General features: G+C 34.8%; 1 protein-coding gene and 1 pseudogene across 1 annotated transcript; both read left to right on the forward strand.

Moving 5' to 3' along the window:
• Positions 1-12,055: 12,055 nt before the first annotated feature.
• On the forward strand, positions 12,056-16,220 carry LOC120075330 (DNA-(apurinic or apyrimidinic site) endonuclease, chloroplastic-like). The gene is made up of 5 exons (XM_090312704.1): positions 12,056-12,116; positions 12,466-12,607; positions 12,726-12,817; positions 13,041-15,855; positions 15,941-16,220. Exons 2-4 carry the CDS (start codon positions 12,530-12,532, stop codon positions 13,144-13,146), a joined length of 276 nt encoding a protein of 91 aa, XP_090168830.1. The 5' UTR covers positions 12,056-12,116; positions 12,466-12,529; the 3' UTR covers positions 13,147-15,855; positions 15,941-16,220.
• Positions 16,221-48,269: 32,049 nt separating this feature from the next.
• Positions 48,270-48,941, forward strand: LOC150036565 (secreted RxLR effector protein 161 pseudogene; annotated as a pseudogene).
• The last annotated feature ends 23,148 nt before the right edge of the window (positions 48,942-72,089 follow it).

Here is a 72,089-nt window from a genome sequence, read left to right on the forward strand (position 1 = left end):
CAGATGCATTAGTCCTACCACAGAGCTCAAAAAGTTTGGCAAGAATTTAATGCGAGTAATTAATAATTTGAAAATTAAAATTTATTTTTGTTTATTTCTTTTTAGTTCAACCATGGAGGCCTGGAGTTTTGGGCCGAAAAGATTACATGACAAATTATTATTCACTTATGCTTAGGACAATTGTTTAGTTTTATACACCATTGAAATTCTATTAGAAAATATAATTAACCGTCAAATAGTGATTCATATTTTCCTTCTCTTTTTACCTTTTTTTTTTTTTTGAAGAATTATATTTTCTTTCTCGAACATGTTGTGACATTTTATAAATATACGACACAAGAAATACTGCTTTTAGTAAGGAAAATAAATTGTTGCTAAAGATACATAATTCATAAACCTTTTAGAAAAAAAACATTGCAACAAACATTGCTGACTAATTAGTGAATATAACATAAATTTTATTGCAGAGAACTTTGTGACACAATTAACACATCACAAAGATTTTTGTGAAAAAAATATGCATTTTATTACATAGAGATGTTCACAAATGGGATAGGAATGTGGAAGGCTTCCCTATTTCTGTTCATACTTTCTATTTCAATATTCATACATGTGATATTTTTTGTTTCGTTTCTTGAGAATCATGTCAGGAATACGACCAAAATCATATATTGGTTAAATAAGAAGATGATTATGAGTTTATAAAGGAGTAGGGTGTTCATGAGTTGGGTTGGGTTGAAAGGCTTTTTAGACCAAATCCAATGGTTCAGGTTGTAAATTTCTTCGACCCAAGTAACCCTCATTAAAAAATGAATCCATCACAACCCAATCATGAAACATTTGAATTGAGTTGATTGGGGTTACTCGGATCATTTACTTAATTTTTTTTTATAAAAGGAAGTAATCTTAATACGTAAAAATTCGATAACTATTTTCATATATAAGTTAAGATTAACAACTCAATTTTAATTTACATAATGTATAATCTTTTTTCAAAGGGCAAAAAAAAAAAAACTATTTTTAAGAGTGGTTGAAGAATAAATTATTCAAAAACTTATAAAGTTAAAGAAAACTAAAATAAATATTGTATATCTAATTGTACATATGCAAAAAAAAAAAAAAAAGAAGTTAATAATAAGTTCAGATTGGTACGGGTTGGTTTGGGTTATTTTAAGTGACCCATGAACTAATCCAATCTATAAAGTTTTCATTTATTTGAACTCAACCAACCCAAAAGAGTTCATAACCCAAACCAAACCGAATGGGTTGGATTGGGTTGATCAATTTTTTTGGATCATCGAGTTTTTTGAACACCTCTATAAGCGAGAACAACTATCTCAAATGGTATGAAGATTTTTGGAGTAAATAAAAAAAGCCATGAGGGTATATGGTCAAAATGGACAATATCATACTATTGTGATAATTTGGGGCAAAGAATCTCCCCCAAAAAATTTCTCATTGGTTTTTTTTAATACCATCACCACTTTTGTTATAACTTTAAGCTAATATGCCAAGAAAATAAACTAGATCTAAAGTAAGGCAATAACAAATATAAATAAATAAATAATTAAAAAAAAAAAAAAACCAGAAAACTTACCTAGTTCGCACTATTATGCCTACTTCCATGGATGAAGACAGCGAAAATATTTCTACTAATGTTCAAAAGAAGGGATTACGAAAAGAGCACTCCCAAACACTCGCCAAATACCTCATACACCTAAATATTGACACTCACAAAAAATTAATTTCTAAATAAAATTATAACTTCTTCAAAGAGTTTTGTTATCTACCTTTTATCACTGTTTTCAAAATCCAAATTAGATTATGAAAATAGAAAATAATAATAACTTGTAAAATTTTGTTTTTTTCTTGTTTTTTTTTGGAGTTAGCAATAAATTTAAATGTTTATATAAGAAATATATGAAAATCTTTGTAAGTAATAGTGAGAAAATAAGTACAATTTTATTTTTTTTTAAAAAAAAAATTAAATAGTTATCAAATTAAAATCTACAAAAATAGTTTCCAAATAATTATTTGAATTTTTTAATTTAGCTATAAATTCGAGTATTTTCTTAAGAAATAAAATCTAACAAAAAATGGTAAGAAAAAATATGACTTTTGAGAACTAAAAATTAAATAGTTATCGAACAAATTTTTGAATGAGCAAATGGGGTAGTATTAGATAAGATTTGGATAATCGTTTTAAATAGTAAAACCGTTGAAAATATTTTCTAGTATAGGAAAATGTCACTGTTTATCGGTAATACACACAATTGACTTCTATCACTGACATTGATAAAAGTCTATTGCAATCTATCATTGATAGATAGTGAAATTTTACTATATTTATAAATAAGATATTTTACTATATTTATAAACAAGTTAGACTCATTTTCCATTATCAAAACAACTCAAAGATTTTTAATATTAAGGGAGTATCATAAGTCTCTTTATTCATAGTAATATCAGTACTAGGTATCAGTGTTTATCTCATACGTTGTCTAACTGTGATGGTAATATTAATTTCTTAGAAAATATATTTATTCATGAATTTTTACTTATTAGAATGATCATGAACTAATGTCAGAACTTTATTTTATTTCATTCTTTCACAAAATTAAAGTGGTATTGAAATTAATTTAAAATTATTATAAATATTATAATAATAGATGTCCATTAGAGGACCTTTAATATTAATATGGTTGTTTTCAAGACTTATTAGAGAAATATTATTGTATTGAAACTTATTAGAGAAATATGGTTGTTTTGGGAGTTCGAGGCTAGAAGTCGAGGGTTGAGGATTTGATTAATTTAGAGGTCGAACGTTGAGAACTCGACAAACAAAGAAAAACTTAGAAACAATATGTATATTAGTTTTGTCAAAGGTTAAAGTTTCGACATACATAAATCTCGCTAATTTTGTGATGAAGATCTTGCTCTAGAAGGAAATCTCACTATAGGTTGTCAAAGATTGAAGTTTCGACATACATAAGTCGAAACTTCAACCCTCGACAAGGAGATAAGTGGGTGAAGGATCTCGCTATATATATATAACCAATGAGAAAAAAAAGCTAATAATCATTAATGAAAAAATAACAATAATAACAGAATTTTGTTACAACTAATAACTATAATTGAGTAAGTTTAATGAAAGTGCATATATTAAAATTGACTATAATTGAAGAAGTCTGAAAAAATATGGTCAACCTTGATTTTATTATCAAGTAAATTAAAAAAAGGTGTGAGGTCCTATCACCATGCTGATCCTGCTCCGATTCCCCTGCGCGATTCCCTGCATGCATTGATCGACTGCAAGCATGCTCCTCTGCTCGTCACTAATCCGATTCCTCTCTGCCATAGCCTTAATGCCTCTTCAACCATAGCCTTAATGCCTCTTCAACTACCCCAAACCTGTGGCGACCTATATCCTTTTAAGCCCCCATCATTTTCATTTTTGCTCACTCACTCTCTTGATAGCTCATTGCCCCCTCACTGCCTTCGAAAATAAGCCTTCGAAATCATCTTCCTCTCCTGCCATTTCCATTTCCATTTCCATTTCTCTTCTTGTATTTCATTTAATACAAATTATTCTCACACAACTATACTGGTTCGTTACTCTACTAAATTTTTATTTTTTAAGAATAATTATAAATTTTATTTTGTTATTATATTATTATTTTTTATAGATTCTAATTTTTTTTTATAAATTTTTTGTAGTTGTTGTCAGATAACAAATAACAGAAAAAAAGGATGAATGTTGTCACTTTGAAGGAAAAAGAGAACTATCGTCGAATCTGTGAGTTGAACTTATGATATTTGAAAAGTTTAGTTTATTCTTATGATATTTGATTTATTTAGTATTAACTTTGATGTTTATAGTGTTAAAATGTTTAGTTTATTGTTATGTTTAAGAAGTTGATATTTATCGTTTAATACAAAATTATTATGATAGTTAACAAGTTTAGTATAGTTTCAAAAGTTTAATATAGTTTGAAAATTTTAGTTTATTCATATGAAAATTATTGTTGTTATGTTTATTGTAATAAGTTGATATTTTCTAGTATTAACTTTGAAAATATATTTTAATTTTAATTTGTTGTTATTTTTAAAAATAGTTATAAAAAGTTTAATTTATTGTTATGTTTAAAAATAGTTATAAAAAGTTTAATTTATTGTTATGTTTAAAAAGTTGATGTTCCTAAAACTTAAAAAGTTTATGTTTATAAACTAAAAAACTTAATATTACAAAAAATTATAAAAAGTATAATATAAAAAATTGATGTTTGTCTTTTTTTTTTCTTTAGAAAATGGCAGGCAAATGCTTGAGATTTTTGTTGTTTACAAATGGTAATATGATATGGTAATGATGGAATTGAGTATGACTAACCACTAAATGGGAGTTTTACCATAAATGTGAACAGTGGAATTGTATTTGAACAATTCATTGAAATGGTTAGGATGTTACTTAGTGTATATATGGGAGCAAATCAGATAGAAATAATATATACATATCCGAATCTAGAACCATCAGGATCAATAAGGTTTATGTCATTCCCTATTTCGAATGCACAAGCTATGAACTTGATATTCTCAATGGCAATGCTAATGCCAAATGTAGTGCATTTGTATGTAAATGTAAATAGGATAGGGGTAGATCCTGATACATCATTTAACCAGTTTGAAGATCCAACTCAATGTATCGATCCTGATCTGGAGTCAGTTGCATCGCTATGTGATAATGAAGATATGACGGCTAACAACCTATACAAAGACTTCATAACAGAAACAGATGACGAATTTGAAGAGTTGGATTTCGATGGTCGTGAACGTGAGATGCTTTCAGATACATTCAATGATTTGGATATGAATGTACTGGATAGCATTCTGGAACATGACCCAATTGTAGCTCCTGTGGACGTTGACAATACTCAATTGTATAAAGGGATGATTTGTTAAGACAAGGAAATGCTACAACACGCGGTCAAATGTTTTGTAATAAAGTGTCACGCACCATATGAGGTTGTTGAATTTACACCGATGATTTAGAGCAATGGACTCAAGCACATGATGGAGGATTTCCTTGTCATAAATGGAGGATATCACTCATGAGTAGGATCTCGCTCATGAGCAGGATCTCACTCATGAGCGAGATTTCCTTCACCCACTTATCTTTTATTGTATATTCAATTTTTTTTTATTATAAAGTTGTACATTATTCTTCTAATTAAGTTGTACATTATTCTTCTAATTAAGTTGTACATTATTCTTCTAATTAAGTTGTACATTATTCTTTTAATTAAGTTGTACATTATTCTTCTAATTAAATTGTATATTATTCTATTAATTAAGTTGTATATTATTCTTCTAATTGAGAAACAAATATTTTTTTAATTGAGAAATAAATATTTTTTTTTTCAGATCATGGCTTTAAACCCAGGACCTGTTGATCCTGATGTTTTGTACGACTAGTCCATTCATCGATCATCTGTTGTATGGCGAGATCGTACTACTGGAGAAATATCTTGCAGGTGTCGAGAGGCAGTTCTCCAGCGCACTATCCCGCTCCATCCTCGAATACTACAGCTACTGCGCACATTTGGATTCTATGGGGTTGCCAGATTAGGATTTATTCAGTTGGACTAGCATTTGATCACAACCTTGGTCGAGAGATGGAGGCCCAAGACGCATACATTTCATATGTCTGTTGGAGAGTGCATTATCACTTTACAAGATATAGAAGTGTTGTTGGGGTTACCTGTTGACTGTGAGCCAGTCACCGGAGTGATGTACGATGACTGGTTAGAATTTTGTCAACTGTACATCAGTGTGACCCCACTTGCCGACAAGATTAAAGGATCGAGGTTAAGTTTAATATGGTTAGGAATAAAATTTCGTGAGCTCACAGCTGATGCAGACGAGGAAACCGTCATAAGATATGCGCGAGCATATATCTACAAATGATGGGTGAAAGTCTGTTTTCAGATAAATCAAGTCATTTTGTTCACTTGATGTTCCTGCCACTGTTAGCTAACCTCCATAATGCAGGGCGGTATTCGTGGGGTGGAGCATGCTTGGCATGGTTGTATAGATAACTATGCAAAGCAATAAGAACTGAGGTTCGAGAGATAGTTGGGCCTCTCATACTTTTGCAACTATGGGCTTGGGAGCGATTTCCAACAATGGCTCCATAGCTATAACATGTTAATGACGCTCAATTAGTTGGACGAGCCTACAGTTCTCAGTATGTTGTTTTAATTCAATTTAATTTTTATATCACTGATCTAGTTAATTTAAATTCTAAATTATCAATTTAAAAATTTAGGTGGAGAGACAAATTTTGTGTGACTAGGACAACTACACATGTAGTCAGCCAGTATAGATACATGTTTGAATCTGCTTCAACCTAAACAGATACATTACACTGAACCTAATTGATTATTTTATACATATTTTTATTGTATTTGTCTTTAATATTCTTTAATATAATATTTTGTGTTTCAGGTTATTTAGGAGCCGTACAAAATTATTATGCATACTTTGCCTAATTTTTGTACGAATGGTCAAAACATATGGTGGATAATGAGTCCTCTCATATGTTTTCACATTGGTGAATGGCATCTTCCTGACAGGATAATGAGACAATTCGGTTTTCAGCAGGATATCTCATCGCTTTGTAATACTGAACCCGTACTATATGATATTGACCTAAGGACTGGAGATTGGTCCGAAAAAGTTGCACATTTGGTAGTGTGATGACACAATCATGCAAGGTTTATTGCAGTGAGGGTTTCTCTTGAACAGTTTGACACAGATGTCACTCCATAATATATTCATTGGTATAATAATATCACAAGGCGCTACGTCACTCGTCTAGAAGCAGCTGTGGGTCATTTGGTAAATGAATTAATATTATCTAATGATTTTTAATTTAAATTTATTTTAAATATTGTCTAATTGTTTTATAATTCACAGAGATCGAACAACAATAGACTCCGTGAGGTTGCGAATGATCCGAACCAGGTTCTTGCTATATGTAGTGACAACCAAAGCTATATGGAGCAAATTCATTATATGTACGATATACCTATGGTTCCTCTACCAGCTCCTAGACGTAGAGGACCTGTTTGGGAAGAGGATGAGTTTGATGAGGATGCACATAATGTGAAAGAGTTGCTCCTATGATGCAGACGCAGAGTTAAATGGATTATGTTAGTTCGATGATGATGATGCAAGCATTTGGTTCAGGACATTATGACTCAGAGGCCAGTTCTTCGTCTTCATACGTACATGGACATGGTTGGGGTCGTGGAGAGCATAATGAATGTTTATATTATGAAGCGCTTGTAGAGGTACCAGAGTAACATCAAGAAGAACCCGAGCAACCTTAAGTTCGAAGTCGACGATGACAACCAGCTCGAAATCGACGACATCCGCCTTGTGGGACACATTGATTTTTTTAATTATTTTTTATATAAATGAGATATTTAATTTACATTTTTTATTTTTATGAGATACTTTTTTTAATTTATTCTTTTTAAAGTTTAAATAAAATAATAAAATATTTTTAGAATTTTTTTTTATAAAATGGAAAATTAAAAAAAAAAAAAAGAAAAGAAAGGAAGAAAGAAAGAAGAAGGTGGAACGTGTAATAATTAAAAAAGAAAAAAAAGAAAAATTTGTACGGATGACCCAAAAATTGAAGTGTACTCTCACTCTCTATCAAAATCTTGCTATCTCGCTCTCGCTCTCGCTCAAAATCTCGCTCTTGCTCTCAAAATCTCGCTCTAAAATATTTTTAGAATTTTTTTTTATATAATGAAAAATTAAAAAAAAAAAAAAGAAAGAAAGAAGAAGGTGGAATGTGTAATAACTAAAAAAGAAAAAAAGAAAAATTTGTACGGATGACCCAAAAGTTGAAGTGTATTCCCGCTCTCTATCAAAATCTCGTTATCTCGCTCTCTCTCTCAATATAATATTGTTTCACCTTTCTGAAAAAGCGAAGGGGTAAGGTCGAGGGTTCAAAATTCGACCTACCTTTTCTCTCAAAATCTCGCTCTCTCTCTCAAAATAATAATGTTTCACCTTTCTGAAAAAGTGAAGGGGCAAGGTCGAGGGTTTAAAATTCGACCTACCTTTGTCAAATTTTGAACCCTCGATTTATTAAAAAAAAAAAACAACAATATTTTTCTAAATAGTTTCTAAAAGGACAATATCCTTTTAATTTTTCCTCCATTAGATGCTCATGCTTAGTGTTCATTGACCATGTGTCATGTCTCATTTTTCAAAGTGACATTTGGTGAGTTTTTGGTGGGTTTTGGAATAGTGGAATTTGGTGGGTTTTGGAAGATACACACATTGGACAAATTCCAAAAAGTTTGGAGAAAGTGGAGAAATTCATAATTTGTTATTTTATTTACTTTTGTTATTTATTTTATTTTATATATTTATATATATTATGTTTAATTTATTTTAATATTTATTTATTCCATATATTTATATTATATTTATTTATTTTAATTTTATATTTTATTGGCATTCGTGTTCTCATTGTGTTCTTCAAATTCACAACACTTTCAGCATGAGCTTCTATTGTTTTCCTCGCTAGAAAATCTCACAAAATTAGAATTTGTCACCGTTGATATTAACGAAAATAATTATTTTTCGTAGGTGCTTGATGTTGAAATTCACCTAGATGCAATGAATCATAGAGAGACTATTAAAGAAGAAAATATGACATCCAGTCAAGACAAATAAAAAACTATGATTTTCCTTCGTCATCATCTCCACGAGGGATTGAAAATGGAGTATATTACGATAAAATATCCCTGTATCTTGTGGAAAAATTTGAAAGAGAGGTATGATCATAAAAAAATAGTTATTCTTCCTGCTCGTTATGAGTGGATTCACTTGAGGCTACAAGATTTCAAATCAAGAAGTGATTACAATTCCACATTATTTAAAATCAGTTCCAAATTGTAATTATGCGGAGAGAAAATTACTGATGCTAATATGTTAGAGAAAACATTTTCTACATTTCATGTCTCGAATATGCTCATACAGCAGCACTATCGAGAGAAATGTTTTAGATTATATTCTGAACTAATTTCATGTTTCTTGTAGCTAAACAAAATAATGAGTTAGTGATGAAAAATCATGAATCTCGACCAACCAGAATGACACCATTCCCTGAAGTGAATGCTAGAAATTTTAATAATAATCGTGGTTGAGGTTGTAACCTGGCAGCGGAAGTAATAATTATTATTTTCGTGGTTGTCATTCTAATCATTCAAATTTCAAAAGAACCACATAAAAATGATGATCACAAAGGAAAAACCCCACAAGATAAGAGTACAAAAAGTGTTGAAAATAAATGCTTCCGATGTGGAATGACAAGGCATTGATCACGTACTTGTTGTACGTCAAAACACTTAGTTGATCTCTATCAAGCCTCCCTAAAAGAGAAAGAGAAAAATGTGGAAGAAAATTTTGCATACCAGGAAAATGACATATTTTGACCCATCCCATATGACAAATTTGGATGTAGCAAATTTCTTTGAATCTCCTAAAGAAAAGATTTACATAGTTGATGGAACATTAAGTGTTTTTTTTTTTTTTTTTAATCAATCATCATGTTTTTTTTTTTAGTAAATGGTAACCTACATATATTCCAGGTGTTGTTTTTCTTATTGTAATTATTTTCTTTTAATGAAAAAACCTGGATCATTTTCATATGTTTGGTGACCAAAAAATGAGTAAAGAAGATCTATGTCTAACAGATAGTGCAACTACACATACAATACTCACAAGTAGAAAATATTTTTCCAAACTGACAATGTTGGAAACAAAAGTCAATACAACCTCAGGTTCTGTAAATCTGATTGAAGGCTTTGGAAAAACAAATAATTATTTTGCCTAGAGAAGTAAAATTTACAACTTCAATGCATTGTTCTCTAGTCAATCAAAGAGAAATCTACTTAGTTTTAAAGATATACATTGCATTGGTTATCATATTAAGACTGATAGTAAGAATAATGTGAAATACCTATATATCATATTTACTATCTCAAATGAAAAACGTATACTGGAAAAGTTGTCTACTTTATCTTCTAAATTATATTATACTCATATATGAGTAATTGAAACATATGCAACAATGAACTTGAAGTTCATGAATCCATACATATTTACAATTTGACATGTCCGATTGGGTCATCTAGGATCTACAATGATGAGGAGAATTATTGATAATTCAAATGGACATCCATTGAAGAGCCAGAAGATTCTTCAATCTAATAAATTACCATGTGATACTTGCTCTCAAGGAAAATTGATCATTAGACCATCACTATCTAAAGTGGGGATTGAATCATAACAAATTCATGGTGATATATGTAGACCCGTTAACCCACCAAGTGGACCATTTAGATATTTTATGGTATTAATAGATACATCAAACATATGGTCACATGTGTGCTTATTATCAAGTCGAAATCTTACATTTGCAAGATTACTTGCTCAAATATTAAGTTAAGAGCACAATTTCCTGATTATACAATTAAGATCATTCGTCTTGATAATGTTGGTGATTTTACATCCCAAGCTTTTGATAATTATTGTATGTCAATTGGGATAAGTGTTGAACATCATCATACACAATATGGTTTAGCAGGATCATTCATAAAACATTTGCAGTTAATTAGTAGACCATTGATTATGAGAGCCAAACTTCCTACATCTATGGGGACATGCTATTTTTCATACAGCATCATTTGTACGCATTAGGCTAATATCTCATCATCAGTACTCGCCATTACAATTAGCTTATGGCCATGAGCCAAATATTTTCCATCTGAGAATTTTTGGATGTGTAGTATATGTTCAAATTGCTCTACCACAACGTACTAAGATGAGTTCTCAAAGGAGGTTAAGAATGAAGGAACAATGAAGTTCCGCAGCGAAAGTAGGATCGTCCCAATTTTTTTTTTCACAGAATGAAAAATTTACAGAACAAAATTATGCATTTAAACAAGAAAATTGTAGGCATGCTTATCATAGAAGAATTAAGAATTAGGGAAGAATTGAAATTTACCCTTCAAGCCAATAAGTCTTCACGAAATCCTTCATTTCGATCTCGAACTCTTCGAAACTCAAACAAAAATACGACAACCCAAATGGACACCACCACAAGATAACCTTTTGTATTCTCTATTAGGGTTTGATAATAAGCAGGAGTGGTGAGCTCTACTAAAATTTTGGGAAGAGGGAGGAGAGGATGAGAGGAAATTTTTCTCCAGAGAAAACCTTGAGTGTAAAAGTCATAGAGACCTTCTCTGTTGGCTTCTATGAAGAAGATGAAGATCGATAATCCAAAACTGAACTCCCCACTTACACGTTTTTACTGAGAGAGAATTAAGGGGAGGAAGTTGTAACTCCCTCCCTTTAATTTTGAAATTTAAAATTAATCTAAATCTAATTTAATTTAACAAATAATAATTATATATATATATATAACTATATGTTATATCATATATAACATATAACCTATAGTTATTATATTGTATCAAATACAATATAACCTATAGTTTTATTTCTCTCAATGAAGGAACTGTTATCAAGAGTACCTACGAGTGGAAGCGGATCTTTCCAATTCATTGTGACAGAATTACCGTATGTACATTCAAACATACTTTCATGATGCTAAAGAGATCAAAAAATCATACCAGATGAAGATTTCTTCTTCCACTACAAGAATTTTATGCTTTAATGTCGGTTGGAAAAAGTGAAATTGGATGTATAATGTCGCTTTTATTTTTATTTTTTTTTTAAAAAAAGCAGATCTTTAATGTCAGTTTTAAACCGACATTGTAGGGGTACTTAACTGACATTAAAGACCCGCTTAATTTATCCTCTCACTTTCTATTTTCCCTCCATTTTTTTCATTTCCCTCTTCACTCTCCCCCTATTTTCTTTTTCCTCTCATTCTCACACTTGAAGTGACCCTACCTTTTGAGTTGTTTACCCATATATATATATATATCTCCACACTCTCTGCTCGTCTTTGCCACTTCATATCTTTGCTTCTGTAAATCTTGTTTTTCTTCTCTCAAAGTCTCACCGTAACGCATTTATCCCTCTGCATACTATTTTTCTATCTCATATTTGTCAATGAAGTCAGTTTTGCAATTGGGGTTTAGGAGTTTCCTTCATCCCTCCAGGATTGCCCTTTCACCAAATTTCTTTTCTCTTTTTTTATTTTGCTGTATCCATCTTTGTTCATAAGTTAAGGAAAAGTAAATCAAGTCTCTTCAATTTGAATGAAAGTTTTGCTCATTTCATATATGAAAAACAAGTGTTAAATTCTTAGGAAGAGTGAGCTCATACTCTTGACTGAAATGCTCTCTGCATCTCCTAACTAGAATATGGTTTTATTACTTGTTCATCTGGACTTATCCGGACTCCCCTTAGCCTTGCAGTGAATCAGAGTAGGTTGAGAGTTGCAACATTGATACCTAATGTGCAAAGGAATGTAATGGCATCGAATCAATCCTCTATAACTTTATCCACACAAAATTCAGAGCCTGGCGGGACAAGGAGAGATATAAGTCTGGTAACAAATTTCGGAAGAGACTGTTGTGAGATGGTTTTTATTCGAGTATATTTCAATTACCTATTATGCTTCTCTTCTTTATTCGGATTTAGGGCTTTTACTCAACTTTTACATACAGGAAAATGACTGTAAAGTGGACATTCAAAGTTTTAAGGATGACCCGTCGAGAATTGAGGCTATGACGGTCCAAGAACTGAGAATGACATTGAGGTAATAAGAGCTTTATCTTTGAAGTAACACGTTTTGATGCGTTCCCCCTGTTGAGAATTCTTCATTGGATTTTCAGTTTGGATATTGGCTTGGAGTTTATGTGCTGCAGCTACTGGCTGCTGTGTCTCGGCACAAGTGCATTCCAGTTCCATATGTAGTTTGTAATAGTCTAATAGAGCTCTAGCTTACTTTCTTATTTATCATTTATGTTCACATTTTTCAGAGGCGTAGGTCTTCTGGCCAAAGGGCATAAGCGTGAACTTGTAACTGCACTGCAATGCTTTGTGGAGAATAAAACAGTTGGTACGCATTATTTGTCTACTACTTAACATGGCTAGAGATTGGATGCATCGACATGAAACAACGGTTGGTATCATTTATATTCATATAATCACATCTCCTCTTTTTGTTGTCGGTTTATTTATGAGGCCCAAGAAGAGAAGGGAAGGGGAAAGAGGACAAACATTTCTAGTCTAGATATTATGAATGGCTACGATGTATTGACATGAAACAACTGTTGAAATTTTATTAGTTGTGTCTATAGGAGATTGGATGGATATTACTGTCTAATAACTGTTTGGCAATGATCATTGGAGCTATTGGCTCTATTGAGAATTAATGTCTATGCCTTCAAAATTACGGAATAAAGTATCTACCGGTTTTGTTTTCCAATCCATGTTGACCGTCATTTTCTAAAAATTGATTGAAGAAATCATGAAACTTCTAGTCAAAACATTTTAGCATGGGATTTATTGTGAAATTCTATTAATCCAATCCTTGTAAGTTCCGTTCATTACTAATCTGAAGAGCATTGTCAGAGTTCTGATATTAAAGGTTTAGATGTCAATAGTCTGTTATGGATATAAGCTCATTCTTATTATGAAATTGTATGGCAAGTTCTTTCAACTGATTTGTAACCTTTGGCCTAGTACTGATTTCAACACTATTAATGAAGTCAGGTTATGCTGTTATTAGTTGCTTACTAAGGTAAGTTAGCTGTTTGTGTGTCTACCTTGCGTTTAAATTCTAATCTTCTTTTATGTATTGCTTGCTTGTTTTGATTTATTTTAAACGTGTTTTTAATATATACTGTTTGATTGTTTTTGGATCAATTTTTTGTTTGTTAACTCTGTAAAATAATTGTAACTCATAAATTTCCCCTCCCTTCTTCTTCTTCTTCTTTTTCTTCTTCTTTTAGCCTCCAAAAATTAGATAATTCATCAATAATGTCACATCTGTTCCACTTGAGGATATTGAAGAACCTTTAGAAGGTTTCATTTGGGAATTTGATAAGGTGATTCTGAAACTGTATCGACATTTTGTTTTATAGTTACCATGCCGAATATTTATGACTTATTTTATTTTATTTTTAATATGCTGGGAGATTTCCATCATTGGGTTGACCTCTTTAATCATTTCGATTCATTTTTTGAGAAGCATATAAAGACAAGGAAGGATTTACAGGTTGAGAATAATTTTTTGGGCTCCGATCCTCCATTTCCAAGAGATGTGCCAACTAACTTGCGATTTTCTCTTCTGACAAGGATGCGATTTGCAAGAACATTTCATTCTTTATCTGCTCGGCAGTAGTATACCTACATTCGCTTGTATGCCTTCATTGTTCTTGTTCAATCAAGTGGCGATGCTGATGATCTAGTTAGTTTCTTTAACTCTGAGCCTGAGTTTGTAAATAAGTTAGTTGGCTTATTAAGCTATGAGGATGAGGTTCCTGTAAAAATACAAATCCTTTGTCTATTATCTGAGGTTCCTGTAAATTTTCTTATTGATGTATGTGTTCTTGAATATTCATTTTTTGGGAATTCTGATAGTTCTATTGAGAACATGTGGTTGTGAAATATTTTTGGGAGTGTGTTTCTTTGAACAAGTTGAAGATAAATTTTTCGTTTTGCATTGTTATGATGCCAAAAAATTTTCATCGTCTTCGTATCTCATATCTAGGTAATCAAGCTTCTCTTCTTCAAGATCTTGAAAAAGAAGATTCTCTCATCTATTGTATCAACTCTTGAGATCTATCTGTTTTTCTTGGAAGAATATGTTTAAATTGGCTATTTTCTATTTTTTCTTCTTATGTATGAGCTGAGAAAGAAAGATTACTAAAATAATGTCATCTTTTGTTGTTTTTTCATCAATATTTAAGACACCTTTGGAAGAGACATGGAAGGCATTGTAGTCGTTCACATGTCTCGCCGCACGCACTGCCAGGTTCGTTCTACCCTATACTTTTAATGTTGTTTGTGTGTTTTTTAGGTGTTTGGAAGGGGTAGGGAGGAAATGGATTTATTGCAACAATAAGAGATTCACGTAAAAATTATTCCTGGTAAGTTCATTTTTGAATGCTTGCAGTTTTAAGAATAGTTTCTAAGTGTTTTCAAGTGACTCTAATGATATGGAAATTCCTGTTTGAGAAGTTATAGTATGCTTATTTCTCTTTGGTCCATATTGGATTAGAATATAACACCCGTTTATGACTCATGGGTACTATTTATTTGTAGTTTAGATTTGATTCAAGGTGCTTGAGTTTGTTAGTTACACTATGGTAGTTTATGGGTTATTCATGCACTATGGTAGTTTTCGTGACAACTTTTGAGATTTGAAATACATTGTGAGCTAAATTTGCTTATTGATGTATGTGTTCTTGAATATTCACTTTTTGGGAATTCTGATAGTTCTGTTGATAACAAGTGGCTGTGAAATATTTTTGGGAGTGTGTTTCTTTGAACAGATTCAAGGTAAATTTTTGGTTTTATTGTGATAGCATTGTTATGGTGCCAAAAATTTCCCATCGTCTTCGTATCTCATATCTAGGTAACCAAGCTTCTTTTCTTCAAGATCTTGAAAAAGAAGATTCTCTCATTTATTTAACTATTGAGTTTTCTTGTTTTGCAGGTGCAACAAAGGAGTAAAGATTTGGTATTGCAACCTCTTTATGCTTTTTCTTGGGAAACTCTAGATCCAACACATTCACTACAAGAATTTTGCCTTGAATGTGCCATTTATGCACATTCCCAATAAACACAGTTAGTTGAATATGAATTATGATCGCATTTGCACTTTCAATCCTTTGTCTTAAACCTTTATTGTTTGTGATCCTTTGAACAACAGTGGTAAGACAAAGATGCCTATAACTAGACACTGTTGAAGCTGGGGGAGTTTGTTCAAGAAGAATTATGAAGGGATCCATACTTACCAAGTGGAGAGGGATAGTAAACTCATAATGTTTGTAAACTCATAATATTTGTATTCCTTGTAATTTGTGTTTTCAAGGCCTGATTATTGTACGGCCTTTTAAATTATAATTTTATAGCAGAATTTGTGGATTAAATGTAATAGATTTACCATCCATACATGAATAATATGTCATAGCCACAACGTTCAATGATGATGTGTTATGTTATACTTTTGACTGAAAAAATAGATTTGGCAACGGAATTTAAAAAAATGGACAACAATTGATAAAACGAACAGATTCTGGGCTTCAATGTCGGTTTAAAGGGCTTCATTTGATTCTTGGGCTTCAGTTGCAACCGACATTAAACCGACATTAAAGGGCTTTAATGTTGGTTGCAACCAACATTAAAGATGGTGTTATTAAAGCCCTTTAATGTCGGTTTAAAACCGACATTAAAGGCAACCGACATTAAAGGGCTTTAATAACACTATCTTTAATGCCGGTTGTCAACCGACATTAAAGCCCAAAATTCTTCTAGTGTTCACAGCAAGTTTGAAGCCCAACCGTCTACCTCGAATAATCACCACTCAGACAGAAGGAAACGGAGAAGACAACACCACTCAGAGCCCTCAGTATTCTTGGAGTGAGAATCCAAAGTGTTGGCTTTGTTCGAATATGGTAGAGGAAAGGAGGAAGAGAGACCGTACCCAACGATCAAGCAAGTGGGAGATGCGATCGTCTATCGCATAGACAAGATGCTTGATCGTTTAGGTGAAGTATACGATCGTGTAGGAAAAGTAAACGATCGTCTCAATGTTCGTATAGGAAAAGATAAATGATCGTGCAGGAAAAAGGGTGAGCGATCGTCCAAACGATCGAAACAATCGTGTAAGAAAAACTAAGTGATCGTCTACATGATCGTTTAGTAAATATCGGGCACTAAACGATCGCTTAGGAAAAAGGTAAACGATCGTTTAGATAATAGCACGCGACAGTGTAATCGATATGCGATAACTTAGCAATATCGTATATGTAAGCGATCGTGCAGTCATTATCGTATAGGCACTGATTTTCTAAACGATGACACTATCTTTTCACAATGTCTGCGTACACCGAGATCAACTCACCGTCTGCTATTTATAATGCACTCATCCATTATTTAGAACAGAAGAGGCACCTTCCCATTTCCTTTATAACCGTCAAATGAATGTGATTTTATCATATTCATAACATATAATTAATATCATATATTAATTATAATATTTTCTTCTACTAGATATAAATCATATTTATATCCAATTTCCTCCAAATTAATGTATCTCATACACAAAGTTAATTGTATCATATTTAATTAGCTCGTTCAATTATATCATATATAATCGAACTCCCTCTTGTCAATTTGAACATTTCAAATTTACCTAAAAACTGACTCTTCACTTGTATCCAAGCTACCAAGGGGACCTTTTGGACCTATGGCTCGAAGCTCCAATGGTATGTGAATAGCTGACTAAACTCTTTAGTCACAATATCCACCATCCGTAAATTGCAAGGCATTCTACTAAAGAACGACAGTTGAACTCTTCTTGTCATAGATATATTTCTATGTCCATTGGATATAACCAATCATCAATACGATGACCCTTCACAGATGCTCGTAATTACAACAGGTCAATTTATCGTTTTGCCCCTGTAATTACATCTTCCATCTTAAGTACCACTGATCCCTGTAATGAACAATACAACATAGTCCTACTATGTGTGAACACCTCTCGGGCCATGAGAAGGTATGTGGTGCCACATCGTTCAAGCCCTGGAATCAGCCCTTAAGGGAGCTATCTATCTACTTACCCCTGCCTCGTGGAAGGAGTGAATTTCATCTTGTGTAGCTGAGTTCCCAGCTCCCAAATCAGACGAATCCTTAAATGGTAGGTTTGAGTCGGTGTTCTAGCCACTCACACCCATGCAAATCAAAGGACTACCCTCAATGGCAGACATTCCCAACTCACTCAGGATTGAGGTCATGTTACCTATGGTCATCCTAGTGAAGTGATGTCTTAGTCATGAACGGTGTTATATAACGAGATGTTAACACTTTGTGGTCAGGTCTTATATAAACTCTTTGTATAGGACACCCCCACTCGCATGTCCCCTATACGAATGATCAGGATCAGACCATCTGTGATAAGTCACAACACTTGTGACCATTCCACAAAGCCGGCCGCATCTGTAACGTTACCAGAATAAGGTTTTCCTCCTATATCCATATACTACAGACCATTTTGGTTATCACTCAAGATATGATCCACTTGTATGTCACCACATACATGCTTAAGTTATATATAGATAACCAGGGATATTAAGTTTATTGGTTTGTGGTAAATTGAAAAACATCTAAATGTGCAAAGTCAAGTAGTGAAGTAAATATCATTTATATTATACATCACAAGTGTTCGTACAAAGTTGTTTACAAACTACTGGACATAAACCCCAACAATCTTCCACTTGTTCTAAAGCGAAGTGGGGAATACAAGTAAACAGGCACAAAACAATAAACTAGGGCATAAAAACCCAGTGCAACAAAATCTCCCATTTGCCCTAGTCCAGCCGCAGGCGGTCCTGTAGACCCATGCTCTAAAGGTCACCCTCAAACACTGTAGCTATGAGAGCCTTCGTAAACGAATCAGCAATGTTTTTCTCCGAGAAAATCTCCGTGACGATCACGTCACCTCGATGCACTATCATGCAGATCGACTTTAACATGACAATGGGTGAGAAAGTCTCCTCATAGTTGACTCCCTCCATCTAGGTATAACCCTTTGCCACAGATCGAGCCTTGAAGGTTTGTACCTTCCCATCAGCACTCCGTTTTTGCTTGTAGATCTATTTAAAACCTATAGGTCTTACCCCATCAGGCTGATCTATAAGATCCCATACCGAGTTGAATTACATCGACTCCATCTTGAGATTCATGGCTTTGACCTATTCATCCCAGTCAACATCCTCCATTGCCTTTTTTATAGGACAACAGATCCTCAACGTTGCCATCTGTCACCATAGCTAGGATTTCCGTGAAACCCAGATAGCGATCATGCGGGTTCGTAACCCTCCCACTATGTCGAGGTTCCCTCAACTCTTGGGGGGGAACCGACCTACTAGATGAACTATCATCAACAATTCTGATTAATGAATCAAGTCCTTCAACAACTCTTATTGAAGTTTCAGTAGTTTCTTTGGAAATCACACTTAACACGACTTTACTACGTGAAATGTGCTCCCTGATATGATCCTCCTCCAAGAAAGTAGCATTTATGGAAACAAACACCTGTCTTCGGACGGATCATAAAAGTAACCTCCTCGTGTACCTTTGGAGTAGCCTATAAAGAGGCTTAACCTCAACCGTAATTCCAACTTCTTGGGATTTACCTCAAGCACATGTGCTGGGCAACCCCATATGCGAAAGTGACGTAAACTAGCTTTACGCCCATTCCACGACTCCAGAGGTGTTCTTGCAACACTCTTAGAAGGAACACAATTGAGAATGTATACCGCAGTCTCTACTGCGAAACCCCAAAACGAGTCCGGTAAGGAAGCATAACTCTTCATTGAACGAACCATGTCCAACGAGGTTCTAGAGAAACCCGTTGATTGAGTTATGACAGATTTAAACTTCTCTATGTTATGAAGGGAACTTAAGGCTAAAATTCTTAGCACATACAAGTTGTTTTTCAGTTTAGCTGTACAAATTTCAACACCATCCTTACGAATAAACGTTTTATTCCATTTAAAAGAAATAGTGTAGTTGTATTGTAACAGACACTTTACAGAAATAAGATTCATTTTTAGTTCAAGAATTACAAACACATCTTTTAATATAAGAAACTTAATCTGTAAAGTAAACTGGATGGCTCCCACTACCACAACTGAGACGACGTGCCTGGTGCTTACTCACAACGTTATCTCACCAGCCTCAAACTGTCGTCAGAATCTAATCCTCTGAAAAGAAGAACATACATGATTAGTGGTGCCCGAATCTATTATCCAAGCAGATTCATCATTCTCCACTAAACAAGTTTCTAATGTAAGTAAATCATATTTACCTTTGTCTGCCTTGGCCTTAGCTTTGGCAACCTTCTTTTCCTTCAGATAACGAGGACAATTCCTTTTCCAGTGTCCGTCCTGGTTATAGTGGAAACATTTTCCTTTTTCAACAGGTGGTGGATGCTTCTCTTGGGCGACAGGTGGCGGGTTAGTAGGTGCATTCCCTTTCTCTTTACCACCCGTCTTCTTCTTCCCTTTTCCAGAGTTAAAAGTTGAAGGTGCAAACTTTGTTCCTGAGGTCGAACCTCGATAGAACCTTTTAGAGGACAAGACAACATTTGCCTCACCTCCCTTTTTCTCCTTACTTTTCAGCAAGGATTAGTAAATCTGCAACTCATTAAGAAGAGTGGTAAGAGAGTATTCCACTTTGTTAAGAACTGTATTGCTAACAAAGTGAAGGAAGCTCTCCGGAAATGAATGTAGGATAATGCTAACCTGACTACACTCATCGATTTTAGACCCATTCATCTCCGCCACATTAAAGTGGACCATCATATTCAGCATGTGTTCACGAACAGAGGTGCCTTCCTCCATTTTGGAGCTGAAGATGTGTTTTAGAGCCTCATGCTTGAGTTGTTCAGACGACTGTCCGAACATTCCCCGTAGGGATTCCATGATCTCACGATCTGAGACCTTGGACTCATGTTTCTTGGCCAACACATCACTAAGACTGGCCAGAATATAGGCTCGGGCCTTCTCATTTGCCCATGTCCAACGCTCGTATGCTGCCCGAACATTTCGAGTAGCTTCATGAGGTGGAATAGGAGGACATTCCTCCGTAAGGAAAAACTTCAGATCCTCGATGATGAGTATCATCGTGAGCATATGTTTCCAACTTGAATAGTTTTGGTCATTCAGTTTTTCGACATTAAACAAATTGATAGTGGTTGATGCCATTAAAAAACCATTGTTGAAAAAAAAACGAAAAACCTTTTATAAGACTTTTCAAAAACCACATTTTTTAATTAACCAATTAAATTTTAGCAAAACAAATTCCAAGTACCCTAAGTGAAAAGACTTCTATTTTGCAATGTTACCCCAGTGAGGTAGGACAAACGTCATCAGTAGGGTGATTGGATGGCCCTTCATTGGGATAAGACATTCTCAACCATTAGGCAGAACCAACTCTTGGAACTAAACCTAATAACCACCATTTGTTCGGTCCAGAATAGTTAACCCTTAACAATCCTCCGTAAGTGTAACCTCTTATTTTCGGCCCCAGAGTCTCACCCTAATGCACTCATTGTAGGGAAAAGACAGATTAGGACAAGAGACTAAGTAACCTTATCCTCTTACAGAAGATCAAATAAAGAAACGCGCAAAAAAGCTATCCTATAGGGGGACACACCCAGGGTGCCACGAGGTGATGCGTAGAAACTTTATTCAATCCAACGAGGGAGATCGAGGGATATGCTGTCGCGCATCCGTTCCCACTTACTATGAACACTCTCTCCATCCACCTTGATATTGACCTACCCAAACACCATCTGTTAGGGGGACATGTCAAAGATGCCTCGAGCTCGAGGGTAGATCTCACAGTGTGGACTATGAGGGAGATACGCGAGAGGTGAAAATGAAGCATCAAATGCCCACCTCCCATTGAATGTTATACCCGGGGGTTTATTAACCTAGACAATCCGACTACTGATTATGATCTAAGTCATTTAAAAAGTTTGCTAAAAAACAACTTTTGTCTTTGAAATTAAAAAAAAAAAAAATCCAAGTAGTCACATTAAACTCTTTAATGGACTGACTTTAATTTGCATGCATATATCAAATCTATCTAAATTACCTTTACAGGTAGATTCCCAGGTAGGGGTGTTCCATTGTCGTCATCTTAAATACCCTAGCCTAGACAAAACTCGCTTTCGTCAAAAGGTCTACTATAGATAGACTTGCTACATATTAATCTTTTACTAATTAATTTAGTTTCAATTTCATTTTATAACCATTTATAAATTAAACAACTAAAACACTCATCCCACATAACGAAGTATTTATAACGCTTATAGATATAACGTTAAAAAAAATAAAACATACATAAATATAACCCTTATATTATATGATGCATGAGCATGCATTTATGTAAATTAAAACATACTTCTTTAAATTATAACACTTATAATAAAGAGAATATGCATGACCTAAGGTGGGATTTATCTATATGTTCATACCATATGACATATTAAAAAATATGCATCGCATGTAAAAAATAAAGGAATAATGAACCGGGATGAGCCTTTACAAAAATCGGAATGAAATAACTTTATCTATTACATTTTTCATGGGGCAAACTGGGTCTTGAACTGCCAGGAGGACTCTATCGTGTAGAAAACGCCGTAGGTAGACGATAGTCTAACGCGCACTAGACGATAGAAGAAAAATTAAACGATCGAGTAGACGACCATGAGGCAATGAAGCTTGATTATCTATGTGATCGCTCAACGCGGTGATAGGTAAACGATTTCCCTTGCGTTACTAAGCGATCTTTAGTCAGTTACTAAGCGATGAAACTTGCTGACCAAAACGATCATCTATGCGATCACTTAACGTGGCGAAAAGTAAACGATTTACCTTGCATTACTAAGTGATCGTTTAGTCAGTTACTAAGTGATGAAGCTTGCTGACCAAAACGATCGTCTATGCGATCACTTAATGCGACGATAGGTAAATGATTTACCTTGCGTTACTAAGAGATCATTTAGTCAGTTACTAAGCGATGAAGCTTGCTGATCAAAACGATTGTCTATGCGATCACTTAACACGACGACAAGTAAACGATTTACCTTGCATTACTAAGCGATCGTTTATTCAGTTACTAAGCGATCGTTTAGTCAGTTACTAAGCGATGAAGATTGCTGACCAAAACGATCGTCTATGTGATCACTTAACGTGGTGACAGGTAAACAATTTACCCTGCGTTACTAAGCGATCGTTTAGTCAGTTACTAAGTGATAAAGCTTGCTGACCAAAACGATCGTCCAGTGCGCGTGCGCATTAAGCGATACTCGAGCATCACATTTTCTACACGACCCGATACTCAGTGATCGCGTAACCGATCTTCGACACGATGTGATTAACTCTTGATCACTTACCCGATCGTCTACACAATGCAATCATTAGCGATCGCGTATCCCATTGAACTGCACGATGCGATCAACACTTGATTGCATACCCCATCATTTAACTGATGCGATCAACAGCGGTCACGTACTCCATCGTCTGCACGATGCGATCAACCCTTGATCGTCTCCTACCTTGAAGAACCACAACGCTTGCTTCGATCTTCTTCACGAACGACTCAAAACTCAAACAGACTTTGAATACAGACTCGAAAACAATTATTAATGCCCAAAAAATGCAGAGACCTTTACAAACAACCGCACATGTAAAAGCATTAAATCAAACTGAGGCTAACATCCACGAAAACATCCATAAATCCGCACATCCACAACAATTTAACGATTAAACAGTGTATAAATGCACCCACCAGGAACGTGTTTACAATTCTTTTGCAACAATGAATTGGAATATCAAAAAACCGAGTGCTCTGATACCAATTGAAGGAACTCTTATTCAAGAGTACCTATGAGCGAAAGCGGATCTTTCCAATTCATTGGGATAAAATTACCGCATATACATTCAAACATACTTTCATGATGCTAAAGAGATCAAGAAATCATACCAGATGAAGATTTCTTCTTCACAGTAAGTCTGAAGCCCAACTGTCTATCTCGAACAATCACCACTCGGACAGAAGGAAACGAAGAAGACAACACCACTCAGAAGCCTCAGTATTCTTGGAGTGAGAATCCAAAGTGTGGGTTATGTTCAGATTTGGTAGAGGGAAGGAGGAAAAGAGACCGTATACAACGATCAAGCAAGTGGGAGATGTGGTCGTCTATCGCATAGGCAAGATGCTTGATCGTTTAGGTAAAGTATACGATCGTGTAGGAAAAGGTAAATGATTGTCTAAACGATCGTGTAGAAAAAGGGGTGAGCGATCGTCTGAACGATCGCGTAGGAAAAACTAAGCGATCGTATTCTATACGATCGTTTAGTAAATATCAGGCACTAAACGATCGCTTATGAAAAAGGTAAACAATCGTTTAGATAATAGTGCACGACGGTGTAATCGGTATGCGATCGCTTAACAATATCGTATATGTAAGCGATTGTGCAGTCACTATCGTATAGGCACTGATTTTTTAAACGATGACACTATCTTTTCACAATGTTCGCGTATACCGAGATCAACACACCGTCTATTATTTATAATGCACTCATCCGTTATTTAGAAAGAAGAGGCGCCTTCCCATTTCCTTTATAACTGTCCAATGAATGTGATCTTATCATATTCATAACATATAATTAATATCATATATTAATTATAATATTTTCTTCTACTAGATATAAATCATATTTATATCCAATTTTCTCCAAATTAATGTATCTCATACACAAAGTTAATTATATCACATTTAATTAGCTCGTTCAATTATATCATATATAATCGAACTCCCTCTTGTCAATTTGAACATTTCAAATTTACCCAAAAACTGACTCTTTACTTGTATCCAAGCTACCAAGGGGACCTTATGGACCTATGGCTCGAAGCTTCAATGGTACGTGAATAGCTGACTAAACTCTTTAGTCACGATATCCACCATCCGTTAACTGCCAGACATTCTACTAAAGACTGATAGTTGAACTCTTCTTACCATAGATATATTTCTATGTCCATTGGATATAACCAATCATCAGTATGATGACCCTTCACAGAAGCTTGTAATTACAACATGCCAATTTATCGTTTTGTCCCTGTAATTACATCTTCCTCCTTAAGTACCACTAATCCCTTTAATGAACAATACAACATAGTCCTACTATGTGTGAACACCTCTCAGGCCATGAGAAGGTGCGTGGCGCCACATCGTTCAAGTCCTGGAATCAGTCCTTAAGGGAGCTATCTATCTACTTACCACTGCCTTGAGGAAGAAGTGAATTCCATCTTGTTTAGCTGATTCCAGCTCCCAAATCAGACGAATCCCCAAAATTGTAGGTTTTAGTCGGCGTTCTGGCCACTCGTACCCATGCAAATCAAAGAACCGCTCTCAATAGCAGGAGTTCCCAACTCACTCAGGATTGAGGGCATGTTATCTATGATCATCCTAGTGATGTGATGTCTCCATCATGAACGATGTTATATAACGAGACGTTAACACTTCGTGTCAGGTCTTATGCAAACTCTTTGTATAGGACGCCTCCGCTCGCATGTCCCCTACACAAATGATCAGGATCAAACCATCTGTGACAAGTCACAACACTTGTGACCATTCCACAAAGCGAGCCACATCCGTAGCGTTACCAGAATAAGGTTTCCCTCCTATATTTATATACTACAGACCATTTTGGTTATCACTCAAGACATGATCCACTTGTATGTCACTACATACATGCTTAAGTTACATATAGATAACTAGGGATATTAAGTTTATTGGTTTGTGGTAAAATAAAAAACATCTAAATGTGCAAAGTCAAGTAGTGAAGTAAATATCATTTATATTATACATCACAAGTGTTTGTACAAAGTTGTTTACAAACTACTGGACACGAGACTTTAGGGCACAAACCCCAACAAATAATACATTGTATTTTATATAAATCCAATTCATATTAAAAAAATAATTATATGAATCTCATCCATATAATTAGTATTTGAATCATATTCAAATATTTAATTCCTCTCAGACTCAACTATGTATCACATACATTATATTAATTATATCACATATAATTAATTCTCTTAATTAATTTGAAGAATTCAAATTAATCCAAAATTAATTTTCAATAATTCATGTTGAGCTACAGAAGGGACCTTATGGACGTGTAGATTGAAGTTCCAATATTACTTGAATAATTAATTAAACTCCTTTAATTAAATTATTCAACATCCATTAACTGCTAGTCACTTCACTAAAGACCGATAGCTACACTCTTCGCACTATAGATATATTTCTATGTCCATAGGATATAACTAGTCAACAATGCAATGACCTTTCCCAATTTCTTGGAAGTACAGTTGGCCCAAAAATTACCGTTTTGCCCTTATAGTTACATCTAACTCCTTAAGTACCACTGATCCCTCTAATGAACAATAAGTTATAATCTAACTATGATCAAATCCCTCTTGGATCAAGAATGGGTGTAGCCACTTTGTTCAAGCCCCGGAATCAGCCTTTAAGGGAGCAATTTATCTATTTACCACGATATCAATGAAGGAATGAATCCTGTCTTGTGTAGTTATGTTTCCAGCTCTCCAATCAGACGAATCTCCAAAATGGTAGGCATATTGAGTTGACGATCTTGCAAATCTCACCCATACAAATCAAAGGATCGCCTTCATAGGCAGAAGTTCACAACTTACTTACGATTTAGGTCATGTCACCTATGGTCATCTTGGTGAAACGTAAGTCTCTATTATTAATGATATTATATAATGAGATTGGTCATTTTGTGGTCTGGTCTTATACAAACTCTTTATATAGGATAGCCCTGCTTACATGTCTCCACATGAATGATCAGGATCAGATCATTTGTAGCACTATACTGTTGAGTTATATGTCATAAAACTCGCAGTTTGTAAAATTTAAACATATTCTATTTGCAATAAAGATGTTATTGAAGTTTTATGCAATAAAGCTGTTATTGAATATATAAATTGCACTAAATCCAATAAATTAAGATCCATGACTATTACATGAGTACTTGGACTTTATATGGAGACATAAGAGTGGATCGAGTTCAAGTAGATAGCCAAAGTGGTCTATAGTGTACGGATAAGATTGGGTACCTTATTCTCGGGACACTATCGAATGCGGCCCATTTTGTATTTAGTATAAAGGATGTGATCCTGATTTGTTCATGTGGAGACATGCGAGTGGGGCCGTCCTATGCAAAGAGTTTATATAAGACCAGATCAAGAAATTAGTCACTCTTACTTTATAATGTTGTTTACTGTTTAAGACTGACTGTTTTCAAAGCGATGACCAAGATAACTTAACCTTAATCCTAAGCTAACTATGAACTCGTTTTTATCTGGGATTATCCTTATATTTGCATGGGTGAGAGTTGACTCAATAGCGTTGGCTCAGTAAGCCCCCTATTTTAGGGGTAACACCAGGTAGATAGCTAGAGACGTAGGTGCAAGACAGAATTCACTCCTACCCACTTTTAGGGATAGTAGAGAGGTTGTTCCCTTAAGTACTAACTCCGGGTTGAACAAGGGGTTCCATCCTCTCATTGGCCCGAAAGAGACTCAGTTTCGTGATTGGATCACAAACCGATTGTTCATTAGAGGATCAACAAAACTTAAGAAGTAAGAAGTAATCTCGGGGGTAAAACAACTTTTGACCCAGCCTTATCACGAATAACTGTGAAGGGTCGACTTACTGATTATGGTTTAATCAAGTGGACAGAAATATATCTATAGTGAGGGTAGTGCAACTATTGGGCTTTAGTGAAGTGACTCAGTAGTTAACAAATGTTGGTTAATTGGGTTAGAGTTTAGCTGGTTAATCTCGGATCATTGGAGCCCATAATCTGTAGGTCAATTAGGTTTTCCTACTAGCTCACAAATGGATTAAATCTTAGAATAGCGTGATAAGAGAATTTGAAAACGTTCAAATTCAAATAAGGAAATTTTTAATTATATATGATATAATTTAATGTTTAATTATCGAATTAAACGAAATTGGAGAAATAAAAAATATTTAAATATAATTTAAATATTAATTACATGAATAGAGATTCATAGAATTGGTGGTTAGGTAATTTAATATTTGATGTTAAATTGTTTAGTTAATTATAAAAAAAAGTTAATTTTACTTAAAATTAATTATAGAATTAATATTTTTATGTAAAATTAAAGAATATTAATTATTAAATTAATACATTTTTGAAAATTTGATTTCAAGTTCTCATTAAAAATGGAAAAAAAATACATTAAGTGGGATTTTCCCACTTAAGACACCAAAATCCCACTATTAGACACCAAATTTTCCACTTTCTTAATTGCGATTTGGTGTCAATTTTCCATTAAATGAAGATGCATGATGTTGAACAAAATGGAGCTCATTTGGCTGAGATTGAAAAGACATGCAATTTTTTTTTTTTTAATGAAGAAGAGTTCTTGATCTTCTTCACATGATAACTCTCCACTTCTTAAAAATTTCTTAAATTAACTCACTTTGGGTTCCACCACCCAATCCAAGGTCCTAGAGAATAGTAGGGAAGATCAAGTGGTGGTCCACAAGGTTTTGGTGTGAAGATTCAAGCTAGATTTCAGTAATTGAAAAGTTCAACAAAGGTATGATTTCTGAAAACCTATTCTTTCTAATATGAAAAACCTTGCTAGATTGCTAAAATTGATGGAATTATAGTGTTTTAGATCCTTAATTGCTTCCGTATGTTGAATGTCAACTCCATTATTTACAACACTTATAACATCTACAAAGTGGGTTGTATCCATAGTGTCACTAAAATAAAGTATCCAACCTTATCCATCTACTACAAACTATTTAGGTTATCATTTAAACATGATCCACCCGTATGTTTCTACATACATTTTTAAATTACATAAAATAACCTATAATCTTAGTTTATTGGATTGAATATATGCTCATAAAATAATCATTACTTTAATAATAACAATTTATTAATACAAAATTTACAAATTACGTGAATACAAGAGAAAGAGAGATTTATGACACAAATTCTACAATTCTAACACGTAATATATATTTGATATGGTTCCCCATCAATTATCAAATATCTTGAATCCCTGATGGGTGCTATATTTACTGTACGATTTTCTGATTGTCGTTTTAGTGAGACAAAATTTTCAACATTAGGGGGAGGAATTAAGAAGTTGGAAAAAGAAATTATATGGAATGCATCGTTATTGTCTCATTTAGATCCCCGTACATATCAATGTTAACTTAAAATTCAAAAGATAATTCATTTGCCAAATATAGCAAATCAGTTACCATATGCATTTATAGATGCAAAGAAAGTAACTAAGTCACATTTACTAGCTGCAAATGTTCCACTGAAAAATGATATCCGAACACAGCAAGTTGTCAATAATGAGTCTGAAACACGCCAGAAGCGTGGTATACCAGAGGGTTCCAAAGATTTTTCTCGAAAAAGAAAAACAATAAATAGTCAAGAAGACTTGGTTGAGGACGTAAATACCCATGAAAAAATATTCGACATGACTAGTGAGGAAGGTGAAATACCTTAAGATAATAATGAGATTTCAATAAACTATGTCATGACAGGAAAAAGATGGAACCGAACTCATGTAGTTATTAACAACATTTTTGCATATACTATTACTCTTGATATTATATCTGAAAATGAGGATTCTGAATCAAAATTTGTTGAAGAATGTCAACATAGAAAAGATTGGCTTAAGTGGAAATAAACTATTGCAGTAGAATTAAACTCACTTTTAAAACGTCAGATTTTTGGATTAGTAGTCCAAACACCAAAAGGTATCAAACCTGTGGAATACAAATGGTTATTTGTGAAGAAAATAAATGAAAATACTGAGGTCACAAGATATAAAGTAAGCCTAGTTGCACAAGGTTTTTTACAAAGACCTGGTATGGATTATGAGGTGACGTATCCTCTAGTGGTAGATGCAATTACACTAAGATATTTAATTGGTCTGATTGTGTATAAAAGTCTAGACATGCATCTTATGGATGTAGTCACAACATATTTATATGGATCTCTTGATAACGATATTTATATAAGAATCCCATAAGGATTTAAGGTACCTAACATATAAATCAAATTCCTGTGTATTGTATTTAATAAAATTACAGAGATCGCTATATGGATTGAAATAATCAGGACGAATGTGGTACAATCGCCTGAGTGAATATTTTTGAAAGAAGGATATCAAAACAATCAAATATGTCCATGTTGTTTTTATAAAGAAATCATAGTCATGATTTGCTATTATAATTGTATATATTGATGACTTAAATATAATTGGGACTCCTGGAGAGCTTTCAAAGGCAATAGAATATCTTAAGAAAGAATTTGAGATGAAAGATCTTGGAAATTTTTTTTCCTTGGCTTGCAAATTGAGCATTTAGCAAAAGGGATATTTGTCCATCAGTCAATTTATATAGGAAAAGTTTTGATAAGATTTTATATGAACAAAGTACATCTATTGAACATTTCAATGGAGTTTGTTCACTAGATGTGAAGAAAGATATATTTCGACCTCGAGATGACAATGAAGAACTTGGTCCTGAAGTACCATATCTTAGTGTAATTGGTGCACTTATGTATATTGCTAATAATACAAGACCAGATATTGCATTTTCATTAAATTTATTAGCAAGATATAGTTCTTCTCTAACAAGAAGACATTGGAACGAAATTAAGCATATACTCAATTATCTCCGATGAATGATCGACATGAGTTTGTTTTATTCAAATAAATCAAATTTTGATCTAGTTGGTTTTTGCAAATTTTGAATATTTATTTGATCCCCACAAAGCTAGATCTCAAACAGGTTATCTGTTTATATGTGGAAGAACTATTATATCATGGCGGTCAGTGAAACAGACCATAACAACCACTTTCTCAAATCATGCTGAAATTCTTGCAATTCACGAGGCTAGTCGAGAATGTGTATGGCTAAGATCGACGACTCAACATATACATGAAACATGTGGTTTGAATTTTAATAAAAATCTTCCAACAATATTATACGAAGACAACACAACATGCATATCCCAAATCAAAGAAAGATATATTAAAGGAGATAGAACAAAAAATATTTCACCAAAGCTTTTCTACACTCATGATTTTGAAGAAAATGACGACATCACTATATAGCAAATTTGTTCGAAAGATAAGCTGGCAAACTTATTTACAAAGGCATAACCTACCGTAATCTTTGAAAAACTGGTGCACAACATTGGAATGCGACAATTCAGAGACTTCAAGTGATGTTTTCATGAGAGAGAGTAAATATATTGTATTTTCTTTAAAAGTATTAGATTATATTAAATATGTACTCTTTTTCCTTCATTAGGATTTTTTGTCCAATGGGTTTTTTTCCTAGTAAGGTTTTAACGAGACATATTTCATATATATAATGGGCATGTATGGGGGAATATTATAAATATTGTGATAATATATGCCCATAAGATGCTCATGTTTAATGTCCATTGACAATGTGTCATGCCCCCATTTTCCAAAGTGTTATCCATGTGTCTCAACATTATACATTATTAGTGTGCATGTAATCCACCTCTTACTTGCCAAATTGTCTATAAATAAAGGCATTTGGTAGGGTTTTGGAAGACACACACATAGAACAAATTTCAAAAGGTTTGGAGAAAGTAGAGAAATCCATAATTTGTTATTTTATTTACTTTTGTTATTTATTTTATTTTATATATTTATATATACTATGTCTAAAAATAAATATTTATTTATTTTATTATTTATTTCATATATTTATATTTATTTATTTATTTTAATATTATATTTTATTGGTATATGTATTTCCGTTGTGCTCCTCAAATTCACAACAGAAATCACTTATCATAGCAAATTTATGAGATTTTGACCCGAAACTAATAATAGTACTTCTCAAAATTTTGTTATCAACAACTTTTAGGATTTAATGACTGAAATTTGTAATGCTTTTATAAAGTTGAGTGAGAAATTTTCTATTATTATTATAATGAAATAAAATAATAATAATAATGTCAAATATTGAATGATATGATTATGTCTATATTATAGAAAATTTGCTATTGAAGCATAATTTAATAGATTTTATCAAAACTTGCATACTTGAAACAAACAATTACTTAATTCATTTAACACAGTCAATCTAAATAGAGTGATTTTAAAATTGTTAAAATTTTAGGTCCATTGGATAATTATTTAATTTTTTTTATTTTTATTTTTGAAAATTAAGCCTATTTCCTCCACATTTCTTACAAAGATTTGTATCTTTCTTGAGTACAATTGTTGAATTCAATTTCAGAAAACAAACATAACTTTTTGAAAGCTATGTTTTTAGTTCTCAAAATTTGACTTGGTTTTTAAACCATTGATGAAAAGTAGATAGGAAAAAATACCTTTTTAGTCCCCAAATTTTTTGGAATAGATATGTTTGGTCCCTGAAGTTTTAAATTAGTCATTTTAGTCCTTAAGTTTTCAATAATAGGTTTAAAAGGTTCTATTCATTAAAAGAACGTGCGAGCAGGGGTGTCCTATACAAAGAGTTTGTATAAGACTTGGACCATGAGATGACTAGACTCTGTATATAACGTCGTTGATACTAGAGACTTGCATCTCACCTAAACGATCATAGGTGACACGACCTCAATCCTGAGCATTTTCGGAACTCTTGCCTATGAGGGCGGTCATTTGATTAGTATGGGTGAGAGTGGCCAGATTTCCAACTCAACATGCCTACCTTTTTGGGGACTTGTCTGATCTGGGAGCTAGGAACTCAATCCACAAGATGGAATTCACTCCTTTCTCGAAGTATGGATAAGTAGAGAGATTACTCCCTTAAGGGCTGATTCCAAGGCTTGAACATAGTGGCCATAGTTTCTCTTTGGAAAAGAAGACTCGGTCATAGTCGAACTATGACTTATGTTCATTAGAGGGACCAGTGGTATTGTAGGAGATAGATGTAACTATAGGGGCATAACGGTTATTGGTCCAGCTGTACTTACGAGCGATCTGTAAAGGGTTGTCGTACTACTGATTGGTTAAGATGGACACATAATATATCTGTGTAAGGAGAGTTCAGCTGTCGATCTTTAGTGGAGTGCCTGGCAGTTAACGGATGGTGGATTCCTTGACTAAAGAGTTTAGTCAGTTATTCACAAACCGTTGGAGTTTCGAGCTACAGGTCCATGAGGTCCCCTTGGTAGCTCAATGGATTCAATTGAGGATCAGTTCTTGGTGTTGATTTGAAAAGATCAACTTGACAAGAGGTATTTTGATTATGTGTTTCGATTTGATGTATGAGATACATCTAGTGGATGATTGATGTAAATGAGATTTACATTAAATACCATGGAATAGAAAAAGAACTATGGTTTATATGTTTCATCAGATGAAATATTAAAACTATAGGTTATAAATATAGTATGATAAGTTGGTTATCATTTATATTTATAATAATATTAATTATTGGATAATTAATTCTTTTTTTTTAATAACCAAGTGAGTGAGTGGTTATTGGAATCATGGTAACCATGAGTTTAAAAGGAAAAGTGGTTTTCCTATTTTGAAAAGAAGTTTTTACAAAAGGTTAAAAAAAAGTTTTTGAGATTTCTCTGGCAAAAAGGGATCTCACGGTAGTCGTCAAGTAAATACAGATTTACTAAACGATTGTGCAGTGGCGAGCTAAACGATCGTGCAGTATTTACTAAACGATCACTTAGTTTTGCTAGATGATCGCTTGTCCTAAGTAAACGATCGTGTAGTGTCTGTAGGCGACGGACCGAGCTAAATGATGAGCTAAATGATCGCATAGCTTTCGTTAGACGATCGCTTAGCTTTATCTAAATGATTGGGCATCGACCTATACGATCGATCTCCACCATCTCCCACTTTCCCAGTCGTGTACACGATCGATGTTTCCTCCTTCGTTTGCCTGATACCAAGTTCGCATAGAGCCCACCCTCTTGATTCTCACACCGAGAAGACCAAGGTAGCCTTGTTGGTGGTGTCAGACCCAACTGAACACCGTCAAGGTTTTCTGGAGGCTGTTTGTGGTTCTGTGGAGGCCATTCGTGTTGCTGAGGAGTTCGTGACCGAGGTGATCATTGAGGACGAGCACGAAGTGTTCGTGCTGTGTTCGCTGCGATGTTGCAGTCGTGTAGATTGAGTGTTCGAGGTTGCTGTTGTTCGAGCGTTCTTAAGCAATGGAGCGTGGAGACGCATCTGCAAATGTTCGTACAGTTTTCCCTTTGAGCATTTGTAGTTATTCATGCTATAATTTCTGTATGAATTGTATAACCATTTGTTTGAAGTTGACTGTAAATACATTGTTCATTCATGATTGTGATTTGGAATAATCTTGCTTCCGCTGCTCATGAAAATCTCGCTTCTGATTTCCTTCACATTTTACCCCTGTAAATACATCTTGCTCCTTAAATCACCACTGATCTTGTATTAAACAATTGGTTTATAGTCCAACTAATAAACCATGTCCCTTTCGGCCATGAGAGGGTGGGTCCCCTTTATTCAAGACCAGGAATCAGTACTTAAAAGAACAACCTATCTACTAACTCTAAATGGGTAGGAAAGAATTTCATCTTGCAGAACTATGTCCCTAGCTATCTATCCGATCTTATCCCCAAAATAGGAAGCTTGTTGAGCAATGTTGTTGAACTATTCTCACCTAAGCAGATCAAAGGATAATCTCGAATAAACAGGAGTTCCTAGTTAGCTCAGGATTAAGATCAAGTTACCTTAGATCATCGAATTGAAATAGTCAGTCTTAATAGTAAACGGTCATTATAAAGAAAAGAGACTATTTCGTGGTTCAGTCTTATACAAATGTTTTTTATGTAGGATGCCTCCATTCGCATGTCTCCACATGAACAATTTCGAGATCACATCATTTGTATCAATATACAAAGTAGGCTACATCCATAGTGTCCCCAGGATGAGGTATCCAATCTCATCCATATACTTATAGACCCTTTTGGCTATATACGATAACTTAATCTTGTTTTATGTCTCTACATAAAGTTAAAGTATTCATACTATAACTATGGATTCGTTTATTGGATTTTATAATGTAATTTCAATAACACTTTTATTGAATAAGTTCTTCAACAATACTTTTATTGATTAATAGAATATGTTTCCAAATATATGAACTTCAAGTTTTAGGACATTCCCAATAGAGCAGGCATTTAGACAACTCAAGAATTAATTGAGCTCAGCTCAGCTCCTTTCCAAGCTCGTCCCTATGAAGAACTTTTCTTGTATCTTTCCATGTTTGATTCTACAATTAGTTCTATCCTAATCAAGAAGGATGAACATCCATAGTCACCAATATACTACACAAGTAAGTCAATGGAAGGGATGGAAACAAGATACCCTTAAGTAGAAAAGTTTTCCCTTTCCTTAATGGTGTTAGCCCTAAGGTTACACCCATACTTTTAAGCGCATAAGGTAATGGTTTTAACTAGTTTTCTATTACAACAGGTGCTGCAAAAGCCAGAGGCGTCAGGTAGATTGATGAAATAGGTAGTCGAGTTTGGTGGGTACGATAGCCAATTTTTCCCTCGAGCTACAATGAAGGGTCAAGCTGTAGCTGACTTTGTCACTGAGTTCATTCCACATGCCTCCCTTGGTGACAACATGGTAGTGCACATGATGGATGGGTCGTCCAATAGAAAAGGTTGCAAAGTTGGTTTGTTGTTGTTGTCACTGGAAGACGGATGCCTTGAGTATGCTTTAGGTTTAAGTTTCGAGCCTCAAATAATGAGGCAGAATATGAAGCACTCTTGGCTAGGCTACGACTAGCTGTTGGAGTTGGAGTCACCAACTTAATTATTTCTAGTGATTCCCAATTTATTGTCAATCAGATAATTGAGATGTACTAGACCAAAGATCGTAGGATAGTTGTTTATCTAATAGAAGTCATAAAGGTGTTGAGCTCATTTAACAAATGCGAGATAAAACAAATACTGCGATCTCAGAATGCTAACGTCGATTCCTTAGCCCGGTTAGCAGTGGCTTATGATGCTGACCTAAGTAGAATGGCACCTATGGAGGTTCTGAATGCACCTAGCATATTAAGAGAGGAAGTTATAGAGATAGAGGACCAAGATCAGGTCTCATCACAATTGGATGACCCCCTTAATCAAGTATCTCGAATGAGAGGTATTGTCAGATGATAAAGTTGAAGTTCTACGGTTAAGATGCAAGATCGGCCACTATGTGATAAATAATGGCAAGTTGTACAAGAGAGGATATTCTCCCCCTCTTCTAAAATGTGTTGATTCAGATGAGGCCAATTACATCATGTGGGAGATTCACGAAGGAGTATGTGGAAATCACTCTGAGGCTCGATCCCTCGCGAAGAAAATAATTCGACAAGATTATTATTGGCCCACCTTGGCTCGAGATGTATGTAAGTTCACCACGCCTTGTGATTGATGTCAGAGGTTCGCAATTGTACCTAAGTAGCCCCTCGACCTTATTACAAACCTTATGAGCCCTTAGTCTTTCACACAATGGGGAATTGACCTAATTGGACCAAGTTCACTGTTGTTACTATTGATTTCACTAAATAGGTAGAGGCTGAAGCTCTACTGACAATTATTGAACAAAAAATAATCAACTTCATCAATGTCAATTCGACATACCACATGTCCTGATTACTGAAAATAGTAGTTGGTTTGATAATATGGCATTTCGTAATTTTGGGCCGATCTTAACATTAAGTATTTTTTTCATCTCTAGCCCATCTGCAAGCTAATAAACAGGTAGAAGCTATCAATAAAATCATCAAACAAAATCTCAAAGCTAAGTTAGAATGATTAAAGGGGTTATGGCTTGAAGAGCTGTTGAAAGTATTTTTTTCTCACTTGCGTTTGGGGCAGAAGTTGTAGTACCAGTAGAGATTGGAATTCCTTCACCTAGGATCGAAAAATTCGATCTAGCTAAGAATGATGAAGCACTTTGTTTAAATCTAGATCTCTTAGAAGAACATTGTGAGACTATACATCTTCGGGTCACAAAATATAAAAATCGGGTTACTCGATATTATAACTTCCGTGTGCACAAGCGAATCTTTAGAGTAGGTGACTTAATTCTTAGCTGAGTTATGCCTAACACTAAGGATCCTAGCAGTTGAGCTTTGGGACCAAATTGGGAGGGCCCTTATCAAGTGGACAAGGTTATTCGACTTAGAACATATAACTTGATTGACCTGAGTGGAAAAAGCTTACCTCACTCGTGGAATGCTGAATATCTGAAAATTTATTTTCAGTAGATTTCTCTTTATGTTTTTGTAATGAATGATTTTGTATTTTTTTCAACTTTGCTTCATGATTGCAACAAAAGTTTCACAACTTTTTTTTAATTCAAGAGATGAGAGTTGTCTTTTTAAAGTTTGCAACGAACATTTTTAGTCTTCTAATTTACTCAAGAACAAGATTCTTTCTCTTATGAAGAAAATTACTATTGCATGAATGGGGGACAAAGAGTACTCAAAGAAATGGTTGAAACTACAAGCTCTGATAGGTCAAGCTGCAAGCTCGACCTATAAGCAAAGGCATGATATGAGTTTGAATAAGTAAAAGCTAAAAGGACAAGTCTTAATAAGTCGAGCTGTGAATAAAAGTCGGACACAAAGATCCACAACAAATACAAAAATTTCAAATTTCATTTAGCTAAGCTACAAGCTGGAGCTGTCAGCCCAGCTGCAAGCAAGTTTACAAGCTCCAATAAAAATAAAATAAAATAAAAAACATCAAGCCCAATGACAACCCACTAGAATTACAAGTTAGGGAATTTATTTTTATTAAAAAGTATTCACCTACATTCCCGATATCACCAAGATCTGCCAAAGTTCTTGAATCAAGAAAATCAGAGACATCTGGAAGGAATGTATCAATGAAGTTATGCTGAGAGGCAGTTAGCAAGAACTGGCTAGCAAAAACATCCATGTTATCGAGACCTCGGGTTTCATAATCTCGCCAAGTATCAACTTGGGATTAAACGAAGCTATAGTCATCGTTAGGGTATTTCACTTTAATAATGCTCATAGCTAGTATAACCCCATATTAAAGGTAGTCATCCTCCATCTGACAGTATGCTTCCGTCTTTTGGATAACTTCGGACCTAATAACTTGGCTCAACTTCTTGCAGTTTAGTGTTAGTTGTGGATAACTTCTCCTTTAGCATCATACTGATATTGAAGTGTCACCAAAGATTCTTGAGAGTGGGCAAGCTTGGTGGATGCCTCAGCATACAAAGTTGAAACTCGGTTAAATTCCCCTCGAGAGAAAATTTTTCCTAAGAATTTCCATCTTCTCACATAATCTCGTCTGGTTTTGTTTATGAAATTCCATATCGTCGTTTAATTTCTTGCAAGATATCAACATCTCTTAGGATGCTTATAAGAAAAACGAGAAAGATGAGAATATGTATATAACTAGTTGAAAAATTTAAGAGTGCGATCTAATAGAGTCCCTTACCATGCGAAGGTACTATTGGGCCTGTACAATACCCGACCTTGGGTCGGCATGCTATCGAGTTGGCACTTTTTGTTTACATTGGACCATTGGCCCATAGCTCGAGTTAGGTATGCAGCTTCGTTACTTTTAGATTTTTATGGTCCATTGAAGTCAAAAGGATATGTAGAGAACGCGAGGGGGTTGGAATTATAATTGTTTGGTTAGAGATATTGTGATAAGGAAAAATATGAATGCATGGGTGTTGAGAAGGTGGTTTTTCGGATGGACTTTGAATGGAATCAGACTCCATCCCTGCACCCATAGAAATTATAGGAATGGAGTTTGATGGGCGAATTTTGAGAATGCACACACTAATCCCTAATTTGGCCTCCATTCTTTGGCTCATAGTTTTGTGAGGAGCCATTTTTGAAAAAATGGGTTAGATGAAGCTTCAAAGTAATTCTACATAGCTATCTGTGTTAAAAAAAAAACACACAGAGAGAGAGAGAGAGAGAGAAGAAGAAAACCAGTTAAACCAGTATGTGTTGAGTGGTCTAACTCAAAGATGTCAAGAAGTTCTTGTTGAACCAAGCTCGAACCGTAACGGAGCAGGTTGTCAGTCAAAAGAATTGAATCTCAGAAGGTAGAAATTGCACTAGTCAAGGCAAGCTTGGGATCAACTATACAAAGCAAAAAAAACTTGTCAGAATAAGTTGTAATAGTCAATCTCGATTGTCCAAAACACAATCGTCCAAAACATGAGCCAGTCGCCACTCTTGAAAAACCATTGTTTGTTCTACTCGTTTTTGGTAGTCGAACATGAAACGATGTAATTTCCTTTGCGAATAGTAACATAATAAAACTTAGATGAAGATTCTATTTTCTTGAGAGTATGAAGGTACATAAATTCCTCCATCGTAATAGGATTTGGGTTCCCTAGTTTAAACTAAAGAACGTAACAACCTAGTAACACACAATAAGAGTTCAGAAATAGTTGAAAAGGTGTCACGTTTATGTAAGCTAGAAACTATTGAATAAAAAGATAGAGTGGAAGCCTAACTCTATAGGTGAACATGGCAGGATAAAAAGCTACTTCACCTAAAGGCGGGTTAGATGGATCCTCACTTAAGGAAGGGGTTCTCTTGTGCACCGAGTCGGGAATTTTAAACTTATTTTTAAGGAAATTTAGAATACCTATGGTTAAGGGACACGAGGAGGGAGCGTGGGGAGATAGATCGTCATTTTGGAATCCACATTCCCTCTAGATACGATTTTGAGGCCTTTGATTGGGAATGAAATCAATATTATTGGAGTCAGTTGACACATTGATCCTAGAGTCTAAGGCTTAGATGTCCTCCATGAGCAAGAATGAGCTAAGTAGGAAATTACCTTAAGAAATAGTGGAAGAAAGATGAAAAAGGGAGTGTGATGGATTTTGGTGGTCAAATGAATCTCTTTTTTATGAGGATATTTGGCATGAAGAACAAAGAAAAGTTTTACCAAGGCCAAGCTGAAGCAATGAATGCCTTTGAAGTTTGAGAAAGAATTATTGAGTTTGGCTCCGTTTATAGGCTATACACAGCCCAGCTCGAGAGAGGAGCAACTGTGGAGGGTAAAACTAAACTTAGTTATTATGTTAAAGCTAAGGTTCGAGCAAAGGTAATTGAGCTGAGAAAATGACCTTAGTTGGCTTGACCCATTTGAACTAAGAAAGCAAGGTGAGCTAAGAGACCGAGTTAAGAAAGCAGGTCAAATTGAGAAAGGCAATTCGAGCTTATAGAATAGCTTGAGCTAGGAGGCCGAACCAATAAGCTTTTAGGTGACTTTAGTCATCTAAAAGCAGTGGTGAATACTAGTTTGTTATACAAATGATTTAAATTAGTATATATATACAAAAATAGTGTTGATTGCCAAGTCGACCCCCCAAAAGAAGCTAACTCTATGAAAGTTTCTGTTTTGTATTACCCACTTGAGTCTAATATTTCCCCCAAATATTAAGGACTCGTTTGGTAATCATTTTGTTTTTGTTTTTGGTTTTGAAAATTAATTCTATAGACACCACTTCCACCTCCATGTTATCTACTTTTTAGGAATCGTTTCAAAAACCAAGAAAAAATTTAAAAACTAAAGAAAAAATGTAGCTTTTAAAAACTTGCTTTTGTTTTTTGAGATTTGGCTAAGAGTTCAACCATTGTACTTAAGAAAGATATAGATTATTGTAAAAAAATGAGGAGAAAATACGCTTAATTTTTAAAAACCAAAAATAAAAAACAAAATGGTTACCAAACGAGGACTAAATTAAGGGACAGTTGCAAATATAAACATTAAACCCAAAGTATTAGCAGATATAACATAATATAAAAAAATTTGCAAATATGGCCAAATTTAAATAGTCTATTTGCATGTTAAATTTAAATATGAACTTCTATTTGTTCGAGATTATCCTTTGATCTTCAAATGGTGAGAGTAGTCCAACAACACTACTCAATAAGCTTACTATATTGGGGATAAGACCAAATGAATAGCTAGAGACATAGCCTTGCAAGATAAAATTCGCTCCTACCCTATTTAAGATTAGCAGATAGGTTGTTCTCTTAAGTACTGGCTTCAAGTCTGAACAAATGGGGCCCCGCCTTCTCATGATAGAGAAAAGATTTGATTCATAAAGATTATGAATCAAAATTGGTCACTAAAGGATCAGTAGAAACTTAAGGAACAAGATGTAGTCACAGGGGTAAAACAGTATTTTTGACCTAGCTATGATTACGAACAATCTGTGAAGGATCGACTTACTGATTATGGTTATTAAGTGGACATAATATATCTCCAGTGAGGGGAGTTCAACTATAGGTTATAGTGGAGTTTCCCATTGTTAACGAATGGGTTTAGATCGAACTAATGAGTTTAGCCGATTAATCTTGAATCATTGGAGGCCATGATATGTAGGTCCAACAGGTCCCCCTACTAGCTCGTAAATGGATAATTTTTAGGGTAGCTTGAGAAATTAATTTGAAACGTTCAAATTAAACAGAACAAGAGAATATATATTTAAATATGATATAAATATATGAAGATGATTATTGTGCAAAAATTAATTTAATACTTGATATTGAATTAATTTAAGAAAATCATTTTTTGAATTAAAATGGTTTTAAATCATTTTTTTTAAAAGAAAATGGAAAATCGTTTTGCATGGTTGTATAAAATGGAAAATGAATTTTCTCCATTACCTTCATCTTTAAGCTCACACAAAAGCATTATCCTCTCTACTTTGATTCTCCAAGAATGAGCTGCAAGCCATGCACTCATCTCTTTGCATGTTTATCTACTATATATAAAGAACATTGGAGTTGTTGGAGAGGGATGAATGAATAATTTTGAGAGAAAATTTTTTGTGAAGAAGAAACTGTCTTCTTCAATCGGTTGCTGTGAGGTTTTATTGTTTCTTCACATCTTCAAGCTATTCTTGAGTCCCACAACTCTGCCTAAAGCTCCAAGAGCATAGTAGGGAAGGCTTTGAGGTGGTTCACGGTGACATCAACTGAAAATAGCAGCTGTACAAACGTTTTCTTGGATAGTTTATCAAAGGTATGTTCTGAAAAACCCACTTTTTTGAAGAGCATGCTTTAGTTTTATCCAAAATTTATGAATTAGAATGCTTATGGATCCATGATACTCCTGCTGCATGTTATTTAACTCTTTCAATTGGTATCAAAGCATCTTTTAAGCTTTCAATTCGGTCTAATTTTGGCAAGGTGGGTGTTTTTTTCCTGAGATATATGAAATTGATGCATTGCTATGGTTTTCTCTGTTTTGGCATCTTAATTTTCTTTAATTTCTCAATTAAATTTGTAATTGGATCTTGTTTGATGAGCATTTATGTGTTAGAAAAAGTTTATAATTTATTTGGAGTCACTAGAGTTGAAATTAAGATGTAATTGAAGAAACAAGCGAAGGAGGTCGAGCTACTGTTCCAGATTTTTCAGTTTTTGCTTAAATTTGTTGCTGAGGTCCAGTTGCTAAACAATCGTTTAGCTCTAGACGTTACACGATGAGAAGAAAAGTTAGACGATCGTATAGTAATATGTGCTGGCGTTGTGATGTTGAACACTAAACAATCATGTATCTGCGAGAGCTAAGCGATACGTTCATTTGCTATACGATAGCATTACGCGATCGTTTAGTTTTGTTGTGGGAACTAGACGATACGCTGATTTTGCTAAACAATGGCACTATATGACTGTTTAGCAATGATGCACACTAAGCGATGCGATGAAGTACTATGCGATAACACTGAGCGATTGTTTGGTCGCGGAGCTAAGCGATCGTGTAGATAAATGTTATGCGACGCGATGATATTCTATACGATAGAGCTATGAAATCGTTTAGCTACGACGGATACTAAACGATGACTTGAATGCGCTGGGCGATGGTGTTATGCAATCGCTTAGTACGATGCGATGGAGCTAAGCGATTACATTGCGATGGAACTAAGCGATCGTTTAGTCTTATGTGATAGAGCTAAATGATTGTCTAGCTTTCAGCGAACACTATGAGATCTTATACTTCCTCTCAACCCAAGGCGACGACACTAGACGATTACCTCCAGGCGTTACACGATCGGCCTTAGCAACATATTGAGGTTGGACCGAGAGCAACCGTTCGACCGATTTACTTAAGGTTCAATCTGGTTCAGCCTCAAATGTTTGTGGTTGGTCTGGTTCAGGCTTTGTTGGTCCGGTTCAGAATCGTCTAGCCCAGTTCAAGTTGTTTTGGGTTCGGTTTGGAGCGATTTGAGCGTTCAAAGACATTTATGAAGTTGTTTGTAATTGTTAGCTATTTGTTTTCTTGTTTATGCCAAAACGAAAACCATAACAGTTAGTATTTAATTGTTTATGCATGAGATGTATGTGATGATTAAATAATTTCATGTATATGCATACAGTATGCCATGTAGATTTAAGACCCCACCGTAGGAAGCATGTTACATGCATTGACAGTATGTTGTAATTGTTATAGTATATAGTATGCATGTTAGGGTTATGTTTAATATAATAGGTATATTAGATACCTTTGTTGAATGTTGTGGATGTTAAGCATTTTAAATTTTGTAAGTTGTTATAAAATCGGTTAGACGTTTAAAATCCATAACAAAGAGCAGCTGCATGTTTACTTAGGTTAACAACTAATTTTAAACGTTAAAATAGATTTTTGCCTTATAAAATACAGTTACAAACATATCGATTCATAAACCTGTCTAAGGCTGGGGGTATTTAAGTTGACGGTTTACGGAACACCTCCTTCCTGGGGATTATGACCAAACTATTAAAAGTTGTTAACTAATTTTGTGAGTTTGCGTGAGCGATGTGAGGTAATAAAATGGTTTATCACCTAGATATTGTAGGTTAAATCCAATTATAAGAGTTATATTTGGATAAACCACTTAGACTTAGGTTGTATGAAATAAGTTGTCATGCTTAAGTAAATTACCCAAACATATAGAACACTTCAGTGGGAGATTAACAATATATTTGATATATAGTTATTAGCTCTCACGTCCTCAAGAGTTCACACCATGACATCCATGCTCGACTTCTTGTCGATTTTACCTCGACTGCTTCATATGGAAAGTGTTTGCATGGGTCAATAATAAGGTGAATGAGGGAAGTCCCCCTACTAGCTCGACTGCTCCATTAGTTAACGAATGGAGATTAATTTGGTCTAATGAGTTTAGCCAATTAATCTTAGATCGTTGGAGCCCATGATTTGTAGGTCCGCAAGGTCCCTCTATTAGCTCGTAACAGACTAGCTCTAGAATAGCGTGATAAGTTAATTTGAAACGTTCACATTAGAATTAAGGGAATTAGTAATTATATAAGATATAATTATGTTTAATTTTAGAATTAAACGGTATAGGAGAATTTATATATTTAAATATGATTTAAATATATAAAGATGGATATGGGTTAAAATTAATTTAATATTTGATATTAAATTAATTAAGTTTTATTTATTAATTAATTAATTTATGAAATAAATTAATTTTTCATTTTAAAAATCAAATAGATTTTTTAAACCAAAATTTGATTTTTGGATAAAATAGAAAAAGGAAAAGAAAACAAAAATACAAAATAGAAAAATGGTTTTTTCCATTATCCATCACTTAACTAGCTCACACATGAAGTAACTATTTTGCCTTGTCTTTTCCAAGTATGAGTTGCAACACATGCAACTCTTCTCTTTGCATGTTGATGTGCAATATAATGAGAAGATTGGAGTGAAAATCGGCCATGAAATCAAAAGGTTTTTGAGAGAAAAATTGGTTTGAAGAAAGGTTCTTCAACCATGTTGCAGTAGTGAGCTTTTCTCCTTCATCCCTTGATTCAAGCTAGTTTTGAGTCCCACAACCCAATCTAGAGCACCAAGAGAATAGTGGGGAAGATCTTGAGATGGTCTACAACAAGATATGGAGAAGATTGCAGCTAGAGATGGAGCTTTGAAGAAGTTCTTCAAGAGGTATGCCTAGAAACCCATTTTTCTATAGAAGCATGCTTTATATTATGCCAAAATTAGTGAATTTGAATGCTTAGATGATCCTTGTGCTTCCACTATAATTGATACAATCCTACAGAGGGTTACTCAAATTGAAAATCAAATATCAATTTAATATTAGTAATAGATGATTTGAGGTTTGCGTTAACAGAGGAGCGTTCTCTACTTCCCAGTTCAATGGCAACCCGAAATGTTCGGGATGTTTATGATAGGTGGGTAAGGGCGAACGAAAAAGCTCGGGCCTATATCTTGACGAGTATATCTGATGTACTCAACAAGAAACATGAGGTCATGCCCACAGCTCGTGAGATCATGGCATCATTACAGGAGATGTTCGGGCAATCGTCATCGTCTATTAGACATAAAGCCATCAAATATGTGTATGTGACACGTATGAAGGATGGGACCAACGTAAGAGAACATGTTCTCGACATGATGGTCCATTTTAATATCGCAGAGGCTCACGGGGCCATGATAGACGAAACAAGTCAAGTGGGCATGACATTGGAATCTCAGAGAGCTATCTACCGTTCAAGACAAATGCTGTCATGAACAAAATCACTTATAACTTAATGACGTTGTTGAATGAATTTCAAATTTATTAATCGATGATGAAACTTAAGGAAAAAGAAATAAATGTTATTTCTAAACCGAAAAAGTTTTACAAAGGGTCTACGTCTAGTACGAAACCCATTGATGATAAGAAAACTGGTTTTTCTTCTTCTTCTAAAGATAAAACCGTACAGATGAAAAAGAAAGGAAAAGGGAAAAAGAAAACCGATGCGAAGAAAAATAAAAACAAAACTCCCAAGGGAAAATGTTTCTATTGTGGTGAGGTTGGGCATTCAAAGTGTAATTGCCCAAAAATATGTAACTGAAAAGAAAGCAGAAAATAATAAACAAGGTAAATATGATTTACTAGTTGTTGAAACATGTATAGTGGAAAATTCTCACCTTACCTGGATATTAGATTCAGGCGTCGCTAATCATGTTTGTACTTTTCTACAGGAAACTAGTTCTTGGAGAAGACTTTCTGAATATGAGATGACTTTCAAGGTGGGCACATGTGAAGTCATTTCAGCTGAAGCAGTGGGAGATGTGAAGTTGTATTTTGGAGATTCTTTTATCTTACTCAAGAATGTGTTCTTTGTACCTAAGATGAAAAGAAATCTGATCTCCATTTCTTGTCTTTTAGAGAATATGTACAGTGTATCTTTTGAATATAATGAAGTGTTTGTTTATTCAAGAGGTGTTTATATTTGTTCTGCTAGACTTGCAAAGAACTTATACATATTACAACAACCAGAAGTAAAAGCTATTTTAAATATAGAGATATTTAAAATGGTTGAAACTCATAATAAAAAGCGAAAATTTTCTCCTAACACCTATCTTTGGCATCTCAGGCTTGGTCACATTAATCTCAACAGGATTGAGAGATTGGTAAAAAATGGTCATCTAAATCAGTTAAAAAACAGTTCCCTACCTCTATGTGAATCATGTCTTGAGGGAAAAATGACGAAAAGATCTTTTTCTGACAAAAGTCTTCGTGCCAAAAAACCTCTTGAACTTATAGATTCAGACCTTTGTGGTCCGATGAATGTTAAAGCTCGAGGAGGATATCAGTACTTCATCAATTTTATTGACGATTACTCTTGTTATGGCTATATTTACTTAATCAGTCACAAGTCTGAAACTCTTGAAAAGTTCACAAAATTTATGGCTAGACTGAAAATCAGTTAAGTAATAGAATTAAAACATTTCGATCTGATTGAGGTGGTGAGTATATGGATTTGCAATTCCAGAACTATCTAGTAGATCATGGGATTCAATCCCAACTCACAGCACTTAGAACACCACAAAAAATGGTGTTGCAAAAAGAAGAAATCAAACCTTGTTGGACATGGTTCGGTCTATGATAAGTTATGCTCATTTACCTCAATCTTTTTGGGGATATGCAGTATAGACTGCAGTTTATATTCTGAACGTTGTTCCATCCAAAAGTGTTTCAGAAACACCATATCAATTGTGGAAAGAACGCAAAGCAAGTTTACGTCATTTCCATTTCTGGGGTTGTCCAACACATGTGTTGGTACAGAATCCTAAAAAATTGAAAATACTTCGAAATTATGCCTATTTGTTGGATATCCCATGGAAACAAAAGGAGGATACTTTTATGATCCCCGAGAAGATAAAGTGTTTGCATCGACAAATGCAACTTTCTTGGAAGAGGATCATATTAAAAATCATCTACCTCGCAGTAAACTAATATTGCAAGATGTCTAAAGATACTACAGAAAAATCAACAAGAGTTGTTGATCAAGCTGGTCCATCAACAAAAGTTGTTATCCCGTCACGTCCATCCCAAAAGTTGGGAATGCCTCGTCATAGAGGGAGGGTTATTCAACAACCTGAATGCTACATGGGTTTAGTAAAAACTCAAAACATAATACAAGATGATGGTTTAGAGGATCCAATAACCTTTAAGAAGGCAATAGAAGATGTTGACAGGGAACAATAGATAAAAGCCATTGACGATGAAATGGAGTCTATGTACTTCAACTTAGTCTGGGAACTTGTAGATCAACCACAAGGTGTTACACCTATAGGTTGTAAGTGGATCTACAAGAGAAAACAAGACCAAACTGGCAAGGTACAGACTTATAAAGCCAGGCTCGTGGCAAAGGGTTTTACCCAAAGAGAAGAAGTTGATATGAAGAAAATTTTTCTCCTGTTGCCATGATTAAATCAATAAGAATACTTCTTGCCATTGCCACATATTATGACTATGAAATATGAAAAATGGATATCAAAATAGCTTTCTGAATGGCTATCTTGATAAAAGTATTTTTTATGTCTCAACTAGAGGGGTTCGTCGAAACAGGACAGGAACAGAAAGTCTGTAAGCTTAATCGATCCATTTATGGATTGAAACAAGCGTCCAGATCCTGGAATATAAGATTTGACACTAGAATCAAATCTTATGGCTTTGAACAGAACGTTGACGAACCTTTTATATACAAGAAGATAGTCAATAAAACTGTAACATTCTTAGTTTTGTACGTTGATGATATCCTGCTTATTGGCAATGAAACAAGTTTTCTTGCTGATGTAAAGAGATGGTTAGCATCACAGTTCCAAATGAAAGATTTGGGTGATACTCAGTATGTTCTAGGAATACAAATCTTTCGAGACCGAAAGAATAGAACATTAGCACTGTCTCAGGCATCTTATATTGACAAGATGTTGTCAAGGTATAATATGCAAAATTCCAAGAAAGGTTTATTACCTTTCAGGCATGGAATTTATTTTTCAAAGGAACAATGTTCTAAGACACCTTAAGAGGTTGAGGAGATGAGCAAAATTCTATATGCTTCTGCAGTTGGGAGTTTGATGTACGCTATGTTGTGTACACGTCCTGATATATGTTTTGTAGTTGGAATTGTCAGTAGGTTCCAATCTAATCTAGGACACGGTTATTGGACCGCTGTAAAAAATATCCTTAAGTATCTTAGGAGAATGAGAAACTACATGCTTGTGTATAGACCTAAGGATTTGATCCTTATAGGATACACTGATTCTGATTTTCAGACTAACGTAGATTCCAGGAAATCTACTTCAGGATCAGTTTTCACTCTTAATGGAGGAGCTATAGTTTGGAGAAGCATCAAGCAAAGTTGTATCACTGACTCCACCATGGAAGCGGAATACGTGCCTGCATGCGAAGCTGCTAAGGAAGTACTATGACTACGCAAATTCTTAGCTGATTTGCAAGTCGTTCCAAATATGCACGTGCCTATCAAACTGTATTGTGACAACAGTGGTGCAGTTACTAACTCAAAGGAACCCAGGAGTCACAAGCGTGGAAAACACATTGAACGAAAGTACCATCTCATATGGGAGATCATACATAGAGGAGATGTGCTCATCACAAGGATAGCCTCTGAAGACAACCTTGCTGATTCATTCACCAAGGCCCTCTTGGCTAAAGTTTTCGAGGGCCACCTAGTTGGATTAGGACTCTGAGTAGTGTAATCTAGGGCAAGTGGGAGAATGTCTATGGTATTGTACTTCAATTTCTTAGCTACCTATTTACGTGGTCCCATAGTGCCTCAACATCTACTGCAGCCCCTGCACTTTCAAGAAGCGCCACAAAGAGCTCCTTCGCAACACCCTCCTCACCAAGAGCCCCCGCTGTAACTCTAAATTTGGGGGTCTACCACCTTCTACACAATTTTGCATTCTTTTTCTGCGGCCATTCATTTTTTTATAGATAGCTATACCTTGTATTCTTCTGTACATACTTACAATTTTGTGTTGCAGTCATTATAATTCTTTGTGTACTTAGACAAATTTTATACAACTGGGTAATCATTCTTTCCTTATGCATTGGCCTCTTTATTTTTATCATCCTTTGTCAATTTAATACAATAATTCTTTTCTTTTCTTTGCGTTGTTTATTTGTGCCGCTATGATGAGCAGTATGCGTAACCTTAGCAAAATTTCTTTATACATTGTATTTTCTGCCTAACACTTAGACAATTCATCACAATAACTCTATTTTACCTTTTCTATTACAAGACTCTGCTCAAACCTTCTTTTCAAAATTTTGACTAAGTGTTTTGTCTTTTCTGTCCAAACCAACGCAATGAGGACCTTGCACATCTCTAAATTTGGGGGTGGGAAAGGTCTGAGCAGATGCGATCAAGCGGATGCGGTCGTATCAGGAAAATGCATTCATCATCCAAAAAAAAAAAACTCCGTTGTCAGCGCAAGGGAAAATCCCAACATGATAAGTGTCAAGTCGTGAAAGGAACCTGCTCGTAGTTGAATGTTCGGATGACACTCGTGGGACCAAGCCAAAACGAAGGTAGGTTACCAGGATCGATGTAATACAAAAAAAGAGAGAAAATAAGAATAAAAGAGACAACTCCACTGACCAGCAAAAGTAAAACTTGGCTAAGGATCAAGAGTTGAAATTGAGCTTGGTACACAACCAAAGTTGGATGCTCGCACGACAACCATGGGAGCAAGCCAAAACAAAGGGTGTAACCATGATCAACGTTCTCTATAGGATGACGCATACCAGGCCACCGCATAAAAGGCGCACTTTGTTGTTTTTACAAGAATAGGTAAAACTTTCTTTTCAAAACAAGAAGAGAAATTTGGGCAGAGGTTTGTCTTAGATAAGAATAAAGTAGAGCATGTTGAATAAATGTCAAAATATAGAAGAAACTTGTAGGTTTAAGAAATTATGTAGAAGTCGAGCATTCGGAGTAGCCGATCGATGCAAAGTTAGGATAGGATTTGAGCTGAATTGCCTTAGTTGAGGATATGCTTGAGGACAAGCATATATCTAAATTTGGGGGTGTGATAATTTGTAGAAATACAAGTTATTTATACCATTTTATTTAGATTATGCGGCAAAAGAAGGAAAAGTTGCGTCAACCGTATAGAAATTGGCTTAGAAACGCGAAAATTGTAAAGTTTCATAAGCACGCCCGCTAACCCCATTGCGATGGCAAAATGGAATGTCCAAGTCTTTGTTTTGCAGGAAACAGGTCATCGCATGCGACAATTGCTTGAGGACAAAAAGAACAACGCATTATCACAGCATGCGGCTATCATTCAAGAATAAAGAAAGAATAACGCAATTGCAGCGCATGCGATGATCGATCATGGACTCAAACGATCAATGCATTTCCACCACATGCGGCAATCGATAAAAGATCAAAACAATTACACCGCATACGGCGATTGATCGTAGATGTAAAGAGCGATGCATTAGCAAAAATGTTTGAAATTATACAACTTTTCTGTTGTACGATTCTGACAAATTGAACGTGGAGAAGAGCGCACATTTCCACTATGCCATGGTAGGAATTATAAGCTTTTCAGAGCGGGACCACTAATGCAGAAGAAGCCAAGGTCTATAAATAGCTTCATCAAATTCAAAGAAAGAAGGCTGGTCTGAAGAGACAATTTATAGAAATTCAGGGAGAAAGACGAGACAAGACCGAGAGGTAAGTCTCTGGAGCAAGAAATTATTTCCATTCCCAAAGAAGAAGCTCTGTGCAAAGATCACTTCTACCTGGAAAAAAAGCCTGAGAGGGAAGCTTTCAATTCCATTTCTACCACACGCCGACAAGCAAATCATCTCCGATCGGGATCCGTGTCAAGACATTGACACGCTTTCTGTATTTGTTCTCATTTTCTATTCATCTACTTAGTTCATCTCTAATCTTTCATTCACTATCTGTTACAAACGCTTATCCTTAGATTTTAATATCATTATCGTATTCATCATCATTTATCTGTTCTTCTCCATACATTCATCATCCATTTTATTCGTCATGTGGAACTAATCCCCAGGGTAAGGGGAAGGATTAAGTGAGTTATTTAATCTTTGTTGAAGAAATCGACTAAGTTTAGCTAAAGCATGCTCAACGACATCTTCATCTGTTAGAGCAGAAGTGAAGATTTTATTCCGCCTCTCGAAAGAAGGTTGGAAGAATGCGTTAACTAAAGCGAGAAGTATTTCCAGAGATGGAAACAACTTTGCATTCATCATGTTCATCCCTGTTTCACCATAGACATATGGGAACGTGGCCGATCACTGAGAGGTGTAAGCCAAGGGAAAGCGGAACCTTAGTTGCATCCTCAACAAGATTGACGAACTTGCGATATCCTTTCCCTCAACCCCTTCTCTTTCTGACTCATTCCACAAGACTTGCCACCGCATTCATCATATACTTTTGCACATCTTCACAACCAGTCCTCAACTTGTATATTTAATTGTTCATTTACTTTATTACCGCACTTTATTTTATCACTGCAATTTACTTATCACCATATTTTATTATCACACTTTATTTATCATCGCACTTTACTTTATTATCGCATTTTACTTTTTAAATCCAATTCATTATTCTTTTTGAATACCGGTCGCATATATCACATTAGTATCATACTAATCACCGCAATCCCCGTGTTCGACCTCAGATCACTCTGAGAAACTTGTGTTGGAATTATACTTGGTTCCAGTGTAAGAAAACTTGTGACACGCGCACTACACGAATGCATACTACGAAAGCATCACCGCATACATCATTTAGAACATAGTATCGTATATTATCATTGTCGCAAAGCGCATACGTCAAAGAGCTAACAAGTTTTTTACTACATCATCAATCATTAAATTTCATTATATGTTTTTGGCGCCGTTTTCGGGGATCGAAAACTTGAATCATCACATCAACACTTAAATTTTCATTACAAGTTTTTGGCACCGTTGCCGAGATCGAAAACTTGAATCATAAATCATCAGTGCATAAGCATAAATTTTCATTACACTTTGCAAGATGGAATTCACTCCTACCCTATTTAGGGTTAGCAGATAGGTTGTTCTCTCAAGTACTGACTCTAGGTCTTGAACAATGGGGCCCCGCCTTCTCATGATAGAGAAAGAATTTAATTCATAGAGGTTATGAATAAGAATTGTTCATTAGATGTTCAATAGGAACTTAAGGAACAAGATGTAGTCACAGGGGTAAAACGGTATTTTTGACCTATTTGTGATTACGAACAACCTGTGAAGGATTGACTTACTGATTATGATTATTAAGTGGACATAATATATCTACAGTGAGGGGAGTTCAACTATGGGCTATAGTGGAGTGTCCCATTAGTTAACGAATGGGGGTTAGATCGAACTAATGAGTTTAGCCGATTAATCTCGAATCGTTAGAGTCCATGATCTGTAGGTCCGCGAGGTCCCCCTACTAGCTCGTAAATAGATAAGCTTTAAGGTAGCTTGAGAAATTAATTTGAAATGTTCAAATTAAATAGAACAAGAGAATATATATTTAAATATGATTTAAATATATGAAGATGATTAATGTGCAAAAATTAATTTAATATTTGATATTAAATTAATTAATATTTTAAATTAATTTATGAAAATCATTTAAGAAAATCATTTGTTGAATTAAAATGGTTTAAAATCATTTTTTGTTTTAAAAGAAAATGGAAAATTGTTTTGCATGGTTGCACAAAATGAAAAATGAATTTTCTCCATTACCTTCATCTTTATGCTCACACAAAAGCCATTATCCTCACTACTTTGATTCTTCAAGTATGAGCTGCAAGCCATGCACTCTATCTCTTTGCATGTTTATCTACTATATATAAAGAAGATTGGAGTCGTTGGAGAGGGATGAATGCAGAATTTTGAGTGAATTTTCTGTGAAGAAGAAACTGTCTTCTTTAATCGGGTATTGTGAGATCTTCTTGTTTCTTCACATCTTCAAGCTGTTCTTGAGCCCCACAACTCTGCCTAAAGTTAAAAGCATAGTAGGAAAGGCTTTGAGGTGGTTCATGGTGATATCAAGTGAAAACAGCAGTTGTACAAACATTTTCTTAGATAGTTCATCAAATGTATGTTTTGATAACCCACCTTTTAGAAGAGCTGTCAAAATTAATGAAATAGAATGCTTATGGATCCTTGATACTTTCGCTGCATGTTATTTATCATTTCACATATCACTGGTAATAGTCTATCAATGATAGAAGTCTATTGTTGATAAAGTTGTCTACATTTGCAATTTTTTAAAAATGATATTATACACTTGGTTATTATTCCTCAAAATGCCCAATTGTAATTACTCCTAAATTAATCCATTTAAAGAAACTTACATAAGTGCAAGTTAAGAAATATGTATTAATGATTTTAAAACAAAATGAAATTAAATCCATTTACTTAAAGATATTAAAATAGGAATACCTTTTCAAGTGATTAAACTAAAAAAAAAACATTTGTTTTGAAAATAATTCATGTGTTTGTCAATTATCTAAAATGAATTTTGAAAAATGAGTTTATAAAATAAATTTGTTTAAGATAAACACTTGTAACCAACTTTTAGAAAAATGAATTATGAGTGTTTAATGAGATTAATCTTGTAATTTGTATGAGAATTAAACTCTAGCCTCATCTCCGGCAATTATTACGGGTCACCACTTCTGGCGACTGCCACCCACCAATCTCCAACCACCATTTACGGCAACCGACTTCGACTACCACCACCACCGACGAATTCTTTTATAGTAATTTAAAATTAATAAAAATATTTTTAGTATATAACAAACAAAAACTTTTACATAAAAACACTTTTGAAAAAGAGTTGTCAAATACATGTGCTTTTATTTTAATGATTTTTTTATTTATCAAAGGTGTTTAAATGAAAATGAATTTTTGAAAAACATTTTTTGTTAAGTTATTCCAAATAAGGTCTTAGCTTTATGATGATACAACTTCAAAGTTTAGATTTTAAACATATACAATTTAAAAAATTTAATGATAAAATTAAAATTGGCACGATTAAATCTTCTCCATTATTCATTCATTTATTATTAGAAAATTGTCTTTTTGGTTTATTGGTTTTAGACCTAGTTTCTATTTGGTTCTCAAAATATTAAAATTTTAGTTTAAGTTTTGAATTTGATTTCAATTTACTTTATAGATTTTTTAATGTTGCAATTTTACTCATGATATTTTAGTTTTGTTTCAATTTAGTCTCTAGATTTCAAGATTTACACTTTTAACCGCGCCTTTTCCACTAATTACTCACGTTCAATCCTTAGTATTAATGTCTATTAATTAATTAAAAATAATTAGGATATGAAAATTTAGAATTGATTTTAATAGTGATGAAAAAAAATGAACCTTAATTAACTATAATATTGAAACCTAAAAACCAAATTGAAACATGTTTTAAACTTCAGGAGTGGTAAAATTGTAATATTTAGAAACTTATGAATTAAATTGAAATCAACCCTAAATGTTAAGAATGATGGGGTGATAGCTCTCGAAAAGAGTTATTTTTGTCTTTAATTTACTTTGTCCTTTATGTTTTAAATGATTAAATATATATTTTTTTTGTAGGAATTTGAGAAATTCATGCATTTTAGAGCGTACATGTCGTTCGGGGTCGATTTGGAGCTATCAGAAGTGAAATCATACATCTGGAGCTCAAGCGGAGCAAAATTATGAAAACGCCCCGAGAGGGAGCACAGGGCTGCCCTTGCTCTGTGCCCTACGCTGTGTGCAAAGGCAGTAGCATGCACATGACAAGAGAGTTGCAGCACTCCAGATTTTGACAAACGCTCACCCAACGTGCGCGGATGGGGTGCCCACCTCAGGGCAGCAGATCTATACACTGCAACCGGCCAAAAAGCCAGAGCGCAATTGCGCTGCCTCAACTCCTCTATATATCTTTTCATCTCTTTTAAGGTTTATCATACCAAAAGTGATGGAGGCCGAAAGAGACTAAAATTCCTTCTTCTTCTTTTATCTTTTTAGCATTTTAGCTCAGGTTTTTTGGTTGTAATCACGAATTGGAGTTCTTCCCCTCTTCTTTTTTTGTCTATGGAAAAGTTGAGGTAAATGTTCTTATTCTTGGGAGTAAAACCTATGTATACTTGGATTATTTTGTATAAGTCCATATCGTATTTATATATCTTTGATTTCGTTTAAAATCTTTCATGTATGTTGTAGGATCGGTATGACAACCTTAGAAGAGGTTGAATAGGGTTTATTAAAATTAATGAAACTTTTAACTAATGTGGCCCAATTAAGAAAATTAAAAAACTCTTTGCTACTAAGTGATTTAATCAATAATTTAATACATATACATCCACTTAAAAAAGATTAAAAAATTGGTAACATTAATAATTTCAAACGCCCAATTTAGTTTTCACTATAGGATTGGTAAAGTACATGTAAAAATCAATTCAACCAATTTAAATAGACAAATAGGAATAATTGATTTTAAGAATAAAAAATTGCAATTAACTTCTTATAGTGAAATATATTAATCAAAATTAATTGCGAAAATAAATTAGAAAAGGGAGAGAGAAATTGACACCAATAATTTTATAGTGGTTCGACACAACCAGCCTACATCTATTTTCCAAGTTCTTTTTGGGTATGCGAATAAAAATCTGATCGACTCTTCCCCTGGATTAGAGCCCAATCACTACAATGCTCTTTTTGCGAGTACAAGAGCAAACTCGATCATTTCCATAGATAACAATCAAACCGTTACAACTGCTATTTTTCGGGAATAATAAATTATTTATTAATATTATATTAATGTATTAATGAAATTAATGTATTAATGAATTTCATTTATATTTATAAATTCATAATGTAATTACTCAAATCAAAATTTTCAATTTACTTAATTTTAAGTAATGTATTAGTTAATGTAATGCATCATTGAATTGAATACGCAATTTCCGGAATTCTCACACATTTTTTTTACGAACAAGAGAGGTGAAAATACGAAAAAATAAAATTAGAATGAAAATCAAGAGCAACACCTTTACACTAGATTTTATAAATGAAGAAGAAGATGAGAAAAACTCTCTTAAAGAGTAGGTTGACAAATTAATGCCCTCAATGAATTAATCCTCATAACATAAAATTCTCTCTTAAAAAGAAGATGAAAAGAAGAAAATTGAAGCTTGGTGAGAGCAACAATGGAGGCTTTGTGTTTTAGAGAGGATTGAAAAAACAATGAAAATTGGTGAGTTAATTTGGAGAAGAAAATGTGTTAAAATAGAGAATGAGGATGGTGAAATCCAAATTTAATTTAGGCCTTTAGATCTTGTTAAAAGAGAATTGAATGGTGAAGATTTAAATTCAACTAGTAGTTAGACATAAACAAAAAAAGAATAATATAATAACATATATCTTTTAAAATCCAACAAAAAACAAATGATCACCATGTGTCCAAAACTAGCTGTTAGACACAAACATAAAATAATAACAAATTCATTTTTTTAAAAAACATCTAAACATCAAAAGCCCACCATATGCCACTTCTCCATTACTCCAAGTGGCACCTTTCAATTGGGTTCGTTTTGATGATTTGGCCACCATGTCATCACTTTGAGTATTCTTCCATTAAGTCTATTTCAGTTTTATCTTCTTTGTATAAACTTCGATTTGAGTGTTTAAAAGTTCTTTAGATTCGTACTTCGAGCTCTATGCAACAGACACTTCAAAACACTCAAATTGTTAGTAAATTAATTCAAGTTTATTATCATCAAAATATCAATTAATTAATTAATTAAAGTTAATTAATTTGAGATTAAGGACCAAAAAGCCAACAATCTCCTGTTTTTTTATGATGACAAACAACTCAAGAAAAATAAATTCTAATTAGGTGTGTGATATGAAATATGAACTTGAGTCAAAATCAACACACATGCATAATTTCAATTCACTTGAGCACAAATAATATATTCAATAATTACAAGCTTTCATTTTCTTATTACCTCTTCCCCTTTTGGAATCAATCAAAAAGAACAATTAAGAAACATAACAAATAATATGTTTCTTCGTTGGATTGACACTCTTTACTTTGAATGTATGTTGTATACTAAAGATCTTAGGCATGCACGATGTCTTCATTCGTCGTCTTGCTTAAATCAACTAGTAGCAATTGTATAATCTTGCATGCTAGGGTTTGTAGTCTAATCTCAAATCTTAAATTGCATGATTTAATTAGGTTCAAATAAATTAGGTTAATTAGGTTGGGCTTTCCGATTAATTAACTACACAATAGTAATTGATTCTTTATGACCGTTAAGGATTATATAGGATTGATGGCATTTAGATTAATTAGAGCTTCGTTAGAGTTTTAATTACTACTTAGGCCGTTCGTATGGTTTCGATTTTAGCTAGTTGTCCATTTTAGTAGAGGTTAGTTAGGTTGAGACAAGCATGTTGTGGTGAAAAGCATGATCAAATATGAGCTAAATCAAAATAGTCCAATGCTAGGAATTGCATAGGAAAGTAATTTACTCCAAAGGCTGGATTCTTTGATTTTTAATTACATATACCCGTTTAATTTTACTTTCTTGCATTTCATCTTATTTCTCATCCACACCAAACCCCCTCCCCCATTTACCGCTCTAGTTAGGAAATTGGCTTAACGAAACAAATATCGCACCTCCTTGCGAATCGATTTGGAATTACCACTATTACTACGTCTTTGTAGTAATAGAAGTAGACTCAATATTATAAATTTCTTTTGGTTTTTAGGGGTTTGTTAATGATGCTAAACTCTCATCGATTAAGGGGTCGTTTAGTTTAAGGTTTTATAAATGTTTGAGAATAGAATGCTTGAAAATATGATGTTTGGGAGTCAATGAGTATTTGATTGTGCATGGGAAATATTATCAGAATTTTATTAAAAAAATTATGTTTGTATTTAATTTATGAAATTGAGTATGACAATCTTATATAATTGTAATAGATTAATTAATTAAAAAATAAATATCACTCAATATATTATAAAAGTTAATTAATTAAGAATCATTAATAATTTTAATTATAAATATTTAAAAATTGAGTAATTTATAATTAAAATTGAGATTATAAATTAATCGTGAATGGTGTTGCAAAAGAATTAATGGTTGTTAATACAACTCCATTGAAATTTCTTCTAAAGGAAAAAAGAGCAAAATTGAGAAGAGAGACGATGCAGGCGAAAGACGTCACTTAACTTTAAAGTAAAGACATAAAGAAGTTCATTTGTTTCCTGGCTCTGATATTGCAGACATGTTGGAGCAACTGTTAGAGAAATGACTCATTCAACTGCCAGAGTGCAAGCAACTAGAGTAGTAAAGGAAAGTCAACGATCCCAACTACTGTAAGTGTAACCGAGTCATTAGCTATCCAGTTGAAAGTGTTTCGTGCTAAAGAAGCTTATTCTAAATTTAGCTCGTGAAAAAGATTGAGCTAGATCTAGATGAAGTGGCTCAGACTAATCACGTCACAGTCGCAGTGACTTCAAGTGTTCTAACATCGTCTGCCTCTCATGATCAAAGAGAAAGCTTGATCTAGTTTGAGACCTTCGAGCCTATAGTTGTTTGATTCCAACAAGAGATCTTAATGACAGACTCTTGAAATAAAGATGATTTTGTTACAGATGACGGTGAAGAGTGGACCCTAATGACTTACGAAAAAGAAGAAAGTCAAGTTCACCCTAGAAGAAGTCGCGCTTCTTTCAGAAGTACAGAAGAGGGAACAAGACTCATAAAAAGAAGGGAAAGAAACAAAGCTCGGAAGCCTAAGCTCGTGCAGGAGGAAGACGAGGATGTTCCTCAAGCCAACGTCCAGTAAATTTGGCAGACATTCTCTTAAGAAACTCTTATGACAATTGTTTGAATGAAGTACTGAAGGTCGTTGCATGTCATGTTGTCAACGTTGTAGAAAGAAAGGATGCTCTTTTAAGTGCATTAGAGACGATGGAAGAATAAAAAAGACTTACCATCGTTCAACATAGATCACTTGTTAACACTCCCCTAGGTAACTAAGATGGCTCTCGTCGATGCGTTGTTAGACCGAAATGCATCTAGTGCTCCGATCTCTATGACGCGCACATGTGCCTCTTGTTACATAATCACAGGCTTTTAAAATGAAGATTTATTGTAGAGGTCAAAGGTTCAAACTAAGCCTTCATTTTTATAGTGTTGGCATTCAATGTGCGGAAGTAATTAGGATCTTAAGCACTAATTCCATCAATTTTAGCAAAGAAACATGCAAGATCAAATAAAAATACAAGTAGGGTTTATGAAATTCATACCTTTGTTGAACTCTTCAATCCTTGAATTTCAGCTCGAATTTCTTCACCAACAAGTTGTAGACCACCACTTTATCTTCCTTACTATCCTTTAGAACCTTAGATTAGATTGTGGGATCCAAAGTGAGCTGTAATTGAAGCAAATTTTGGAAAGAATTATGTGGTTTGGGTGCCAAACTCAAGAGAATTCCTTTCTCTTTTCAATTTTTCAATTGCATCAAACTGAATTCTCAGCCAAATCCACCTTTTGATCAACGTCTACATGCAAATCAAAATACCCTAGGAGATGACACCAAAAAAAAATACAATTAATGGAATTTGAGGTGTAATATAAAGTGGGAAAATTAGGATTTTTCCACTATAATCATTTTCTATTTTTAATGAATTTCACAAAGGGATATTGCATTGTATGACAAATACATTTTAAGAAACCAAAGTCATAACTTCAACTTTTTTGTAATTGTAGGTGTGGTAAGTACATAGCAATCACGTAGGAATCACATACAAATCAGACGTAATCACATAACAATCACATAAAAATCAGATAGCAATCAAATTTTCAGATGGAAGTTTTTTGCCATGTTTGCAAAATAAGCAAAATGTAGGGACATACACCCAATTTTCAATTTTTTTTTTTTATTAAAGTTGCAATTGCCCCTTTCACAAATCCATTATAAAATATATTCTAATTTTCAATAAAAATTAATTTAAACAATTATTTTATGTAAAATTTATTTAAAACCAATTTTAAAGAAAATTAATTCAAATAATTAATTTAGAATAAATTAATTAAATTAATTTAATATCAAATATTAAATTAATAATACACTAATTCCAAAACATGAATCCATATTCATCTATAATATTCAAATCAAATTTAAATATATTCCAATACTCTGATTTCGTTTAATTCGATAAATAAACGTATAATTATATCGTATATAATTACTGATTCCCTTAATTCGAATTTGAACGTTTCAAATTCTCTTATCATGCTATTCTAAGGTTTAAATTGTTTATGAGCTAGTAGAGGGACCTAATAGACCTACATATCATGGGTTCCAATGGTCCAAGATTAATTTGCTAAATTCTTTAACTTAATTAACCAACGTTTGTTAACTATCAGGTTACTGCATAAAGCCCAGTAGTTGCACTCTCCTCACTGTAGATATATTTTTTTGCACTTGATATAATAATAATTAGTTAATCGACTCTTCACAGGTTGTTCATAATAATGGTTGGGTCAAAAGCTATTTTACCCCTGAGATTACAACTTGCTTCTTAAGTCATACTGATACTCTAATGAACAATTGGTTTGTGATCCAATCACCAAACCGAGTCCCTGTGGAGTCAATGAGAGGGTAGGGCTCCTTGTTCAAGACCTGGAGTCAGTACTTAAGGAAACAACCTCTCTACTATCCCTAAAAGCGGGTAGGAGTGAATTTCATTTTGCAACTTATGCCCCCAGCTATCTACCCAGTCTTACCCTTGAAATGGGAGACTTATTGAGCCAGCGCTGTTGAGCTAACCCTCACCCATGGAAATCTAAGGATAATCTCAAATAAACAGGAGTTCATAGTTAGCTCAGGATTAAAGTCAAGTTACTTATGTCATCGCTTTGAAACAGTCAATCTTAAACAGTAAATAGTGTTATAAAGTAAGAGTGACTTATTTCCTGGTTTGGTCTTATACAAACTCTTTGCATAGGATGCCTCCACTCGCATGTCTCACATGAATGATTCAGGATCACATCGTTTGTACTAAATACAAAGTGGACCGCATCCGATAATGTTTCCAGAATAAGGTACCCAGTCTTATCTATATACTGTAGACCATTTTAGCTATTTTCTTGAACTCGATCCACTCTTATGTCTCCATATAAAGTTCAAATATACATGTAATAGTCATGGATCTTGGTTTATTGGATTTAGTTTTTACAAGTACAATTTAAATATTCAATAATAGATTTATTGAATAAACCTCAATAACTTCTTTATTGCAAATAAAATATGTTTAATTTTACAAACGGCAAGTTTTAGGACTAAAGGATCTCTTAAACAAGAGAACCATTAAGCAGAAGCAAATCGTTCCAAATCCCATTATAAAAGAACAAGAACATTTACAATCAAACAACAAGAGTTATGCATCAACGAGTAAATTACAACATGCTTCGAGGAAAAAACAGAAAAGGATCGAGTAAACATACCTTTGAAGAACTTTTTTTCAAGTATTCCCTCGAACAATCAACACGACGTTCAAGCAAACTCAATCAAGCCCAGAAAACTCGAACTGGTAGATTCTCGAACCCAATCGAGTAAAACTCGACCTTCGACCCTTGAACAAGAAATTCGGCACCACCACTCGGTTACCTTGATATTCTCGGTGTGAGAATCCAGGAGTTGTAGGCTCTATGTGGATTTGGTATAGGGAAGGAGGAATCGAACGATCGAGTAAGTGAGAGAAGGGAGAAATCTATTTTTTAGACTGGGTACTCGATCATTTAGCAGCGAGTATAGGTTACTCGTTCTTTGATCGTTTTCTCTCACAAACCTATCATATATCTTTTTCTCTTTATGCGATTGGAATGTGTTGGTTGCTGAAAAAATGAAAACAACTTTCATTTTATCCATTAGTTATCAAAACTGAATAAAACTTCCCACTAATTCGGTTATTAGGAGATAAAACCGAAAATCAATTATCTTATAATTGATTTAATTATAAATAAATATAATAACTAATTTATCATATTATATTTATAACCTATAGTTTAAATATCACATCATTTGCAACATATAAACTATAGTTCTTTTTCTTCTTTATTGCATTTAATATAAATCATATTTATATTAATTCCCCCAATTAATGTATCTAATACATCAAATCAATTATATCACATATAATTGAATCAATTTAATTATATCATATATAATCAAATTCCCTCTTGTTAATTTGAGTACTTCAAACTAACCCAAAAACTGATTCTCAACACGAATCCATTGAGTTACCAAGGGGACCTTATGGACCTGTAGCTTGAAGCTCCAACGATACGTGAATAACTGACTAAACTCTTTAATCACGATATCCACCATCCGTTAACTGTCGGACATTCCACTAAAGATCGATAGTTGCATTCTTCGCACTATAGATATATTTTTGTGTCCATTAGATATAACCAATCAACAGTACGATGACCCTTCAGAAATCACTCGTAAGTATAACAAGGCCAATTTACCGTTTTGCCCCTGTAGTTATATCTAACTCCTTAAGTACCACTAATTCCTTTAATGAACAATACATCATAGTCCCACTATGAATAAACCCTTCTCGGGCCGAGAGAAGGTGTGGTGCCACATTGTTCAAGCCATGGAATCAGCCCTTAAGAGATTAATTTATCTACTTACCCCTACTTCGGGGAAGGAGTGAATTTCGTCTTATGTAGCTGAGTTTCAAGCACTGTAATCAGACGAATCCCGAAAGTTTTAGGTTTGAGTCGACGATCTGGCCACTCGCACCCATGCAAATCAAAGGACCACCTTCATAGGCAGGAGTTCCTAACTCACTCAGGATTAAGGTCATGTTACCTGGTGACGTAAATTTGAGATGCATTTTATGCGATGCATGTCTTAGGTTATGCGATGGTACTCATGCGTCTGCGGTCATGCGTTGGAATAGAATGTATGTGTTGATCTCATATGCAATGACCATGTGTTCTTGTCACAAGTTTTCTTGTGCTCTCGCCAAGTATAATGAGATCGCAAGTTTCTTGGGTGATTCGAGGTCGAACTCAGGGACTTGTAGCTAAATGGTATGAGGTAATGTGTTTGCGGCGAATAAATAAAAGAATGATGAGGGTTATGAGCTAAGCCCTACTCCTACTCCTAACTAACAGACTAAACGGTGGAAGTATGACTGAGAGGTAGAGACGCGACAACTGTTAACGCGTAGTAAAATGCATGGAAAAATAGATGAAAAGGCGAGGGTGTCTTCACTTCAACACTAAGCTTAACCGCAAGGGTAACCCCAGCCAACGCAAGTTATGCGATCATGCTATACACACTTGACGTAGACGCATGCGATGTATATGTGATGGCATCAAGAAGCCTATTTCTAAGCCTTTATATGACCGCATACCACCATATCCTACTTAAAGGGTGCATACACTGTGTAGTAGCAAACGGAGCTTATTTCTAAGTTTCCCATTCTTGCTTATACGATCCAATCTGCTCTCTCGAGTCTTAGATTTGGTTTTTAGACTACTCTCCCAAGTATGCCTAAATGACGAATGATACGCTCATAAGACACAGTAATCCCATAAACCTGGCTGACGTAGGATTATTCCTATCTCTAATGAACACTTGCTTACATTGCTTAATGCGACCAACCACTTACCCTCCTGGGCAGTTAGTTGCTACTGATTCTACTTATAGACAAGCATTGCGTCTGCTTAAAGACAAGCATGCTATAGTTTCACACTAAGAAAATAAGGTTTTCTTATAACACTCGCACGACGCACACCTCCCAGTGGTTTGCTACATGCTTCATATTCCTATATCGCATGATTAAGTATGCAATACTCTAACAATCTTACTTAGTTAGGCAATGAAAGTAAGGGATACTAAGTAAATGAAGATGGAGATGGAATCGAGGAAAAATATAGAAATGACTTAATCACAAAATGTATTAATTCCTTAAGCTAAAATGTAATACAATACAAGGAAAGAAGAGATATGGAGGGCCAGCTAGAAGCAATGTCTTGCATCCAGCAGATGTGTGTCAAGGCTGCCGGTGGTGCCATGGATGCGCGGTGGAGTAGACTCTCTAGAGTTCCGACTCCAGCGAAGGCTCCAGTCATCACTCGGAATGGTTAAGGGGATGAAGAGCTCTCAAGCTATCTTCTCACGCTTTGGTCTGGATCACAAGGATCCGCCCTAAGGTAGAGAACCTTATGCAGAAAACCTTGGATGATTTGAAGTTCTACTTAACGGCTTCTATTTATAGAGCTTGATCGCCAATAGCATTAATGGTCCTTCTCTGGATCTGACATTCGCGGCGCGATGGTTCTTTTATGAATCTTTACTGCTAACGACATGGTAGGTGAAATGTCAACATTACCTTTTGATACTCTCGAGATATACATTCAAGCTTGGTTTCTGGAGTATCAAGGCATTCCACCACCTTTGTGGTCATCCCTCTATTATGGTTATTATTCTGTAGCCGCAATCTCTCTGTGATGACTGCATTCGCTTGATGGCCGCAACTTCTATGCGATGGACGCATGCGGTTAATGGCCGCAACCTCCATGCGTCGAACATATGCATTCGCCTCTGCGATGGAGAGATTCCCTGCATGCAGTCGTCTTTGCGATAGCCTGGCTTCCGCGCATATGATCGCTTTCTGCAGTTGCTACAAAAATAAACAATTGAACACATAATAACACGTAATAGTGGGTTAGCGGAGATTCTTAATGTCGATCGACATAAACTCGTTTTCTCATGAATTCCTAACATAATCACTGCATATTCTACTTAACATCCCTCATAATTCTAAATAAAAGGCCTATAATAACGTGTATTTCTGCCCGTCATCACACCCCTAAACTTAGAATCGTGCTTGTCCTCAAGCATGCGTTATACTCAAGAAATTCAATATTCACCCTCTAGCTTTCAGAATATAATTTACTCATACCTCTAACCATGGCAGCAACGCTTTCCTCCACTTTGGTTACTTCTTCAAAGAGATCTTTTCTAAGCTTAGATCCGGTAAGCCTCTGCTAAAAAACTTTTTATTCATTCCCCGCAACTTTGCGTTTAGCTTTTAAGAATGCGTTCGTTTAAACAATTCAAAGATTTTCGATTTCTTATTCGAATGCGGCGTTGAACTTGGTTACGCTCTTCGTTTTGGCTTGCCCCCACGTGCGTCATGCGGACAGCCAACTTCGGTTGCGTGCCATATTCAACTCAACTCTACTCTTGGCTTAATTTGGCTTGTGCCAGACAGAGGAGTTGCGCTTATGCATTGATCCTGGCGACCTATGAAGCACAGATACTTCATGTGAGGCAAAAAATCAGTATCAGACATGTATCAGATACCAATACTTTTCGTTACTTCCCAGATACGTATCTGACACGTGATTTGACGTATCTATATTTTCATATACTTTTCAGATACATATCTGACACGTGATTTGATGTATCTATTTCTATTCATATTTTTTTTAAGGAAAAAAAAAGTAACTCATCTCATCTAATCTTTTCCAATCTAAAATTAGGCAACCTATTTAAAAAGCTCACTATTCGAGTCCAAAACTAAAAGAAAAATAAATAAATAACGGACCAAACCCTAAACTAGAATCATCTAATCTCCATCTTCACATTTGAATCCCCACAAAGTCCACCAAAATATAAATCATTTGGATATCTTCAACAATAAGTTCTTCGTTTATCTTCATACTTCTCTCTCTAATCTTCTTCTTCTTCTTTACGATATGAGTCACTTTTCTATTGCATTTTTTAACTATTGTACTTCAACATCTTAGATGTTGCCTTTTCTGCATTGTATTTTAATGTATGTATTCTATTTTGTGTTATTGTTATTAACTTGTATGCTAAATTTATCTATATCCTTGATTTTTTAAAGAAAAAAATGTATCTTCAATATATCAGTATCCTCATTTTTTAGAAATATATATATATATATATAAAATGATGCATCCTTAGACGTATCTGTATCTTAGTTTTTTAGAAATTGAAAAATCGCCATATCCGATCGTATCTGTATCGTGTAGCCATATTTTTGTCTGTGCTTCATAGTTGGTGATTTACTTTCGTTTTGGCTTGCCCCCACGGGTATCACGCGGACATCCAACTACGGGTAAGTGCCTTTCACAATTTAACTCTTATCAGCATGGGTTTCCCCATTGCGCTGATAGTGGAGTTGTTATTCCTAATTTTTTTTAATAGCATCGCAATGTAGTGAACGCAATTCTCTGAGATCGCTGCCACCCCCAAACTTAAAGGTTGGCAACGCTCTCGCCGCAAAGCTAAAGAAAAAATCACAGGAATGCGGTAACACATGTTTGAGCAGAGGTTTGCACATAATAAAACTTAGAGTGTCAAATTTTGAAGAAGCTATCAAAAGTAAGGAGAGCCTTGCGATGTTTAGTTAGCGGATGTAGTAAATTATTTGTACCATCATAGATACATTGCAAAGCTAAGCAATCGGACAAAGAGAATTTCAAAAGGATAGTGCATAAAAGATAACAAGAAAAGAACCTTAAGTAGAATAACACTTGCGACCATGCTTTGGAATTCATGCGGTCGAAGCCATGCGTATAATGATGAAGAGGATCCTTCTGTTGTAACTGTGCACTGAGGAGAATTATAGTCGCACCTACAAGGAGAAAATGCATCACATCCAAGGAAGCAGTCGCATATCCAAAATAACAGTAAAAATAAACAAAACTAGTAAAGAAAAGTAAAGATAGAGTAAAAGACATCCCTGGAGAAATTGGAGTGATGTCATCGCAAGGAGTCTTCTATGCAAGAGATTGCTCTCAACTACTTAGGTCAGGAAGCTCGCTCTGACCATTAGAACTTTCGGCAATTGTTTGGCTCATGTTGGCCACCATGTGCTTAGAACAACCTTCAGCTCATGCGACTGATTGTCTTTCTATCTTGAGGTGAATATTGACTTTCGGTTCATCGCCTACACTTCAATATTGTTTACAGCTTGGTCGCACAAGCTATAATACTCCCAAGGTAAAAGGGTTACCTACGAAAACACAAAACTCAACAAACTAATAGCTGCCAAATGGTATGCGGTAATGTGTTTTCTTGCGCTCTCGCCAAGTATAACAAGATCACAAGTTTCTCAGGTGATGCGAGGTCGAACTCAGGGATTTGTAGCTAAATGATATGCGGTAATGTGTTTGCGGTGAATAAATAAAAGAATGACGAGGGTTATGGGCTAAGCACTACTCCTACTCCTATCTAACTGACTAAGCAGTGGAAGTATGACTGAGAGGTAGAGACGCGGCAACTGTTAACACGTAGTAAAATGCATGGAAAAATAGATGAAAAGCCGAGGGTGTCTTCATTTCAACACTAAGCTTGACCGCAAGGGTAACCTCAGCCAACGCAAGCTATGTGATCATGCTATACACACTTGATGTAGACGCATGCGTTGTATATGCGATAGTGTCGGGAAGCCTATTTCTAAGCTTTTTTATGACCGCATACCATCATATCCTACTTAAAGGGTGCATACTCTGTGTAGTAGCAAATGGAGCTTATTTCTAAGTTCCCCATTATTGCTTATGCGATCCAATCCGCTCTCTCGAGTCTTAGATTTAGTTTTTAGACTACTCTCCCAAATATGCCTAAATGATGAATGATGCGCTCATAAGACAAGGTAATTGCATAAACCTTTCTGACATAAGATTATTCCTATCTCTAGTGAACACTTGCTTACATTACTTAATGCGACCAACCACTTACCCTCCCGGGCAATTAGTTGCTACTGATTCTACTCATAGACAAGCATTACATTCGCTTATAGACAAGTGTTGCTACAGTTTCACACTAAGCAAATAAGGTTTTCTCACAACACTCGCGCAACGTACACCTCCCGGTGGTTTGCTATATGCTTCATATTCCTATGTCGCATGATTAAGTATGCGATACTCTAACAATCTTACTTAGTTATGTAATGAAAGTAAAGGATACTAAGTAAATGAAGATGGAGATGGAATCGAAGGAAAATTTAGAAATTCACTGATCACAAAATGTATTAAATCTTTAAGCCAAAATGTAATACAATACAAGGAAAGAAGAGATATGGAGGGCCAACTGGAAGCAATGTCTTGCTTCCAGCAGATGTGTGTCAAGGCTGCCGGTGGTGCCATGGATGCGCGGTGGAGTAGACTCTCTAGAGTTCCAACTCTGGCGAAGGCTCCCATCGTCACTCGGAATGGTTAAGGGGATGAAGAACTCTCAAGCTATCTTCTCACGCTTTAGTCTAGATCACAAGGATCCATCCTAAGGTAGAGAACCTCAGGCGGAAAACCTTGGATGATTTGAAGATCTGCTCAACGACTTCTATTTATAGAACTTGAACACCGACAGCATTAATGGTCCTTCTCTGAATCTGACATTCGCGGCACGATGGTCCTTTCTGAATCTCTACTGCTAACGGCGTGGTAAGTGAAATGTCAACATCACCTTTTGATACTTCTGAGATATGCGTTCATGCTTGGTTTCTGGAGTATCAACGCATTCCATCACCTTTGCGGTCATCCCACTATTATGGTTATTATTTCGTAGCTGCAATCTCTCTGTGATGACCGCATTCGCTTGACGGCTGCAACTTCTATGCGATGGACGCATGCGGTTAATGGCCGAAACCTCCATGCATCGAACGTATGCGTTCGCCTCTGCGATGGAGAGATTCCTCGCATGTGGTCATCTTTGCGATAGCCTGGCTTCCGCGCATGTGATCGCTTTCTGTAGTTGCTACAAAAATAAACAATTGAACGCATAATAACGCATAATAGTTGGTTAATTGAGATTCTTAATGTCGATCGACGCAAACTCATTTTCTCACGAATTCCTAACATAATCGCCGCATATTCTACTTAACATCCCTCATAATTCTAAATGAAAGGCCTATAATGACGTGCATTTCTGCCCGTCATCATTACCTATGGTCATCCTAGTGAAACGAAAGTCTCTATCATGAACAGCATTATATAACAAGACATAAACATTTTGTGGTCCGGTCTTATACAAACTCCTTTGTATAGAGTATCCCACTCGTATGTCCAATACATGAACGGTCAGGATCAGACCATTTGTTGCACTTTACAAACTTGTAATATCCACAAAGCGGGCCATACTCGTAGTGTCACCAGGATAAAGGTCTCTCTCCTTTATCCATATACTACCTACCATTTAGTTTATCACTAACAACACGATCCACTTATATGTCTCTACATATATGCTTAAGTTACAACAACAACCAGGGATCTTAGTTTATTGGTTTATTGTTAATGCAACTAAAATATCTCATATTTCATAGACTATAGTGAATAAAATATCTCATATTATTACATCACAAAGAGTTTGTTCATTCATGTGTTTACAAACTACAAGACCTTATGAGATTTAGGGCATCAACTCAACAATCACCCAGTTGTTCTAAAGCTAGTGAGGTGTACAAGGTAATTACAAGTACAAAACAATAAACTAGGGCATAAAGGCCTAGTACAACAATACTCTTACTTGCCCTAGTCTAGCTGTAGTCAATCCTGTAGACCCATGCTCTGTAGGTGACCCTCAAACACTGTAGTCGTGAGAGCCTTCATAAACAGATCATCAACATTGTGCTCTGAAGCTATCTTCGTGACAATTGCATCCCCTCGATGCACGATCTCTCTGATGACCTTCTAAATGAACTTCCATCAACAACTCTTGTTTATGTAGCAGGCTCTTCAACAACTCTTGTTGAAGTTTCAGTAGTTTCGTTAGAAAGCTCACGCAACACGATTTTACGTCTTGGATTGTCCTCCCTTATATGATCCTCCTCAAGGAAGGTAGCGTTTGTCGATACTAGGATCATAAAAGTAACCCCCTCGTGTCCCTTTGAGGTAGCCTACAAATAGGCACAACCTCGAATGTGGTTCCAATTTTTTAGGATTAGCCTTAAGCATAAGTGTTGGGCAACCCAGATGCGGAATGGCGCAAACTAGCTTTACGCCCGTTCTGCAACTCCAAAGATGTTCTGGCAACACTCTTGGTGGGAACACAGTTGAGGATGTATGATACAGTCTCTACTGCAAAACCCCAAAATGAGTCCAGTAAGGAAGAGTAACTCATCGTCGAGCGAACCATGTCCAACAGGGTTCTGTTTCTAGTCTCTGATACACCATTCTGCTGAGATGTACTAAGTGTTGAGAGTTGGGAAATGATTCCATGTTCTATCAAATAATTCTGGAACTCAGAATCCAAAAAATCTCCACCCCGATCAGATCAAAGTGTTTTAATCCGTTTCTCTAATGTGTTTTCGACTTCAGCCTTGAACTCTTTGAACTTTTTAAAGGATTCTGACTTCTGTTGCATTAAATAAAGATATCTATACCTCGAATAATCATCAGTAAAAGTGATGAAATACTCATACCCTCCCCTGGATCGCACATTCATCGACCACAAAGGTCTGAATGCACATAATCATCAGTAAAAGTTAGGCATCAATGGGTAAATTATAGTATGCTTCGACGAATAAACAGAAAATGATTGAGTAAACATACCTTTGAAGAAATTTTCTTCAAGTATTCCCTCGAACAATCAGCACAGCGTTCAAGCAAACTCGATCAAGCACACGAATGTAACGAATATATCCAACAAACTCGAACTGGTAGATACTCGAACCCAATCGAGTAAAACTCGATCCTCGACCCTCAAACAAGAAACTCGACACCACCACTCGGTTACCTTGGTATTCTCAGTGTGAGAATCCAGAAGGTGTAGGCTTTGTGTGGGTTTAGTAGAGGGAAGAAGGAATTGAACAATCGAATAAGTGGGAGAAGGGAGAAGTCTGTCATTTAGACTGGGTACTCGATCGTTTAGCAGCTAGTATAAGTTACTCGTTCCTTGATCGATTTCTCTCACAAAACTATCATATAGCTTTTTCTCTTTACGTGATTGGAATGCATTGGATGCTGAAAAAATGAAAATGATTTTCATTTTATCCATCAGTTATCAAAACTGAATAAAACTTCCCACTAATTCGGTTATTAGGAGATAAAACTGAAAATTAATTATCTTATAATTGATTTAATTATAAATAAATATAATAACTAATTTACCATATTATATTTATAACTTATAGTTTTAATATCACATCATTTGAAACATATAAACTATAGTTCTTTTTCTCCTTTATTGCATTTAATATAAATCATATTTATATTAATTCCTCCAATTAATGTATCTAATATATCAAATCAATTATATCACATATAATTGAATCAATTTAATTATATCATATATAATCAAATTCCCTCTTGTTAATTTGAACACTTCAAACTAACTCAAAAACTGATTCTCAACATGAATCTATTGAGCTACCAAGGGGACCTTATGAACCTGTAGCTTGAAGCTCCAACGGTACATGAATAACTGACTAAACTTTTTAATCACGATATCCACCATCCGTTAATTGTTGAGAATTCCACTAAAGAACAACAACTGCACTCTTCGCACTACAGATATATTTCTGTGTCTATTAAATATAACCAATCAATAGTACAATGACCCTTCAGAAATTGCTCGTAAGTACAATTGGCAAATTTATCGTTTTGCCCCTGTAGTTACATCTAACTTCTTAAGTACCCTGATTTCTCCAATGAACAATACATCATAGTCCCACTATGAGTCCTGGGATAAGAGAAAGTACGACACCACATTATTCAAGCCCTGAAATCAGCCCTTAAGAGAGCAATAAATCTACTTACCCTTGCTTCGGGGAA

Source organism: Benincasa hispida, chromosome 4 (assembly GCF_027475165.1).
Source record: "Benincasa hispida cultivar pf3 chromosome 4, pf3_genome.v1.1, whole genome shotgun sequence".
NCBI classification, from domain to species: Eukaryota; Viridiplantae; Streptophyta; class Magnoliopsida; order Cucurbitales; family Cucurbitaceae; genus Benincasa; species Benincasa hispida.

What these genes read in the sequence shown, in the direction of transcription:
- LOC120075330 (XM_090312704.1), top strand. Translation starts at nt 12,530, where the DNA reads ATGGCATCGAATCAATCCTCTATAACTTTATCCACACAAAATTCAGAG. An exon ending in CAAGGAGAGATATAAGTCTG is followed by an intron (nt 12,608 to 12,725) that starts GTAACAAATTTC and finishes TTTTACATACAG; the next exon opens with GAAAATGACTGTAAAGTGGA. An exon ending in GAACTGAGAATGACATTGAG is followed by an intron (nt 12,818 to 13,040) that starts GTAATAAGAGCT and finishes CACATTTTTCAG; the next exon opens with AGGCGTAGGTCTTCTGGCCA.